The sequence below is a fragment of the Oreochromis niloticus genome, unplaced genomic scaffold, assembly GCF_001858045.2.
Source record: "Oreochromis niloticus isolate F11D_XX unplaced genomic scaffold, O_niloticus_UMD_NMBU tig00000734_pilon, whole genome shotgun sequence".
In the NCBI taxonomy this organism is placed as follows: domain Eukaryota; kingdom Metazoa; phylum Chordata; class Actinopteri; order Cichliformes; family Cichlidae; genus Oreochromis; species Oreochromis niloticus.
Window position 1 is genome coordinate 857,399 of NW_020327228.1, and position 65,341 is coordinate 922,739.

The following is a 65,341-nucleotide window of genomic DNA, read 5'->3' on the forward strand; positions in this document are numbered from 1 at the left end:
TGGCTACAATGTAGCTTGCCATCACCAGTGTGTGAGTGTGTGAATGACTGAACGTGTAAAGTGCTTTGGGGTCCTTAGGGACTAGTAAAGCACTATACAAATACAGGCCATTTACCATTTTTTTGCAATTTTTTGGCCCATTGAAATTAATGGACCACATGACAAGTGTGATCACTGATTTTGCTTGCAAAATCTTAGCTGTGTCTTAGCTCAGTGAGATGAGCAGCCGTTCTCAGAGCGGGAGGCCTGTGTTTTAAATCCCGCTGATAGCAACATTTCTTTTTCCAGTTCGCAGGGTTAGTATTTTCAACACAAATTTCAGCTTCTTCACCCCTTTTCAGCAGAATTTTCAGTTTCTTCACCCCTTTTCAGCAAATTTCCAGATTCTTCAGCTGTTGTCAGCAGAAACTTCAGCTTTGTAACCTCTTTTCTGCGCAAGGTTCTGCTTCTTTACAACTTTTCAGTAGCATTGTTCTGCTTCTTCACCCATTTTCAACAGAATTTTCATCTTCTTGTCCTGGTTTCAGCTGAATTTTTAGTTTCAGCTGACCATATCATTCTCATCTACTGTATATCCTAAATGTGTATAAATGGGATCGGATGATGTCCAATAAAAGTAATAAACAATAAATGTAAATCTCTTTTTTTAACTTTGCAGACTCATTTTACCCACTCCAGTGAAAGCGATAAGAGAAGGATTATGGCTTTAAAGACATTATAAACAAAATGAAATACATTTTGTTTATGCTACATAAAAAACTTCTACCTTTTCCAACTCAGATTTTCTGCAGGACCAACACGGACATCAGTTCAGACTGAAATCCATTTCATATGGCACACGCAACACTAACTGTGTTCAACCTTGCACGGAGGCCTTTCAATAAATATAAGAAAATGGTTAAGGTGAGATATTACTATTCTGTCTTTTACATCGGTACAAAGGGGGGACTAAATGCCAAAAAAGAGAGAAGTTTTTTTTTTTTAAACGTCGCTTTAAAACAGTTCAAGTATCTTTGTGTTTACGGGGAGAAGGGACTAACTGCAGCCGAGGCTCTGAAAGAAACCTTCGCTTCACCGATGACCCTGGGCTACCTCGAGCTGGTTAACATCAATGACGAACGTAAGACTGAGTGTACAGACATAATTGATCATCTGGACAATAAGATATTCAAAATATGTTTTCCACAGGGAGCAGATACAGAAATAAAAGATGTAGCCATCCCATGGCAGCAGAAACCTCCACATGCATCAAATAATGCAAAGTGCAGAGGTGGAATAACAGTCTTAGATGTAGCACAGCAGAACGGATTTCGTTTAAAAACCCCAATCAAAGAAACGGCAGCAGCATTGACCGTAAGGAGGTTTACGATCTACTTTGTCAGCAGTGTCCGCGTCTGAAACAATGGGTGGAGAGTAGATTCCCTAGAAATTCTTTCCAGGAAGCAGTGAAATACAGGAAGGAGAACTTTGGAAAGAGCCGACAGTCTTTTACTGAAATTCGCAGCGTTATGTTGCTGCTCGAACTGAGCGAGTCAGTTTGTCTCATAACTGGTTCCTTCATAAAGCAAGGCACAGGCTTTGTGCTTTTTGACAACTTTGTCACTTATTTGACTACTGGGTTAAATCAAAGTCACCTAACTGGCGTGAATTTGTAAACGTTACCGTGGTCTTAAACTTTGAAGACCAAGAATCGGACAAGAACAACCTAATCGCTAAGTTGTTGGTCGGCAATGATAAGTTAGATTATGTCATACTTAAGCTATAAACAGAGAAAGTGCCACCAGGGCTCCTTAAGAGATTTGTGCCTGTACCTTCAGAAGGCAAGGCCTGTGTCGCTGGACACTCAGGAGGATGAGAGAAAAAATGAGTCCTACATGCGTCATTGAGAAAGAGAGACGAGTGAACGCTGAGATTAATGAAAATTTAGAAGACTGCGAGGAATTTTGCAGTCTTTGTGAAGTCAATCAGCAGACCAAAAACGACCCGTATGAAAATATCTACGTCACCTACAATACTCTCATGTACCACGGCTCTTCCAGCTCCCCGGTTTTTGATGCCGACGGACGAGTGTTTTCTTTGCACAGTGGCAGGTTTTTCTATGGGTTTCACAATCTTAGCCAGAATGTGATTGAGTACTCCTTTCCTCTGCTCACTATATTTGAAAACTTTGTGTATAATCTGAAGAAAGATGAGTATTGGGAGGTGTTGGAAAGAGTTGAGCAGGAGGTAAAGGGAAATCCTTACCTAGAAAACATTTTAGCCTCTGTGGCGGGGTCAAAGCAAGGAAAACCTGACGTGTTGTTGCAGGAAGTTGAGAGTAAAACAGCAGATTCTGAGGAGATCGAGGATGCACGGGAATCTCTGGTCAAAGCACATACGGCTGTGTAGAGACAGAATGATCGTAGTAGTTTGTTTGCCTTCCTTCTGTTTTGTACAGACAAGTGTTGAACTCTTATTTTAGAAATCATAGTTTTCACTTGTTATTATTATTATTATTAAGACAAAGGCGGTGAGTATGGGGCTCTTGATAACCATTTTCACTGTTGGTCGATAAATGTCACCATTTTTTAAAAATACAAAGACAATTTGTGTTTCCTTTTTTATTTTATCGTAGTTTTGATTTTAGTTTTGACAGACTCAATACATTTAACTTTGTCATAAACTTTTTCTTTTATGAGCCTTTAAGATTAGTTGAGTGGCCGCATGATTTTTCATTGCTCAACTAGTGTAATGAAATCAGTTTTTCTACTTTTTTGTGTGTGTTGCCTCACTGTAGATGCTTAAGACGTTGTAATTCTTAACGCTTGTTAGGTGACTGATATGTATTCAAGTGAAGTTATTAAAGGCTTTTTGGATGCATCTTCTGTTTTGAGGTTGGAGAATATGCAAGCTTTTTATTTACTTCACTGTAACATCCCCAAAACACCATTTTTAAAGATATATTCTTGTGTTGTATTTTTATTTTCTGAACTAATATACCCACTGAGAACCAGCCTTATTTCTTCAAGCGACGCCCTCTAATACTCATGTTGTCTCTGCGTATGTACCTCTTCAGATTCTTCACTGAGATCACAACCTCAGCCCCTGTCAGTTTTGGCCAGTGGTCATAGGTTCCTTCCAATAATATGACGTGAGACTGGCATAAAATAAATCCATGGACTGGCACTTTATTAAAGAAGGCACATGTTAACAACAGAAACACCAAGTCACTAAAAACAAAATGGCTTTCTTTTATACTCTACCTATTCAGGTGAGCATCCGGACTAGCCCAAGTATGGGGGTTAACTAATCAAAATGAAAACACAACCCTCCACACAAACAAACATACAAGAACATTAGAGCACATAACAAACATATACATATTTCCAAAACGTACTATAAACGAGTCAGTAACATAAGCTTTAACCATTACTATCTAAATTAAAACCCTATCTAATTCAAATCACAACAACAGTTGCCTCAAGGCGCTTTATATTATACAGTAGTTCATACAATAATAGATACAGAGAGAAACCCAACAATCGTATGACCCCCTATGAGCAAGCACTTTGGCAACAGTGGGAAGGAAAAACTCCCTTTTAACAGGAAGAAACCAGGAAGAACCAGGCTCAGAGAGGGGCGGCCATCTGCTGTGACCGGTTGGGGTGGGAGAAGGAAAACAGGATAAAGGCATGCTGTGAAAGAGAGACAGAGATTAATAACAGATATGATTCAATACAGAGAGGTCTATTAACCCTTTAAAGCTGGTCGGAGCGGGCACGCTCCGTTTTGCATAACTATTTTTAAATCCCGGTAGCACTGCAACCACGTAAGCTAGCTTAATAATTTTTTTGCATATGAAACCGGAGGAGTTGTACTTACATCTTATGCAATCAGCTTGTCCCAGGCCACATATAGCTTTGCAAAAATTGCATAAAAAGCACTTGCAGCAACAAAAACATAATATTCCAGAAACACACTTAGCCGATCCGATTAGCTGTTCATAACACTTCCTACGCTGGAATAGACATCACCGCGAACTATCGCATGACCACCATTACCTCCCCAAAACCGGAAGTGATGTCGTTTTTGCGGAAATGTAGTTTTGTTTTTAACCATCAGGGCCTTATAAGCCTTTACCGGTGATTTTAAAAGTTATGTTTGACTTTATGACTTTCTATATTGTTTCTGGGATGCTTAGAACTCAAATTGCACGGCTGGAAATAGTTTATTTTGAAGCATATGCTTTTTTGTGCAAATTTGTATAATATATGTATAATGTATAATGTATAATATTTATTTTCGTTTTTCCTGCACTCAAAATAAATTTCCTCTGGTGGGAAACTATTTTGTGCAACTTTTTTTGTATTTACAGTTTTGAGGGATAAGCCTCTTAAATTTCTCTAACTAGAAATATATGTTAAAAATATATGTTTATTGCACTTTTTTGTAATTTATGTTAATACTATGCACGTAATGCATACATATTATTAGAAATTGGGCTATAATGGTTGTATTGATGTATTGCAACATGAAATGCTCCCCAATATGGCTTTAGAGTATGTAAAAATATAATATTGTCATGGTCCCCGCACCTCGCCGGCTGACAACAGTCAGGCGCTATGTGTGTTGTTTATTCTCTTCTCTCGCACCTGCTCTCTCTTTCTCTCTCGTCCTCTCCCTCTCTCTCTTTTCCCTGCCGAGGCGGAGCTCAGTATGGGCTCCCGCCTCTGGCCCACGCACCTGGGGATGATCAGCACACCTGCCGCTGATTACCAGAATTAGAGTCCTACTTAAGATGGCGAGTCTGCTCTACTCGTCGCTGGATCGTTGAGCCATCAGCGTCAGTCGCCCTGCGCTCTGCAAAGTTTTGCTCGTGAGTACGTCTGAACCAGGAGACTAACTGTTTCTCTGTCTGTATATAGATTCCCCCCGGACCCGTTTCCCGGAGCACTGTGATTGAACGTGAGCAAGAGTGGTTGAGGAAAGAAGAGGAGCTGTGTGTGTTTGCGAGAGCTGTATGGAAATCTCCCCTCCCTGGACTCCTGCCCCTTTCACTCCCGGACCCTGGAACCCCGGCCCCTTTTCCCCAGACACCGTTGTATATATTTCACTGTGGAGAACACTGTAAATAAATTCACTTTTGGTTTGAAGGAACTTGTGGTCTGCGCCTGAGTCCGCTCCGCTAATCGTGACAGAACGATCCAGCCACCAACATGGACTCAGCAGATCAGAACCCCGTCGGACAGGCACTGGCTGCCCAAGAAGCGGCGCTGACCCGCCACGAACAAATGTTACACCAGCTGCGAGGTGAGATTGCCGCACTAACCCAAGCTGTTTCCCGTTTGACTACACCAGGGGGCGTACAGCCGGGGAATCCCCAGCCAGCTCACCCGGCCCCGCAGGAAACACTCGCGGCGGCCACGGCAAACCCCTCGTCGGCAGCCACTCCTTCCTCTGACGGTCCTCTGCCTTCGCCTGAACCCTTTGCGGGTGAGTCGGAAAAATGCTCTGGCTTTCTGGCCCAGTGCTCATTGATTTTCCGCGAACAGCGGCGCTTCCATAACAACGATGGGGCGAAGATTGCCTTCTTTGTACAGATGTTAAGAGATCGTGCTTTGAAATGGGCCCAGGTGGTGTTAAACTCCGATCCTGGGATTTCTTTTGAGGTGTTTGTGGCTAAATTTAAGACTGTGTTTAACAGAAGCTCTGGAGCCGAGGCTGCGGCGCTCTGCCTCCTTAACTTCAAGCAAGGTAAGCGGAGTATGGCAGACTACTCAATCGACTTTTGGATTTTGGCAGAAGAAACCGGCTGGGGACCGGATGCGCTCAGGAGCACACTGTTAAATAACATTCGTGAGGATCTGAAAGATGAATTGATTATGCGGGACCTTCCCACTGCTTTTGATGAACTAATGGCTTTGTGCATTAAGATGGATGAGCGGCTACGGGCTCGCCGACAAGCACGGAACTCCAATTCCCAGGAGGCCGCGGGGCAATGAGGGGCGGAGGCCTCGGCCGATTACCGGTCCTCCCGGACACCAGAGGGCGCCGACGGAGAGGTACAACCCATGCAGATTGGCAGCTCCCACCTTACTGCTGCAGAACGTCAGCGACGCATCACGGCCGGTGAGTGCCTGTATTGTGGTAACAAGGGACACATGATCGCCTCCTGCCCGTCGCGAGCAAAAGGCCGCGCCCGCCAGTAATGGTAGGAGTACTGGTGGGCGGTGTGAATCAGGATAAATCTCCTCCACGTTTAGCCCTGCCAGCTAAACTTCTGGTCCACTCAGAGTGTCATTCACTTTCTGTGCTCGTTGATTCGGGAGCAGAACAAAATTTCATTGACTCTGAACTAGCAAAAAGACTCTGTGTAAATGTGGAGCCATTGCCCCACGCCTTACGCGTCACGGCTTTGTCAGGGCAGCGCCTCCCCGACATCACACACATCACTGAACCGCTCACCCTCACACTGTCTGGTAATCATTCAGAGGAGATTAGCTTCTTTGTTTTTCACTCCACCCAAACGCCATTAGTCCTCGGGCATCCTTGGCTCCAGCAACACAATCCCACTATTAATTGGCAGAAAGGAGGCATCACCGGCTGGGGAGAGGAGTGTCATATGACCTGCCTTAAGGCTGCCTCACCTCCTAGCACATCGGTCACCGGCCCAGAGCCACCACGGTCTTCCGACTTAGCTAATGTGCCGTCCGTTTACCACGATCTCGCTGAGGTGTTTCGGAAGGACCGAGCCCAGTCGCTGCCACCCCATCGGCCCTACGACTGCCCCATAGACCTGCTGCCGGGAGCTCCTTTACCGACCAGCCGCCTCTATAGCCTCTCACTGCCGGAACGGGAAGCTATGGAGAAATACATAACTGAATCCCTCGCCACTGGCATCATCCGTGCTTCTTCCTCACCCGTCGCAGCGGGTTTCTTCTTTGTGGAAAAGAAGGATAAGACCCTCCGACCCTGTATTGACTTCCGGGGGCTCAACAACATTACGGTCAGAAATAAATACCCACTGCCTCTGCTCACCTCTGCTTTCGAACTTCTCCACGGCGCCACCATATTCAGCAAGCTAGACTTGAGGAATGCCTACCACCTGGTCCGGATTCGGGACAGCGATGAATGGAAGACAGCGTTCAATACCCACCTCGGACATTTCGAGTATCTGGTCATGCCGTTCGGGCTCACTAATGCACCTGCAGTATTCCAGGCTCTGGTCAACGATGTTCTAAGAGACTTTATTAACCGGTTTGTGTTTGTCTACCTAGATGACATTCTGATCTTCTCCTCGTCCCAGGCTGAACACGAGACCCAGGTCCGGCTGGTACTGCAACGCCTTCTGGAGAACCGGCTGTTCGTCAAAAGCGAGAAATGTGAGTTTCATGTGCCCACTGTTGCCTTCCTAGGGTACATAATCGAGCGTGGAGATCTCCGACCCGATCCTGTGAAAGTCAAGGCTGTTGTGAACTGGCCCGAGCCCCCCAACCATCGCCAGTTACAACGCTTTCTAGGCTTTGCTAATTTCTACAGGAGATTCATACGGGACTTCAGCAGGATTGCCTTACCATTAACCCAGTTAACCTCTCCTAAGCTTGCTTTTCAGTGGAGTGACGCCGCCCAATCAGCCTTTCAGGAGCTCAAGAAACGGTTTACCTCAGCGCCCATCCTGGTCCAGCCTGACACCACTCTTCAGTTCGTGGTAGAGGTCGACGCATCCGACTCAGGGGTGGGGGCCGTCCTTTCACAACAGAAGGAGGGTAAGATGCACCCCTGTGCTTTTTTTTCCCGTCGTCTCACCCCTGCAGAACGAAACTATGATGTGGGCGACCGGGAGCTGCTGGCGATTAAGCTCGCCCTGGAAGAATGGCGGCATTGGCTTGAGGGCACCACTCAACCCTTCGTGGTCTGGACCGATCACAAAAACCTGGCCTACCTTCAAACGGCGAAGCGTCTCAACGCTCGACAGGCCAGGTGGGCCCTGTTTTTCACCCGTTTCCACTTTTCAATCACCTACAGGCCCGGTTCCCGTAACGTCAAGCAGGACGCCCTCTCCCGTCAGTTCTCCGCTGCTGAAGGAAAGGTGGACCCGGATCCCATCCTGCCGGCAACTTGTACTATCGGGGCCGTCACCTGGGAGGTCGAGGCGGCCATCCGGGCGGCTCAGGAAGCGGAACCAGATCCGGGAGGGGGACCCGCCCACAGACTCTATGTTCCACGCTCCGTCAGATCCCAGGTTCTGCAGTGGGCTCACACAGCCCGGTTCTCATGCCATCCAGGTATACATCGCACCGTCAAGTTTCTTCAGCGGTACTTCTGGTGGCCTTCACTTGCCCAAGATACTCGGGAATACATCACCGCCTGTGCTGTCTGTGCCCGAAACAAACCATCGAACCAACCCCCGGCGGGCCAGCTCCATCCGTTATCCACTCCTTCCAGACCATGGTCTCACATAGCACTGGATTTCATCACCGGGCTACCTCCTTCAGCAGGTAACACCGTCATTCTCACCATAATCGACCGTTTCTCTAAAGCGGCTCATTTCATTGCTCTGCCTAAGCTTCCCACAGCTCTAGAAACCGCACGCCTACTCGCCACTCACGTCTTCCGCCTGCATGGGATCCCGGAGGACATAGTGTCCGACAGATGGCCTCAATTCACTTCTCGGGTCTGGAGAGAGTTCTGCAATTCCCTGGGAGCAAAGGTCAGTCTATCCTCAGGCTATCATCCTCAGAGCAACGGCCAGTCCGAGCGGGCCAACCAGGAACTGGAGACCGCCCTGCGCTGCGTCGCCTCCACCAATCAAACCATCTGGAGTGAGGAGTTGCCGTGGATCGAGTACGCCCATAACAGCCTGACTGCCTCTGCCACCGGCCGGTCTCCATTCGAAGCTTCCTTGGGTTATCAGCCTCCTCTTTTTCCTGCGGTGGAAGGTGAGCACTCTGTACCCTCTGTCCAGGCTCATCTGCGCAGGTGCCGACGAGTTTGGCGGGCAACTCAAGCGGCCTTACTCCGTACGAAGGAGAACAACAAACACATCGCGGACCGGCACCGGACCCCAGCACCCGAATACTCTGTCGGCCAGAAGGTATGGCTCTCTACCCGCTTTGTTCCTGTCAGGACCGAATCCAAGAAACTTACACCCAACTTCATCGGCCCTTTTGAAATCGCTGCCTTGGTCAACCCTGTCTCTGTGAAGTTAAAACTCCCTCGCAATATGAAAATCCATGATGTCTTCCATGTTTCACAAATCAAACCTGTCCGGTCCAGTCCTCTGTGCCCTCCTTCCAGGCCCCCTCCTCCCGCCCGGCTCGTGGATGGGTTGCCGGCTTACTCCATAACTCGCATAGTGGACTCGCGGCGCCGGGGGCGTGGCTGTCAATACCTGGTTGACTGGGAGGGCTATGGCATGGAGGAACGCTCCTGGGTCCCGCGAGCGGCCATTCTGGACAAACCCACGCTCCGGGACTTCCACCGCCTGCATCCGGACAAGCCTGGTGGGTCGCCGGGAGGCTCCCATTGAGGGGGGGGTACTGTCATGGTCCCGCACCTCGCCGGCTGACAACAGTCAGGCGCTATGTGTGTTGTTTATTCTCTTCTCTCGCACCTGCTCTCTCTTTCTCTCTCGTCCTCTCCCTCTCTCTCTTTTCCCTGCCGAGGCGGAGCTCAGTATGGGCTCCCGCCTCTGGCCCACGCACCTGAGGATGATCAGCACACCTGCTGCTGATTACCAGAATTAGAGTCCTACTTAAGATGGAGAGTCTGCTCTACTCGTCGCTGGATCGTTGAGCCATCAGCGTCAGTCGCCCTGCGCTCTGCAAAGTTTTGCTCGTGAGTACGTCTGAACCAGGAGACTAACTGTTTCTCTGTCTGTATATAGATTCCCCCCGGACCCGTTTCCCGGACCACTGTGATTGAACGTGAGCAAGAGTGGTTGAGGAAAGAAGAGGAGCTGTGTGTGTTTGCGAGAGCTGTATGGAAATCTCCCCTCCCTGGACTCCTGCCCCTTTCACTCCCGGACCCTGGAACCCCGGCCCCTTTTCCCCAGACACCGTTGTATATATTTCACTGTGGAGAACACTGTAAATAAATTCACTTTTGGTTTGAAGGAACTTGTGGTCTGCGCCTGAGTCCGCTCCGCTAATCGTGACAAATATAAGCTCTGGCGGACTTGGTTCTATGGTAGGTCTTAAAGGGTTAATACACAGTGAGTGAGAAAGGTGGCTGGAAATGAAATGAAAATGGATACAACTTTTGTTTTTTCAATAGGAAGAGGGCCATGTGACACATCAAACTTATTGGTAATGTCACAAGAAAAACAATGGTGTGCTTGGTTTCAACGTAACTTTATTTATTAAGAAGGGCGGCAAAGAGCTGCAAACTGATGCACTTTTACCACAGAGCACAGAGAAAACATGCATGACCACTGTTATCAGCCAAACCCAATCACACTGCAGCAAGAAGCTCCATCAGTGTCAGACTAACTCAAGTCAAAAAGAAGCTGCTGTTTTACATGCAGATCAAGTTTAAAAGAATAAAAAGTCACTGATGGATATAAAGGAAATTTTATCTGTTCAGTGTCTTCATATGTCTCATGTTCACATGTTCCATATCTTAACTGTGTGTGTACAGACAAACACGCATGTGTGGGCCTCATCTGAGCTCTGACATTTATGGCTCAGTCACAGCACTGCTGAATGTGATGTCATCCAACAACAAATACCTGCTGTAGAGCTGCAACAAAGTCCTTCTAGAAGCAAATCCACCCACTCTGTCTATATGGCTGTGGACACAATTTAAACACTGAGGCTTCAAAATGCAGCATCTACAACACTGTCACTCTGCCTGCATACAACTCTTATTTAGATTTGATGCAACAGTCTCCATGGTGATGAATGGCAGGTTAGCCTTCTTAGACTGTGATATTTCCATCAGTTATGGGGGAAATCTAAAAGCTGACGTGTACCTTCAGTATTTAAGGTTTAACGCTCATCATCCACTGGAGCACAAACTGGGTGTTATCAGGACGCTACAGCACAGAGTGAACACCATCCCCACTGACACAGCAGGGAAGCAGAAAAACAGCACATCAAGAAGGCCCTGAGTAAATGTGGTTAGCCAAGCTGGACTTTTGTCAAAGCTGGGAAGGCCATAAAGAAAGCTCCAGCCGATCTATCTCAGAATCGAGGAGGGGGCCTAAGGGTACATCTTTCACCATCTTACAATGCTGTGATTGCACCCAGCTCTCTGTGAATGGTACTCATGGCCATTGATCAGTGGTTATTGATCAATGTTCCCTCTAATTTTTCATGTGTCTGAGCGAACACACAAACTCCCTGAGTAGTCCTTTGGACCACTGTGAGCATCAGCAGACGTGTGCACTGTGGTCACACCAGCATCGACTCCATCCAAGTTACATAGTTTATTCAAATAATCAAATTTCAGCATTTACATTCATATTAGACTACTTTTAAATAACTGCTTTAGCCCACTTACAATGAAAATTTAAAAAAATCTTGTTCATGACCTGTGTAGTATGTTAACACTCTTGGAAGTAAAAATAAGTTGAACTCCAATTTTGAAAACACTTTCTTTCTTTTTATTTACAAAGTTCTGACTTGTATTATGAGTCTGTGGTCTGGGAGAGAGTCCTGTAACTCTCTGTCTTAAAATACAGTAAATAATGACCAATGCTGGGCAATTAATTATATAGTTACTTCTTATATTGAGTACCATCTGGAGAGTAACAGCAGCCGGCAGGTGTGGCAAGGCATCCAGCATCTTACCAACTATAGGATTAATCACGGAGCTGCGGAAGGTGACCTGGCGCTGGCGGAGGAGCTGAATATCTTCTTCGCCCGCTTTGAGACCATAGCACCGGTGGTATTGGAGCCACAGCAGCAACACGTCGCCCACAGCAGCTCCACCCTAACCCTGGAAGAGCACGAGGTGAGGCGCATGCTGCAAGCTGTTAACTCGAGGAAGGCGGCGGGTCCTGACGGTGTGCCAGGTAGAATATTGAGGGATTGCGCAGAACAGCTGGCTGGGATCTTCACCAGGATCTTCAACAAATCCCTCGCACAGGCGACCGTCCCTCTCTGCCTGAAGTCCTCCACCATAGTCCCCTTGCCTAAAAAGCCCCACATCACCGGCCTGAATGACTACAGACCGGTGGCACTCACCCCAGTGGTAATGAAATGCTTTGAGAAGCTGGTCCGCAGACACATCACAGCAGCACTGCCCCGCAGCCTGGACCCACACCAGTTTGCCTACAGAGCAAACCGGTCCACGGAAGACGCTGTAGCCACAGCACTCCATGCTGCCATAACACACCTGGAAGAGCATGGGAGCTACGTGCGGATGCTCTTCGTGGATTACTGCTAAGCTTTTAACACCATCCTCCCACACAAACTGGTGGCCAAGCTACAAGACCTGGGGCTTCCATACAGCACCTGCACGTGGATCTATAGCTTCCTCTCGGGCCGTAGACAGAGAGTCAGAGTTGGCCATCACACATCCTCAGCCCTGAGTCTCAGCACTGGCTCACCACAGGGCTGTGTGCTCAGTCCACTGCTCTACTCTCTCTACACACACGACTGCACTCCTCGCCACCACAGCAACATCTTTGTGAAATTCGCAGACGACACCACCGTGGTGGGGCTCATTTCCAAGGGTGACGAGTCTATGTACAGAGATGAGGTGGAGCAGCTGACGTCATGGTGTAAGGCCAATAACCTCCTCCTCAACATTTCAAAAACCAAAGAACTCATAATAGACTTCAGAAGGAAAAAGGCAGAGATTCAACCACTATTCATTAATGGGGACTGCGTAGAGAGGGTGGCAAGCTTCCGCTTCCTGGGAGTCAATATAGAGGAGAACCTTTCCTGGAGTGTGAACACCTCCGAGCTGCTGAAAAAGGCCCAGCAGAGACTGTACTTCCTGAGAACTCTCAGGAGGAATAACATCACACAAAGACTGCTGGTGTCCTTCTACAGAGCCACCATTGAGAGTGTTCTAACATACTGCATTTGCATATGGTACACTAGCTGCACAGGAGCTCAGACGAAAGCACTACGAGGGATCATTAACACTGCCCAAAAGATCACTGGCTGCCCACTCACCACACTGGAAGTCCTACACAACATCCACTGTCTCAAAAAGGCCCAAAACATCATTAAAGACACCTCACATCCTGGCCACTCCCTGTTTGAACTGTTGCCCTCAGGCAGACGGTACAGGGCAATCAGTGTAAGGACAAATAGACTCAAACACAGCTTTTATCCAACTGCAATAACACATCTGAATACTGCAAAATAATGTACTTCACGCCACTCTTATGTTAATCCATTTACGGTCTGAGGCATGTATGTGGGAATGTATGTGAATGTTTACTGATATGTCTTATTAGTATTTTAAGTATTTTATTTATTATTTTGTTTATTTTATTTATTGAAATTTTATGGTTTTATTTATTTTTCTGATATTGTTAGGGATGACGCATTGATTGGGGACCTTTCTTAATTTCATTGTACGTGTGACAATGACAATAAAGATTCTGAGTCTGATTCTGATTCTATATAATTAAAAATAACTGAGTAATAACTGGGCTCAGAGAGGTTGGGAAGCGCATCTGTAACTGGAAGGTCGCCGGCTCTAATCTCCGGGCTTTCTGTCCTGGTCATTGTGTCCTTGGGTAAGACACTTTACCCTACCGCCCACTGGTGTTGGCCAGAGGGGCCAATGACGCAATATGGCAGCCTTGCCCCTGTCAGTCTGCCCCAAGGCATCTGTGGCTACAGCTGTAGCTTGCCTCCACCAGTGTGTGAATGTGGGAGTGACTGAATAGTGGAATTGTAAAGCGCTTTGGGTGCCTTGAATAGCGCTATATAAATGCAATCCGTTATTATTATGCAAACAACAAAGTTTTTTGCAGCTGGTTACATAAAAATGCAGCCAAGGCGTTTTTTAAATTAAAGATTTCAAACTATTTACAGAACAATCAGCTGCTCTGCATCAAATTTGATTCCACACAAATTATTTGTGCCACTCCAAAAAATAATTTCTGTCCACTATGAGATAAACAAACTTATAAGAGGTATAAGAATAAATTGACAGGGATCATGAGAAGCAGCAAAAGAAATTACTACAGTAAACTTTTAGATGAAAATAAAAAAAATATGAAAAACATGTGGACAGTGCTAAATAATATTGTAAATAAAGGAACTAAAGGATTGGAATATCCAAATAACTTTCAAATACAAAATACAACAACTAGTGACATAAAACAAATTGCAAATGGTTTTAATGACTTTTTTCTTGATGTTGGTCCTGGCTTGGCTAAAGAAATTGTAAAAACTGGGCACCCTCTTAAAACTAAAACTATTAATGTAGCAAACTCAATGTTTATGAGGGGAGTAGATGAAGAGGAAATTATGGATGTAGTTACATCCTTTAACTCCAAGAAATCAACTGACTGTGATGGCATTGATATGCACTTAATTAAAGATATTTCTGGATGTATTGTGAAACCATTTACCTACATTTGTAATCTGTCATTACAAAGTGGTTTAATTCCTGATAAGATGAAAATTGCAAAGGTAGTTCCAATATATAAAGCTGGAGATAAATATCTTCTCACAAACTATCGGCCCATCTCTCTACTACTGCAGTTCTCTAAGATACTGGAAAAAATATTTTATAATAGATTATATGACTTTATCATAAAAAACAATGTACTATATGAACAGCAGTATGGATTTAGACCCAAAAGGACCACAACGCATGCCTTAATGGAGTTTATAGATACAGTAACAACTGCTACTGAAAACAAAAAATATCCTGTCGGAGTTTTTTTAGATTTAAAGAAAGCATTCGATACAGTTGATCACAGCCTTTTACTTAGCAAACTATGTACATATGGGGTCAGAGGGGTGGCATTATCATGGGTTAACAGTTACCTTAAAAACCGTACACAATTTACCCAAATAAATGCCATGAAGTCAGAACTGAAACCTGTTGTGTGTGGGGTTCCCCAAGGATCAGTTTTGGGGCCGCTGCTTTTCATATTGTATATTAATGAGATATGTGCTATTTCAAAGTCTTTGAAAATAATATTATTTGCGGATGATACAAACTTACTGTGCTGTGGAAGTAACTTGGAACAACTTCTGAATGAGCTAGAAAATGAATTAAATAATCTGAAGACCTGGTTTGACCAGAATAAATTAACATTGAACCTGAGCAAAACAAAATTCATAATATTTGGGAATCACACATATTCTACTAACAGTAAACTGACAATAAATAACACTGAATTAGACAGAGTATCTGAAATAAAATTCCTTGGTGTGATAATACATCACAAACTATCCTGGATTCCCCCCATTACTCATATCAAAGGCAAAATATCGAAGTCTCTGGCAATTCTCTATAAGGTTAAGGATCTCATAAATCAAACATCATTATATACTCTCTATTGTTCTATTATACTGCCGTACATGACATACTGTGTGGAAGTGTGGGGAAACACATATAAGACACACACCCATCCAATATACATTCTGCAAAAAAGAGCAATAAGGATAATAAATAAAGCTACTTCAAGAGAACCATCAAATCCACTTTTTATCAAATTAAATATTCTCAAATTTAAAGATTTGGTTGACCTCAGAACTGCGCAAACAATGTACAAAGCAGCAAATAAATCTTTGCCCCACAACATTCAGAACTTGTTCCAAATAAGACCAAATACTCATGACCTGAGAGGAATCCTTATGTTCAGCAAGCCAGTAGTAAGGACAAATGTAAAATATCAGAGCATTACAGTCAGAGGAGTTAGTGTGTGGAACACCTGTACAGATGAAATCAAGACAAGTACATCAATACAAAAATTCACACGATTGTTCAAAAATAATAAATTGCATGAATATAGGAAATCTTCCTCTCAGTGACTGAGTTGTCTCATTGTGTCCTCATTTTTTATTTTTTTTATTTTTTTTTTATAGATCAAGGCCTGAGTAACCCAGCCTTAAGTGTTCATTAAGGTGTTTGTCACATAAGATATAAAATAAGCTCAGAGATTAAGCGGGTGTTAAAGACAGGGTGATTAGTTTATGTAAAAATGTAGCTTGTTGTTGTTCTGGTTTACGTGCTGAAAATGGTTTCATTTGTGTATGTTCAATGTGTTAGACTTCTACATAGTACCATATATGATCAAATAATGTTGAATCCTGGATATGGATTTGTAAGCAATGAAATTTGAAATAAGGGGGTAGGAACAAGAAAAGTGTAAACTTCATCCTACTCCTTTTCGAGCACAAGCATTCTGTAGACATAGATATACAGGGAGTGCAGAATTATTAGGCAAATTGTATTTTTGAGGAATAATTTTATTATTGAACAACAACCATGTTCTCAATGAACCCAAAAAACTCATTAATATCAAAGCTGAATGTTTTTGGAAGTAGTTTTTAGTTTGTTTTTAGTTTTAGCTATTTTAGGGGGATATCTGTGTGTGCAGGTGACTATTACTGTGCATAATTATTAGGCAACTTAACAAAAACCAAATATATACCCATTTCAATTATTTATTTTTACCAGTGAAACCAATATAACATCTCCACATTCACAAATATACATTTCTGACATTCAAAAACAAAACAAAAACAAATCAGCGACCAATATAGCCACCTTTCTTTGCAAGGACACTCAAAAGCCTGCCATCCATGGATTCTGTCAGTGTTTTGATCTGTTCACCATCAACATTGCATGCAGCAGCAACCACAGCCTCCCAGACACTGTTCAGAGAGGTGTACTGTTTTCCCTCCTTGTAAATCTCACATTTGATGATGGACCACAGGTTCTCAATGGGGTTCAGATCAGGTGAACAAGGAGGCCATGTCATTAGTTTTTCTTCTTTTATACCCTTTCTTGCCAGCCACGCTGTGGAGTACTTGGACGCGTGTGATGGAGCATTGTCCTGCATGAAAATCATGTTTTTCTTGAAGGATGCAGACTTCTTCCTGTACCACTGCTTGAAGAAGGTGTCTTCCAGAAACTGGCAGTAGGACTGGGAGTTGAGCTTGACTCCATCCTCAACCCGAAAAGGCCCCACAAGCTCATCTTTGATGATACCAGCCCAAACCAGTACTCCACCTCCACCTTGCTGGCGTCTGAGTGGGACTGGAGCTCTCTGCCCTTTACCAATCCAGCCACGGGCCCATCCATCTGGCCCATCAAGACTCACTCTCATTTCATCAGTCCATAAAACCTTAGAAAAATCAGTCTTGAGATATTTCTTGGCCCAGTCTTGACGTTTCAGCTTGTGTGTCTTGTTCAGTGGTGGTCGTCTTTCAGCCTTTCTTACCTTGGCCATGTCTCTGAGTATTGCACACCTTGTGCTTTTGGGCACTCCAGTGATGTTGCAGCTCTGAAATATGGCCAAACTGGTGGCAAGTGGCATCTTGGCAGCTGCACGCTTGACTTTTCTCAGTTCATGGGCAGTTATTTTGCGCCTTGGTTTTTCCACACGCTTCTTGCGACCCTGTTGACTATTTTGAATGAAACGCTTGATTGTTCGATGATCACGCTTCAGAAGCTTTGCAATTTTAAGACTGCTGCATCCCTCTGCAAGATATCTCACTATTTTTGACTTTTCTGAGCCTGTCAAGTCCTTCTTTTGACCCATTTTGCCAAAGGAAAGGAAGTTGCCTAATAATTATGCACACCTGATATAGGGTGTTGATGTCATTAGACCACACCCCTTCTCATTACAGAGATGCACATCACCTAATATGCTTAATTGGTAGTAGGCTTTTGAGCCTATACAGCTTGGAGTAAGACAACATGCATGAAGAGGATGATGTGGACAAAATACTCATTTGCCTAATAATTCTGCACTCCCTGTATACATGAAAACTTGATGATTTTTAAGGGGTTTTTTTTTGTTTGTTTGTTTGGGTTTTTTTCTGTTGTTATTTCAATTATATTTGCATGTTCGAAATAAAATTATATCTATCTATCTATCTATCTATCTATCTATCTATCTATAAGTCTAATTTCTCCCGCGTGTGTTCCCACCTGTTTCTCGTTCCCTCATGTTCCTGCCTGGGTATTTATAATGTGTGTCCTCCAGTGTTCATCATTGCATCGTTAACGTCAGTTCTACCTCATGCTGTGTCTCTCCTGATGTTTTCTTGTGTATTTTGGTTCTAACTTTCCAGGTTTTCTGTTTGGTTTTCCTTTGGTCAGCATTAAAGCTACTTTCAGGTTCACGTTTTGCCTCCACGAGTCCTGCATTTTGAGTCCAATTCCTGACTGCCACACAGCACCTCATGACAAGCTGAGACTGAAGAAGTCACTTGGATGAGTGACGAAATGTTTCTCCCACTGAAAACACCACGTCCAGATGAACAGAATCAACCTTTGGGATCTACTCGATGTGGTTACTTGAATTATTTTTCAAGGTCAACTTAGTTCTTGGTGCTAACAGTGAACAGTGAACCTAGGTACTCACATTCTCAAAGGCTAGTGTATTGTGGCAAAGGTTGAAGGGGATACATAATAAAACAGGTAATATAATGTTTTTACTGATTTTTACAGTTGGTGTGACCTTGACATGATTTTGTTCTTGGTATCTTTCATCACACACAACATGAACATGATATGTTAAAGACCAGACTTCTGACAGACAAACTGAACCGATTACTTACTTCCTGTCTTAAAGTTGAGAAAAGGAAAACACACAAACCTCTATCTCTGATGTGTTTGACTGGAGGTTGTTGATGATTTCACAACACTGTATGTGATGCTACTGGTGATGTCATCTTCTCCATCTGCTGAAATTTGTTAAAGTAAAAACTTTTATGATTTAAGAATCTAAATGGACCAAATTATGACCACAGTATGGAAACAAATACCACAATGAATAAAAACGAATATGTACAAACCTTCAAGTTTCCTGTGAACACATCGTCTGACCATAGAGAGAGGGATGGAGGAAGAGTGATGGAGGTAGAACCAAGAGAAGGTGTGGATGTAGGTGGAGTGGTGTATTTTTCTAAAATAAAGCAAACACAGTCATTAAGTTGTCGTCACATTGTGAATGTTGAAACCTGCAGAAACACAGACAGGTGAGTGTGTCACCTGTGACAGTGATCCAGCTGTTAGTGAGGGGAGGGGCTGTGTGTCTGTGAAGGTGTGTCTCAGCTGGAGGAGCCAAAGATGGCATGATGGTGTCCACACTGTTGCAAATGAGGATCTGATTATATATTCATTTTAATGTTGATTTATTTTGAGAACCAGTGTGAGTCTGTTTCTATTTTCAGTGACTAACAGAGAACCTGAGTCTAAATGTGATCAGATGAAGTGTGAGGTTGTGAGAAAGTCTCTGACTGCATTCATAGATGTGTCCTTTCAGCTGCTCTGATCCAACCTTTGGTCTCTTTGGCTATGTTCACACTGCAGGCGAAAGCGCATCAAATCTTTTTTTGACGCTATGCGACCCATATCCAGTCATGGTATGACAGTTTGAACAGCACAAATCCGATATTTTCAAATCTGATCTGGGTCACTTTCATATGTGGTACTGAATCCGATACATATCTGATGTTTTAGAAAGCGACTGCTGTTTCAATGGTCATGTCGCATTAAATCCGATTTTTACATCACTGACACAAGACAGACGTCAATTATTGGTGCCTGATAAGACATTGAAAGCTTCCTGGCCCTTCAGTGTAGATGTTAGTGAAACTGTTGTGTTATAGAAACGTGAACATTTTATTTCTGGTGTATAATCTGCAAATTCTGACAGAAATCTGTGATCCTTTGAAGCGCCGCTCCTCTCTAAAACAGCAATAAGGATAATTATTAGGCCATATGTAACAACAAAATAACTTTATAACTTAAAGCAAAATTGGGAAATGTAATGTCCAAAACAAGTCTTTACATTAACAGCCATCAGTCAAACAATACTGTTGGTCTGGGTCTAAACAGAGTACATTGTGTGTGACGTCTTCTTTTGCGCATGCGGGCCGCTTTGAGCGTTCACACTAGAGCGCGTTTGCTGTCGCATTTTATTTGTAGTGTGAACAAGCAGACAAAAAAATCGGATTTGATCAAAAAATCGGAATTGAGCATTAAGACCTGCAGTGTGAACGTAGCCTAAGGAAGAGGCTTCAGGGAGATGTTTGCTACGTTGGACTGTAGGACCATCAGAAATGTGTGCAGTAACAAAACAGGCAGCACTGAAAGGAGCTCTAAGTGTTTGTGTTGTTCAATGATTTGTGCACAACAACAGAAATGGGACCTCTCTCATCCATCAGTCATCATGTGGACATTTTTCTGATCTTGAGCTATAGAAAGAACACGCTTACAAAACACAGATATCATGTTATTCATCATTATCCTTTAGTCATTTATATTCTTTTATTAAGCTTTGAGTAGTGGCATTTGATTAGAACATTTATTCAACAGACTACATGTATGGTTTCAGTTAGGTTATTGCACACATGCAGAGTTGGCCTCTGTCCTTATAGACAGAGTGAATGCTGAGGTCGAGGCACACACGCACACACACAAGCAGTAGTTAAACTCATGTAGAGGGGAGAGTTCAAACATTTAAATAATAGTTTGCAAAGCCTTGTAGCTGTTTGATTATGCTTGCAGGAGAGACTGTTTGTTCCAGGGGATAAGCAGAGTTAGAAGATTACTGGGAAGGATCTGGCCTCAGGAAGAAGAAGATGTTCTTTTAATGTGTTAAAAGTTGTCAACATTGATTGTATTGTACCTACTTTACACATGAGGGGGCATTCCAATACCCTGATTTTCATAAAAACTATTGTTGTGTGGTTTTCGGTGAGAGATCTGGTGCTGTCTGCATACAGTGTCCCATCTCCCACACGTGTGTTCATTAAAATCATCGTTTGACTTGACCCGGCCGGACCAGTGTTGTTATTTTGGTTTTCCTCCTGTATCCATCCCCAATATTTTGAACTCGTGACAGTTTGGGGGCTCGTCCTGTGGTATTGGGGTGGAAATTGAATCTGGAGGCTTGGACGGTCCGAGGTGGTCGAACGGACAGGCGCGAGCCAGTGGTCTGAATTGAGTGGGCAAGCCGGCACATCTAAAAGGTGAGGCACTACCTGTTGAATTATTCCAAAGTGTCCCAAATTGGACATTAACAAAATTAAAAGTCTGCTCACTGAAAGTACTGGTGAATGTCTGTTTTGATTTTGGTGAAAATCTCATGAGAAGTTGAAGTTGAAATAAGAATAATGGAAGTTTTTAAGTGCGTTCAAGTCCCAAGTATTGAGTAAAAAGTGAAGAATAATGGAAGTTTTAAAGTGGGTTAGAGTCCCAAGTATTGAGTAAAGTGAATAAGGAAAAGGAAAACAGTGAAAGTGAGTTCGAGTCTCACGTAGAAGTTAGGGAATGTCAGGGTTCCTGGGTCGGTGACCCAGTGTTTTCAGTTCTGTTCATGTTTAGTTTAGTTTGCCACACTAATGTTCCCACTTCCTGTTTTTTCCCATGTCAGCTTGTGTCATTAGTCAGATTATGTTCAGCCCTGTACTCACCCGTTACGAATCATTGTCATGATTCAACCTGTGTATTTAAGCTCCTCGGTTTCACCAGTTCTGTATCATGTTCATCGCTTGCAAATGTGACATAAAGCATCTCACAGCTTTCTGCAAACTTGGGTCTCTTGAACTGACGCAAAGCAGTCGACCACACATTGGCTCGACTGATATGGAGTTGTCTTGTTCCTGGTGTAATGACTTTCTCACTATGAGCTCTAAGAAGACCTTCAATTTCTTCTTTGCTGAGCTTCTTAAAAGACCTATATAAAAAAGGGACAATGACAAACAGATCTTGGGGAAAAATGGAAATTTGCTGTACATTTGACTCAAGTGCACAGAGTTACAGATAATTATGTTGTGATAGTCCATATTAAATTAGTCAGAAATGAGCAATTACCTTTGTAATTGTGTAACTTCAAAAAAATGATGCAAGTAAAGATGCAAATAAGATATTCAATTATCAAAGGTTACTTTCAAATCTTACCTTGAAATATGAACTTCACTCTGTCTATCAGACTCTTCTAGGAGGCTACGCTGAATTGCCTCTTCAAGAGCTTCATCTTCCTCCAGAAAAATAGGGCTAAGTAGACAAGAGATATTAGAAATCATAAAACATGTCAGCCTTGAAGAATTTCTCACACTACATCATTAAAAAAAAATTAAATGTAAATCCTAAAGTTGCAGTCATTCAGCAAAAAACAAACAAACAAAAAACCTCAAACATGCAAATTGGAAACCTGCATCGAAACAATATCCTAAACAACATCTAAAATGAAGGATTTCTTTAACCCCTAGACAACAGCTTACACAAATTCTGCCACATTATATGGAAACATCTGCTGTCCCTCTGCCTGTCCCTCATTTTCACTCTCCTGAATGCAGCCCTCTGTTTCCTGATGCTTGGCCTCACTTTCACCTGGTGTTGTAGGCAACGCATGATGCACTGAACAAAGGAAAGAAGGTCAGCATGACTTGCTTCATAATGTTAACAGAGCCTTTGTATATCCTTATATTAGTTCAAGTGAAAGTTGGGCACATATTCCTCTTTGGCTGTAATCACCTGTGATAATCCGTAAACATTAAAATCTGACAGATTAATGATGCTCTCATCAAACAAACCTCCCAGGAATTATTACTCACTGCAGTAACAAAATCTAACTGGTCATTGAGCTTAGAACCTCACTAGGTTTTCATTCACGCCACATACCTCGTCTTCTCCGGCAGACTGGACTTTCAAAGTCACTATCAGACAGCTCTTCTGGTTCCTCCTGAGGGAAAAGAAAGCATGTTCTACATAAAATCAAATACAGTTGCACCAAATCACTGGTAACACAGAGGCACATGGCTGCACTAAAAACTGTTTACACCTGCTAAAAGTGCAATATTAATTAATACAATTAATAAAATTATGTTAAGGGAACAGACTAACTTTTTAGACAATAAATATTTCTGCACTGCAATATAAAATGTTTACCTGTGCAGGTTTTTGTATCCCTGCCATTATATAGAGGCAGGTGGTGGAACAAATCGAGCCAACTTCTTGGCCACCCCAAAGAAAACTGCTAGAAACATTTGGTTTCATTAGTCGTTTACATCCTCTAATTGTACTCAAATACTCACAAGGGAATGTCTGGCCAGTTGACAGTGCAAATGTTCTTCTGAAGATTGCTGCTATTTCTTCTCTAAGTTGTGCTTCAGACCAGTCAGATGTAAAGGAGATCTTCCCAATAAGGCCATCTTGTGCTAGTTTTGCTCTTGAATCTCCTCTCGGTATGAGAAACGTTGATGCTGAAGACAAGGGCAAGCACACGACATCTTTTGTATAGTGTTTGCAGGTCTTGTTTTTTCTCACAAAATGTGAGCATGTAGCATGAGCTTGAGGAACTGATGGAAGAGGGACCTGAAATGAATTCAAACACAGATACAGATAGACACCTATGCATTACAATACATCCGTAAGGTTTCTGTTATCTGTTCATTAAAAAACAGTATTCTGAATACTTTGGATTACTTAATATATTATCATGCTTTTTACAACTACGTGAATGTACTATTGCTGTGATTTATTACTATTACTGAAGGTCCGCGGTTCCGAACCGTAGTAAAGGGACCTCTGGCTAATACGGTGGGTTCTGTGTCGGGCTGGTAGCCGAAAACTAGCTTTACTTTGTTGTCTGGGTCAACTTTGCTAGCAAGAGACAGAGAAAGTCGCTGAAAGGCTGCTCCAACGGAACTTATTGTTTCGGAGGAAAACACGAACACAGTGTACAGTCGAGTCTTAATAGCTTACTTACAACTGGGCTCGTCGGCCACTCTTCTTGGCTGCAGTGGTTATTATTATATTTACATGCTTCCAGCTCCCGTTTTTGCTCGGTGACAACTGTACTTTTCCCTTTTCTCCCTCCCTCGCTCACAGACACATAACGGGTATGGTAGTCCATTCTCCCTGCAGCACGGACTACACTGCCCATGATGCTACATTCTTTAGAGCTATACCTGTAGCATTCTGCCTATTAGCTTACCACAACAACAACAACAAAAAGGCGCTCTCTCACCCAGGAAACACGCAGAGACAGAGAGCGTCACCCTGTAACCATGGCAACCGTAACGCTGCCGCCTGGAACAACAAAACGTAGCTGTCAAAAAAAAAAACAAACAGTCAAAAGCATCAACATCAGCTCTTCTCTGACAGCATGGTGGGAGTTTCTGAAGTTGACAGAGTCTTCATTAATCCCATGCAAACGTACACCTATCTGGAACAACCCTGACATATTACAAAACAATAATATGATAAACTTTTCTGATTGGAGTGGTAAAGGAATCAAATATTTAGAACATATACTAGAAGGAACAGAATTTATTCCATTTGACAGACTAGTTACACAATATGGGATCAACAAGAAAAGATTTTTAGAGTATCAACAAATTAAATCCATAGTAAAAAAGAGATTTAAACCAGGTCAAGCTGAACTACAAACACCACCAAGTGTGGTTCAATTTCTTACTCTTAAAACCCCCAAATTACTGTCCAAAATATACAGAATGCTTTCTAAAACAGATGAATCAATATCACTTCCTATTGCAAAATGGGAAGCAGATTTATCAGTTAACTTTGACCAAAACTTCTGGTCTCAGATTTGCTTAAAAACCTTTCATCTAATTAGAAACCCCAGTCTTCAATTAATTCAATACAAAATACTACATAGAGTGCACTATACAGGTCATCGGATGTTCAAGATGGGCTTTACGTCTACCAACAACTGCTCACACTGCCAAATCAATTCACCGGACAATTATATCCACACTCTTTGGTTCTGTCCACCAGTTCAGAACTTTTGGCACGAGATATGTGAAGACTTATCAAAGTGTCTGAAATGTAACATTGCAACTTCCCCTTTAGTGTGTTTGTTGGGCAGCTTAGATAATGTCACTACGGAAAAGAATATAGCCCATATGGTTTTCACTGCCCTATGCATAGCCAAGAAAACAGTCCTCATGAACTGGAAAAATAAAAATAATCTTAATTCTAACCAATATAGAAATTATCTATTAGATTACATTAGTCTTGATACAGCCTCTGCCACCACATCAGATCAATTGCTCTGGGCTCCTTTGATCAGCTCCATCACCTAGTGGGGGTGGGTGGTCATAGTTTGGTCCCGCCTTCACTGTTGTGATGGGTGTGGGGGCAGGGACGGGCTTAGGGCATCGGGGGTTCCCCAGGAGCATCTTCCTTGGGGGGCTCAACCCGGGGTAGCGGTCATGGCCAATTAAGGGCTCTGTTGGCTCTTGGGTGACGGTTTCCTCGTGGCTGCGTGCAGCAGGGCTAGGGGAGGGTCTGTGCTGACGGACGTGGGTTACTGACCTGGTAGCCTGGCTGCCCCTGGGTGGGTCCGGGACGGGCGTGAGGTTCTGGGGGCGCTCCGTCTCTGGGCCGGGGCCCTGGCCGGGCCTCAGGGGCTGGGTTCTGGTTGGTGTGTTGCCGGGGTTGTGGGCGGGGTGGGTGTATGGGGGCCCGGCCCTGGCGCAGGGTGCCGCCGGTGCATCGAGCCACCTGGGGGGCTCTTCAACTGGTGGGGGAGGTTGTCACATCTTGCAGGAGCTTTCCTCTCTTCAGGAACTCTCTCTGCAGGAGGGGGAGATACAGGAGAGGTGGAGGAAGATCTCAGCCTGGGCGTCTATTGTCTAGTGTAGTCTGGAAGATGAGTGGATGATGGGATGGGTGCAGTTTTCTCTGTGGTGGGGTCGGGTGGACTGTCCCGGGCTCTGTGGGGCCGGGCAGCGCTGCCGCGCTGGGCCCCGGTCCGGATGGGCCTGGGCCCCCCTTTCCCTGGCGTGTTGCGGAGTATGGGGGTGCCTACTGGGGTCAGCAGGGGAGCTGGCCCCAGGGAGGGGTTACTTGCCCCTCCCTTCCTTCCCTCCCCATCTCCAGCTGCCTCCCTCTTCCCACTCCACCACAATCACCCACACATGCAGGGCCTTGGGGTAGGGGTGTGTCACCAGGGTGCAGGGGAGGCATCCCCCCCTCTGTCCCCTTCTGGCTGCCTCTGCCTCAATTTTATCCCACACCTTAGACATTCACATTACTCACACTCTCATTACACATACATATAGGATCTTGGGGGTGGGCACGCCACACAGAATCCAAATTACCATCAGGGTGTACACCTCACCCCTGGCGTCGTTGCCCACCTCTCAATTTTAAATACACGTAGACATTGAGGGCTAGCAGGAGGGGCTATGCGCTTACCTGCTGCTCTGGCAGGTAGCTCCATGCCCTCCTGGGTTTTAAATGCACCTTAGAACACACATGCATCAACACTACATATGAGCGGGTGGAGGGAGGTTTGGAGTCTTCACACACCCCCGTTCTCTGCGGCCTGCTGGAGCGGGGGGGCTGGGAGGAGGAGTTGGCCGTCTGACTGGGGTCTGGAATGTGGGGCCTCCCTGCTGCTACGGAGTCGGGGCGGTCTGCTTCTCCCCACCGCAGGGAAAAGGGTAACACCACCTGGGTCTGGCTGCAGTTTCCCCCTCCAGGGGCAAGGGTACCCAGACCCGGTTCTTAGAGTACGCTTGGGGAGAGTGATTGTGTGTACAGCGTCTCTTTGTGTCTGTCTCCACGTTGGTTGAGTGTGGAATAATTGCTTATGAGAGCATGAGGGTGGGAATGGATGTTTGTATCTGTGTGTGCCTGTATGTCTGTGTCTATATGTCAGGTTGGGTATCAGACCCCACCTCTCTGGGGACATCTCAGGCCCTCCAAGGTTTGGAGGCCTATCTCCCCCACCACTTCCCCTGCCGGTGGCGGACGCCCTCAGACATCGGTGCGTTGGTGGTTCTGTGTGTCCGGGGGGGGGGGCGCCCAGGTACACACCGGCTCACTCCTTGACGGCTGCTTATCGGGGCCTGGAGCCTGGGGCTCGCTCGGGCCACTTCGGAGGCGGGGTGCCCTCGGCCTCTCGGCCCGGAGCTCGGTCACTCAGGCACAGCTGGCTGCCGGCGGAGCTCACGGGCACGTCACTGCAACCCCCCTGGCTTCTGCTCCGCGGCTGCTGAGTGACCCCTCATCTGGGACTCTCCTCAGCTCTTTCTGGGATAGTGACGCGGCTGCCCCTCTGTTGGTCTTCCTTGGTCTCTTGTGTTCTGGGGGCCTCTGGATGTCTAGAGTTTTGATCTCCTCCATACCTGCATCATGCCCTGGAGGACGGGGCAGTGGCCCCCCACACCCTCTAGCCGATCATTACATGAAGGAACCTTAAAAAAAAAAAAACAAGCGCGTCCATGCTCACAGGTGTACACACAGGTGATCACACACACAAACTACACCCTTTTTGGCTCCTACCTCAAAGCACACTGTGCGCTGTCGATCTTACGTGCTGCACAATAATGTTTAATATTTAGTATTTACTGTCATATTCCCATAGATCATTGTGATGATGTTTATTACTCTCGTTTTCTTCTGCTTGCTTTCTTCTTTCTTTCTCAACAGGTGATCCAGGTGATCGATATATGTATTTTTTGTCTGCTTATTCTGTTGGTTTTTGGTTTTTTGCCCTTTTTCCCCGTCCCTCTTCCCCGCTGTTTTTCTTTCCCTCTTTCTTTCTCCCCTTTCCTTCCCCCAGTCAAGTCTGTCCCGTATTCAGCAAGTGAAAATAAAATAAACAATAAAAGGTGAATCAAATGGACCATTACGGCAAGGCTGGGATGGTCCATTTGGTAAAGTAAATCCGTTGGGCATCTTTCTTCGCCTTTAGACAATAATTCTGATGGCAAAAGAACCAAACGGGACAGGTTAAAAAAAAAAAAAAAAAAAAGATGTTTTCAGGGAAAGAACATTTTCCAATTCCTCTTTGGAAATCTGAAGCCTTCCTTGGTAACCATCCTAGAACACGGCACAGATCATCTCAATTAGCACAATTCTATAACAAAAGATGGGTAATTTGAGGCAATTATACTGTGACAGATTAGCTAGAGAGTAATATTTTATCAATATTTTTAAAATATTAAAGTCAATCAAATCAAAAGACACTTCACAGCAAAAACAGTAATAAAATATAACGTAAAACTTGTGAATGTTGTTGGTGATGATGTGACACTGCTAATGATGGACCCCTAAGAAGATGAAATGTATGTAGAATCAGAATCATTACTTTGACAGGATTTAATTTAAGGCGACATATTACACTAAAGAAAAAACAAAAACCAGTCAGCTAAATGATATGTGTAAGAAGGTCTACCGAGCGGTACGGTATCCCAGTGGAGACGGCAGGTCTACTTGGTCCAGGTGCATTGCTGGATTCCTAAGGAAACATTTACATCAAGAACGACTGTTACCTACCAAATAAATAAATAAATAGAGTTGTATGATGTTCGATCTCTGTCTGCTGCCTACCAAATGAAATAATTGAGGACTAGCTAAGTAATTTAGCTTTGCTAGTTTTGCTAACACTGCTATCAACCCGTCCAAAATGCTATACAATGAACTTACCAAGTGCTGCGGCATTTGTGAGGTTGAGGGTGCACTGCCGCTGAATCGTTGGATGGCCGACAAAACGGCTCTTCCAATGTTTTCAGCTAAATCGCTGGACATGCTGGTAGGGAACAGGTGAAGCAGCTCATGGCAGTCAAAAGTGACCCTGAGAGGAGCGCAGACACACAACCTGACCACGACCGGCACACTTTAGCGCGGGAGGTTTTCTTGAAGCTTTTATTTTTGTCACGGTCTGCCACGCAGACCGTGGGGACGAGGGAAGTAGGACCCAAAACGCGGGACTCTTCGATGCCACAGTGCACTTTATTTACAGTGAACAGACAGGTAAGTCCAACAATTAACTCAAAGGTGCAATTTGCTAATGGTGCTCGTCTCCTGCTCCCAGTGCGTCCTGTGCTGTAGCTCCCTTAGTGCGTGTGCTCCCCAACTCGCTTCTCCGCTCGGCTATCCTGGAGGAAGAAGGAAAGTCCACAATTAGCCACACGCTAGCCGACTAACAAGCTCACGCTGCTCGCACGGACTATACCAGTTCGGAGTAATAATCCCACGTCGACTGTCGCCGCGAGTCCAGGTTAAATACCTCTCTCTAGCCGGGAAGGATGATTACCAACAGCTGGTCAGGTAATCAGCTGCAGGTGGACCGGCAACAGTGAAGAGGGACTCCCAATGACGACAGTCGCCAGGACACGCCTCTCCCGCGGCGCGCACTTCCGTAGACAGCCCCGAGGACCGGGGAGAGAGAGAGGGAGAAGCAAACCCACACGCAAACACACACACACTACACATTCAACTGTGGACCGAACATTAGACGACACAGCCCCTAAATAATAATAATAATAATAATAATAACAACAACAACAGTCCATAACTGCTCACGGACCCCCGAGTCCTCCAGAGCCGGGTCCGTGACAATTTTGGTATTTCTGTTGACCCGTACAATAAATTTGCATATTAGCTAAATATTTAGTTTCCCGTAACATTTAGATTTAACATTTAACATTTAGGTTTAACATTTAACATTTAGATTTATATATAATATTTAGATTTAACATTTAACATTTAGATTTAACATTTAAGATTTAGATTTATATATAATATTTAGATTTAACATTTAACATTTAGATTTAACATTTAAGATTTAGATTTATATATAATATTTAGATTTAACATTTAACATTTAGATTTATATATAATATTTATATTTAACATTTAGATTTATATATAATATTTATATTTAACATTTAGATTTATATATAATATTTATATTTAACATTTAACATTTACATTTAGATATAATATTTAGATTTAACATTTAACATTTAGCATTTAGATTTAACATTTAAAATTTTACTAAATGTTGTAAAAAATGACTCGAAAAAACATGTTTTTGTAAGATTTAGAGCTAAATGTGGAAAAATGTTTCCATTAATTTCGGCATGTTTCAGTTTACAAATGGCGCCCCATACGAGTAATGCATGGCTCCATGGTCAAAGTGTTTTCAACGCTACACGAGGCTGAGGATTTTCTGGGAACTATACAGGAAGGCAGTGACTAATTTATAATCTTTGACATCTCATTTGAAACTCATTGCATTGGGATGTGACTATTTCATTTTTCTCTCAACTATGGTGGCATTGAGGGTATATATATTTTTTTTTTCCCTTTTGTGAGGGGAGGTTGGAAAGCTCGTCACCTTGGACCGTTTATTTCGTGATGGTCATGCTGTGAGTATGCGGGGTTTCTTTTTTGTTTGGGAAAGTGGGATGAGGGGGAAGAGGGTTATGTTTTTTGTGTTGTCGGTATGTTGTACTTCTTAATGTTATACAAGGGCAATTTATGTATACACTGCTATTTATTATTTCTGGAGTGAATCCTAACTCATCATCGCTAAGTGGTGGCATTAGATTTGTGAGTTGGAATGTGCGAGGACTTGGACATGTGCACAAACGAGCTAAGATTTTTTGTCACTTAAAATCGCTAGCTGCTGATGTTGTGTATCTTCAGGAAACCCATATGAAACCGACTAAAGAGAGGTTGCTCAGGTGCTCCTGGGCTAGTCAGATTTTTCAGTCGACATTCTCTAGTAAAGCCCGTGGAGTGGCTATATTGATCCACAGAACAGTTCCATTTAGACATGAGTCCACGGTTAGTGATCCGAATGGTCGATTTGTCCTGGTGACGGGCCATATTCATGCAACCCACGTTACTTTATTGAATTTATATGGTCCTAATTTTGATAGCCCAACTTTCTTTCGACAAATATTTAATTTATTACCTAGTCTCGCTGATACTCATGTAATTTTAGGAGGCGATTTTAATTGTGTACTTGATAAACACTTGGATAGATCCACTCAAAGCTCCCAGTTGTTTAACGCTTCGACTGTTCTGAATAATATGTTGAGCTCTACTAACCTAGTTGATGTTTGGAGACTGTGTAACCCTACTGGTAGAGATTACTCTTATTTTTCACAAGTGCACAAATCGTACTCCAGAATAGATTATTTTTTGCTTGACTCTAAATTGTGTTAGGTTAAGGCTGTGTGCAGGCAGGAGTGGTGGTAAGGAGGACCCAAAGTGCAGACGCTCGAAGCCAAAGGTTAACTCAAACCAGCTTTAATGCTGAACTCAAAATAACAAACTTCCAAAGTGCAAGAAATAAACTCAGGCAAGCAGACAAAACACACAGCAAAATAAACGGTAGATAAGAGTAGATCGCGACAAGGACTGATGAAAACACAGGGCTTAAATACATAGAGGGAGCAATCAGGGAATGGGCAACAGGAGGGAAACACAGCTGGGGCAAATCAGGACTAACGAGACAAGGAAAGCAAAACCAGATACACTAACATGAAACACGGACTTTCAAAGTAAAACAGGAAACATAACACAGAGACGCGAACTTAACAAGGGGATACAGCCGACAGGGGAGACAGAGCAACTATAGAACACAGAGACATAAACCATAAGACGGAACTCTAAGAAACCCAAAGACTAGAAATGATAAATAATATAATAAACTCAAAAGCCCCGGGTCAACGACCCAGGCATCCTAACAGTACCCCCCCTAAAGGGCTGGCTCCCAGACAGCCCAAACCAAAACAAAAACAACCCAACCAGGGCGGGCGGCGGGGGTCCAGGACGGAGGGACCGAAACAAACTAAACACAAGGAGCCAGAAAACAGCAAACACCAAAACCCAGAAAACAGCAAACACCAAAACCCAGAAAACTACTCCAAACAACCAAGAAAAGGTTCACAAAAGGTGCAGGCGGCCAGGAAAAACAGTTCACACAAAGTTCAGGGGGCCGGCCCGGAGGACGACGGCCCAAGAGTCCAGAAAAAAGTTCAGGAGGCCGGCCGGGCGGGAGGCACCGGCGGCGACGGAGCAGGTCAGGAGGCCGGCCACGATGGCGAGGATGCCCAATCATCGGCCTGGAAGGGGGCCGTCCACGACGGCAATGACGTCCAATCACCGGCTTGGAAAGTGGCCAGAAAGGACGAGCAGGCCGGACAGGACGAGCAGGACCAGGACGTGTAATCAGAGGCCTGGAAGGAGGCCGGCGCTGTAGAGGCGCAGGATGTGGTCTGGACGTTGGCGTGGCCGAGGCAGGACCAAGCGAAGCTGTAGCCGAGGCCAGACCGGGCGAAGGCGAAGACTCGGAGGCCGGACCGGGCGAAGGCGAAGACTCGGAGGCCGGACCGGGCGAAGGCGAAGACTCGGAGGCCGGACCGGGCGAGGGTGACGCTGCAGGCGACGCTGAAGCTGGACCAGACGACGGCGGAGCTGAAGCCGTAGCTGGACCAGGCGACGGCGAAGCAGAAGCCAGAGCTGGACCAGGCGACGGCGAAGCAGAAGCCAGAGCTGGACCAGGCGACGGCGAAGCAGAAGCCAGAGCTGGACCAGGCGACGGCGAAGCAGAAGCCAGAGCTGGACCAGGCGACGGCGAAGCAGAAGCCAGAGCTGGACCAGGCGACGGCGAAGCCGTAGCTGAAGCTGAAGCCGGACCAGGCGAAGCAGTAGCCGAAGCCGGACCAGGCGAAGACTCGGAGGCCGGACCGGGCGAAGGTGGCGCTGACGGCGGAGCTGAAGCTGGACCCGGCGACGGCGGAGCTGAAGCTGCTGCTGCTGCTGGCGGCGTGGATGAAGCTGCCGCAGGCGGGGATGCTGCAAGCAACGATGTGGGCGCTGCAGGCGGCAACGTAGGTGGTGGCTGAACGGTCTCCCCGGAACCGTCAGTAGAGATGAGGATGTGTTGGCTGGGTCCTCCAAGACCCCCAGCCGACGAGGCAGGAGGCTGAACGGGCTCCTCGGACCCTCCAGCGGAGACAGGTGGCTGTGGCTGGACGGGCCCCTCGGACCCTCCAGCGGAGACAGGTGGCTGTGGCTGGACGGGCCCCTCGGACCCTCCAGCGGAGACAGGTGGCAGTGGCTGGACGGGCCCCTCGGACCCTCCAGCGGAGACAGGTGGCAGTGGCTGGACGGGCCCCTCGGACCCTCCAGCGGAGACAGGTGGCAGTGGCTGGACGGGCCCCTCGGACCCTCCAGCGGAGACAGGTGGCAGTGGCTGGACGGGCCCCTCGGACCCTCCAGCGGAGACGAACAAGGACTGGCGCGGTTCTCCAGAACCCCCAGCGGGAACAGAAGGCTGGACGGGCCCCTCGGACCCTCCAGCGGAGACGAACAAAGGCTGGTGCGGTTCTCCAGAACCCCAGCGGGAACAGAAGGCTGGACAGGCCCTCGGACCCTCCAGCAGAGGCAGAAGACTGGACGGGCCCCTCGGACCCTCCAGCGGGAACAGAAGGCTGGACGGGCCGCTCGGACCCTCCAGCGGGAACAGAAGGCTGGACGGGCCGCTCGGACCCTCCAGCGGGAACAGAAGGCTGGACGGGCCGCTCGGACCCTCCAGCGGGAACAGAAGGCTGGACGGGCTGCTCGGACCCTCCAGCGGAGGCAAACAAAGGCTGGTGAGGTGATGCAAAAAATATAGCCCCAGAATAAATCGTCCCATGGCCTGAAGAAACAGAAAAAGTGTCCTTTTCACTCACCACAGCCGGCTGTTTTGACATCCCGAAGTCCGGCTGTGGGGTGACACGCCGGTGGCGCGGCCGCCGCTTCCTCCTCGGTGATGGCTCCAATGGGCCGGGCAACTCCAAGTCCGGCAGGCTGGGCAGCACATCTTTCTCCGAGTTGGGTAGGTGAGCGGTAGCAACAGGGGCATGCAGATGAAGCTCATTAAGGAAAAACTCCTGTATGACTGGGTGAAGTGAGTCCAAAAGCCAGGGGAGACCAGAAACCAGTCGCTGTAGCCGGTTCGCTACAGCACGCTGAAATTCCTCCCCTGGATGATTCAGCCACAGGTCACATAAGTTTTCCACTGAATAAATTATATCCTCCCTGAGCTCATCAGACGGGGCGAGTGCTGCTGGGTCCATGTTCTGGTCGCGATCTTCTGTTAGGTTAAGGCTGTGTGCAGGCAGGAGTGGTGGTAAGGAGGACCCAAAGTGCAGACGCTCGAAGCCAAAGGTTAACTCAAACCAGCTTTAATGCTGAACTCAAAATAACAAACTTCCAAAGTGCAAGAAATAAACTCAGGCAAGCAGACAAAACACACAGCAAAATAAACGGTAGATAAGAGTAGATCGCGACAAGAACTGATGAAAACACAGGGCTTAAATACATAGAGGGAGCAATCAGGGAATGGGCAACAGGAGGGAAACACAGCTGGGGCAAATCAGGACTAACGAGACAAGGAAAGCAAAACCAGATACACTAACATGAAACACGGACTTTCAAAGTAAAACAGGAAACATAACACAGAGACGCGAACTTAACAAGGGGATACAGCCGACAGGGGAGACAGAGCAACTATAGAACACAGAGACATAAACCATAAGACGGAACTCTAAGAAACCCAAAGACTAGAAATGATAAATAATATAATAAACTCAAAAGCCCCGGGTCAACGACCCAGGCATCCTAACAAATTGATGTCTAAAGTTGTATGCTCAACTTATCATAATATCTTGATCTCGGATCACTCTCCAACCTCTTTAGTCCTGGACTTCTGTGGTACGAAACAACAGGGTAATTGGCGTTTTCACCCGTCACTCTTGTCTGAGACATCCTTTTGCCAATTTATGACAACTAAAATATCAGAATTCTTGGAAACTAATGATAAACAAGACGTTTCTGATTCGATTCTATGGGAAACATTTAAAGTGGTAATGCGAGGAGAAATTATTTCATTTGAATCTTCGTTAAAAAAAGAACGACGGAAACGCCTGTTCGAAATAGAAACTGAATTAACACAGTTAGAACAGGACCATAAGGTTTCTTCTTGTCCCTCTTTGTTTCAAGATATCATTAAAAGGAAGTTTGAGTATAACACAATTTTATCTAGTCAAGTAACAGATCAGCTATTTAGGATCAGAGAGAAGCATTTTGAGTTTGGAGATAAGCCCCATAAGCTTCTTTCTTGGCAGCTGAGAGGCCTACAAGCCAGTAGGGCTATACATAAAATTAAATCAAGATCAGGTGAAATTTTAATTAGCCCTAAAGCTATTAATGAGCGATTTAGAGAATATTATGAAGAGCTCTATATGTCAAAAGCTTGGGGCAATATTTCTGATTGGTTAGGGAAGTTGGATCTCCCGAAAATGAATGATGCTGCACGAGAGGCTTTAAACTCAGATATTACTATTGAAGAAGTTTCGAAAGCTATTAAGTCATTCCCCAATGGAAAGTCCCCAGGCCCAGATGGGTTTGGCATTGAATTGTATAAAAAATATTCTGAAAAGGTGGCCCCACTTTTATTGAGAATGTTTAAGCATTCTTTCCATACTCAAGCATTTCCTCGTACGCTATATGAAGCTAATATTTCTTTGTTATTGAAAGAAGGAAAGGATGAAACAGAATGTTCCTCTTATCGACCTATTGCTTTGTTGAATTTGGATATGAAAATTTTCACTAAAATTTTGGCAAACAGATTAAATGGACATGTTGGATCAATTATCCATCCGGATCAAACTGGGTTTATTCCCCAGAGGTTTTGCTTCTTTAATGTTCGAAGATTGATGAATATTATGTATCATAGGCATTGGGGAGCTTCCAAGATCGCAGTACTGAGCTTAGATGCCGAAAAGGCGCCATTAGGAATGAGCCCTCTATTGACCCTGTCAGATTGGGGAATATCAAGCACTACATTTCCTTATATGCGGATGATGTTGTTTTGTTTTTGTCAAATCCTGAGTGATCTGTTCCTGCACTCTTAGATGTGGTGAGGTCATTTGGGGAAATCTCAGGTTATACAATTAATTGGCAGAAGAGTGAGTTTGTGGCTTTAACTGCAAATTTGGATGTTGATTTTTTAAAAGTTTTGCCTTTTAAAATTACAGACAGATTGAAATACTTGGGTGTCACTTTGCCTAAGGATCCTAAATTGATCTTTAAGTTGAATTATCTTGAACAAGTAGAAAAATTGAAAATAGATGTTGAGAAATGGAGGGCTCTCCCTATCTCCATGGTAGGTCGCATTAACGTAATCAAAATGGTTTCCCTTCCTAAATTTTTATATTTGTTTTTAAACTTACCTATTTTTCTGAATAAGCAATTTTTTAAAGTGGTCGACTCAGTAGTATTACCATTTGTCTGGGGCTTTAAAACTCACAGGATATCAAAAGTTCATCTATGTAAGCCAAAACTTAAGGGTGGATTTGCTCTGCTAGTGTTTCAGTTTTATTATTGGGCTGCAAATGCTAGAACTCTTGCTTACTGGCAGGAAGGGTACCAAAAAGTTAAGTCTGCCGATACCCCACCTTGGGTGGTCATAGAGAGTGGTGGGGTTGAGAATAGTTCCCTCCCTGCTCTTCTTTTTTCATCCTCTAATTCGCGAACCAAGGTCAATAATTTTATAGTTTCGAACTGCGTTAAAATCTTTAGTCAGATCAAAAAAGGTTGTGGTCTACCAGACACTTCGATCCACACTCCAATATACGGTAATCATGCATTTCCACCCTCATGTTTAGACGCCTCTTTTGATATCTGGACACAGAAAGGTATTATTACTCTCAAAGATTTATATATTGACAGGCAGTTTGCATCATTTACTCAGTTGCAGAACAAGTTCTCTCTCCCTGCGTCACATTTTTTTCATTATTTACAGATAAGAAACTATGTCCGTCAGAGTATTGCTAATTTTCCATCTCTTCCGGAAGAGGGGTCAATTTTTACACTTCTTCTGAGTTCCCCGGATTCTAAAAAGTTGGTTTCTGGTTTTGTGAAAGCTTTTTCTGAGTATTTAAATTCTAAATCTGACTTTTTGAAGATGGCATGGGAGGAAGAGCTTGGTTTGCTGATTGGAGGTGTGGGAGAGGAGTCTGTGTAGGATCCATTCTTGCTCTATAAATGCAAGGCATCAGTTAATTCAATTTAAAGTGCTTCACAGACTTCATTATTCAAAAACTAAACTGCACAGGATTTTTCCTTCTATCAGTTCGATATGCGATCGTTGAAAACTTGGAGAAGGCTCTCTTACTCATTTGTTTTGGACTTGTCCCAAATTGTATAACTATTGGTTGAATATTTTTAACTGTTTTTCTGATATCTATAATTGCACATTAGAGCCGGACCCAATAATTGCATTGTTTGGATCTTCCTCTTCCCTTTTACACCTTAGCTCTGCTGCACAAACCACAGTTTTGTTCGGAATGGTAATTGCTAAAAAAATTATTTTGACTCTTTGGAAGACGGATATTGTACCTCAATTCAAAATGTGGCTCACAGAACTGACTGCTCTACTACATATGGAGAGAATTAGGTATATATTAGCGGACAAACTTAGTAATTTCTTTGATGTGTGGCAACCATTTTTAGACCATGTATTAAAACAAAGTCCCATTTGATCGATCACCAATAACTTAGTGTTTTATTTTTGTTTATTGCCAGTGTTGAAGCAGTATTTTTGTCGTTGCAGTGTAAACTTTTGTCTTATTTGTGTGTTTTAGCCCTTGCTGTTGTGTTGTCTGTTGTTTTTTTGTTTGTTTTGTTTGTTTGTTTGTTTTTTCTTATATCAAAAAATCTCAATAAATATATATATATATATAAAAAAGAAGCAGAAAGTTAGTGGCCATCCAGGTCTTTATGTCTTTAAGACATTCCTATTATATGTTAAGAACAATAACAGTCACGAAGCTTTCACAGTAATTGCAGTAATTGCAGCAAAAAAGCAAAATGAACACATGACACAAACAAGACAGTAGTAGTTTAGCCGGAGTTTCCTGCCTGTGTGTTTGCTGTCAGTGTTACGAATCCTGCTGTCAGTGAAACACCAAACACAGATCAGTGTTGGAGAAACAGTGAAGCAAACACAGACATGGAGGCACAGAAACATTAAGAAAACCAAAGGATCACCACAGAGAGAAGAAAATAATAGAATCAACGTGAAACTAGAAACATTGAGAATAACAATGAGTCCAAAGTGCGAGGAGGTCTGATGTCCCAACAGTGTTCAGGCTGAGAATTATTTCCTGCAATGCTCCAGTTTGACCTTATGGTGGCAGTGCTGTCTCACTGTTATCATGGCTACACTCAGACTACAGGAGATAACAAGAGGCTCTACTAAAACATGTTTTAATATGTGTTTATGACATCATGGTGATGTCAGCCTGATGACATCATCAGGTTTTATAGATCATGTGCTGTCAGCAGTGTTAATATGTAAATCTAGTGCAGTATATTAATCTTTGTGTCAGTGTGAAATAATAAATAAAATAATAAAAAAATAATATTTTAAAAAGCTCAAACAAAGAAAGTGTTCATGTCCTCCAATGACTAATATATTACTTTAAAGTTTGAAGATGGAAACTAAAGCTTTGTCCTCATTCATGTGAGCCTGACCTTTGACCTTTGTATTTATTATCTTTACCCACATGATTGGAGCAGAACTGGAAATCTTTGGCTTTGGATTTTAAGATGTTTTCATGCAGTGTGTGATTTTGTGACTCTTTGTGACATCATTGTGATGTCGTATTGAAAAAGTGTTGTTCAGCTCTCTTCATGTCCTTTATATCAGATATTACACTCCACATGGTTTCTTTACATTATTTTTCCAGCTCAAATTTGACCTTTGACCCTAACAACAAAGGTCAAATGCTTAGCCGAGCTAGGCTACACTGCTAACACACAGACAGACAACATGAAAGCGTTTGTGTGTTTGTTGTCACGGCAGCAGCAGACATCAGTGACACCAGCACACAAAAGCAACACAACAGCAGGTTCAAACACTCAAAGAGCTGCATTACATTTGAATGTGTGACTGGTTGGTGTCAGGATTCCTGGGTCATTGACCCAGCGTTTTCAGTTCATGTTCTGTTTTCGCCACTCCTACCATTTCCTGTTTCATTATGTTCAGCTGTGTATTCGCCTGTGTCCAATTATCGTCATCATCCAGTCTGTGTATTTAAGTTCCTCAGTTTTACCACTTCTCTGTCGTGTCATTGATGTTATTGTGATGTTATGTTGTCGGTTCCGCCTGCATTCAGTCAGCCAGCCATTCAGTCCTTCAGTCAGTCAGTCCTTCATTCGTTCATTCAGTCAGTCGTCCAGCCAGCCAGCCGTTTCCTACTTCTGTTCTGTTTGTTCACTCCATCGACAATAAACACCCACCTTCACCTACCTACCTGTGAGTCCAGCGTTTGGGTCCTCCTTCTCTCATCCACGCCTCCATGACACAAACCCCTGACAGTTGGCTGAGCTGTTTGATGTTATGTGTCAGAGTTCAGCTTCACATGTTTGAAATAATAACACATTTCTGGGAGCAATAATGACAGAATAAGGAACAGGACAGACGATGACGACCTTCTTCTGTTGGACATGTGCACATCAGTTATATGCATTGATCCAGTGCTGTTTCACAAGTACACACACAACAGGAAGTGCTTCTTGTTGCTGTTGTTGGTTTTAAGATCTAGATGTAGACAACGACAGCGTATGGAAACAAACCAGCTGCAGCAGGTTTAAAATGTCTCAGAGGTTTTTCCAGCGTTGAATCTGTTGCTGCTGTTCAGAGTTCTGTGTGTTGTCAGTGTTTAAAATCCTGCAGAAACAGATGAACTGAGCACAGACAGCAGGCCCACAGTACTGTATGTTTATTTGAGTTTTTCAGTTTTATCTTTAATGGCAGCTTCTGTTTTTGCTGCATAGCTTTCAGGGTTCTTGGGGCGTTGACCCAGTGATTTCAGTTTGTTCATGTTCAGTTTAGTTTGCCACATTAATGTTCTCACTTCCTGTTTTTTCCCGTGTCAGCTTGTGTCATTAGTCAGATTATGTTCAGCCCTGTACTCACCTGTTTCCAATCATTGTCATCATTCAACCTGTGTATTTAAGTTCCTCGGTTTCACCAGTTCTTTGTCGTGTCATTGATGTTGATGTTGCCATTATTGTCGTTCCCGTCTGTATTCAGTTATTCAGCCAGCCATTCAGTCAGTTAGTCAGTCTTGCTTTTCCTGCTTTGTTCATTCACCCACTCCAATAAATCCTCATCATTCCGCACCGTGAGTCCAGCGTTTGGGTCATCTCTGCCTCGCCTCCACACACAACCTCTGACAATAGCTAACACTGTGTGTGATTTAATTTTATTCATAATGTGGTCATGAGCAGAATTCACACAGTGACATTTATTAAATCACAAACTGACCAAAACTGTAAGTGAAACCTTTCAGTGTGTCTCTGTAATTACACACAATCAATTGTGTTTGCAGAGACTTAATGAAGTGTGTGTGTGTGTGAGAGACATGTAAACTTGAATACGAGGAATAAATGTGGGAATAAAACAGCTCGGCCTCTCTAATGTCTCTCAAACATTCACTTTTATCCTCAGATCATCAGCTCTGCTTCACCTTCTTGTTCACAGCCTGTTAAATATTCTTCATGGTGTTCATGTTGTTCATGGACACTTACACTTCTCTCTAATGTGGTGGTTCTCAAACTTTTTACATCATTCCATCAGTACATGTGTTACAATAAAAACCAGTGACTGTCATGGTTCAGTGTTCAGTGTCTCTCCAGCTGCCTTATGTCGGGCCACAGTGTTATTTTTGTTTTTCTCTGTCTCTCCCTCGCTGTCCTCTGCCTGCCTGGGAGGAGCTCATTGGGCTCTCGCTTTTGGCCCACGCACCTGAGCTGATTGTCTGCATCTGTCGCTGATTAGTTCCCGTTTTCCCTCGCCGCTATTTAAGGTTGTGGCTCAGCTCATCGCTGGAACATTGAACACCCTGAGTTTGTCCAAGTTTGCTGCCTGTGATTATTGGCGTAGTATTAATACTCGCTTCTTTATATAAATTCCCGGGACCTGTCGCGAGTAGGGATGGGTATTGATGAGATTTTTATGATTCCAATTTCATTTTCGATTCTGTTTAACGATTCGATTCTTTATCGATTCTCTTACCGATTCTTATTTTTAAAAAAGGAGAACACTAAGGTTGATTAGCTTAGAACTTTGTTTTATATCTTCTGTTTGAACAAGATAGAAATTTGGGAGTAACATGGCCTTACAAACTCAACGTTGAAACCAAGCACACCATTGTTTTTCTTGTGACATTACCAATAAGTTTGATGTGTCACATGGCCCTCTTCCTATTGAAAAAACAAAAGTTGTATCCAAGATGGCCGACTTCTAAATGGCCACCATGGTCACCACCCATCTTGAGGAGTTTGCCCCCTCACATATACTAATGTGCCACGAACAGGACTTTAATATCACCAACCATTCCCATGTTATTATGGTGTGTCCATATAAATGGCCCACCCTGTACATTATAAATAAATGACACGTAATGTATGTAAGATGTTAAAAATAACTTTATTTGAAAATTATTCTAATTCACATTGTTCTGTAACAGCTTTAAAAATCTTTGGAATGCAATTGAAAAGGAACTGATAGTTTAATGAAATCATTTGACTTGAATACATTATCACTAAATTATAACAACATTCACAATGGTTAGTATCAGGTGAATAAAATATAAATTAAGGATTATTTTCAACAATGTTGAAATGGAGTTTATGAATATTGAATTTTATTCATGACAGTTGATTCTGAAATATGTTGGAAGGCTCATATAACCAGATAAAAACAAAATTATCCCAAACCACTGTAATATTATACAATTGTGAAATTTTCAATCAGTCATTATAGATGCCATAGTTATTCCCTAATTGTGCCATACATTACCCACACATGTCAGTCCATATCCCAGCAAACTAAATTACATCAACCACATCAAATACAGACATGAACCACTTGTAATGATTAGAAACTTGATAGAATTTCAAATCTAGTTTGGGGAGTCATTCAGTGAGAAACAGTGAAATGATTTTCCATGTGAAAAGGTGGACAGCAGAAACAGAAAGAAAGTGAGAACTAAAAGAGAAACAAAGAGCTTTGGAACAACGAGGCAGCAGGAGGACAGCTGCAGTTTAACAGCTTCAATTCACTGACAGGAAACAACATTAGAAATATCATCATCCTCAACTCATCTGCTCCACTGACACTGACACCTTCAACGGCAACACCTTCACTTTAGAAACAGTGCGAATATATGGAAACATCCTGTGAGTGAAAGTGTGTGTGAAGGTGTGTATGTGTGTGTTAGTATAAGGATCAGAGAACGACAGCTTTCCTCTGTTCCAGTCCAGATTCACTCTGATCCTCTGGAACATCTTGTGAACTGAGAGAGCAGTTTTAGTTGATGGTGAACATGCTGAGTATTTACCTTTATATAACCTTATTCTCCATAATCCAGACCGTATGATTCCTTCCCTCTGCACAGTATCTGCTAATACACCAAGCTCCCATGGTGTACTGTCTCCAACATCAACATCCCAGCTGTGAGTCGCTGAGTTAAAGCCCTCAGAGCCCAGGACAGAGGCATAATAATCAAACCTCTCTGGATTATCAGGAAGCTGCTGCTTCTCTCCTTCTCGTCTCACACTGGTCAGATCTTCAGACAGTATGAGTTTTGGATGAGCAGTGTTTGGGTCCAGAATGAGAGGAGTGTAGGAGACCATGTCCTTCATGTTGTTCCAGATGTTGAAGGTCAGGTTGCCCAGGTGTTTGGCCTGGTCTATCAGAGCTCCTGAGGGCAGCTGTGGATCATCCAGCAGGGGGCAGCGCTGGACTCTTTCCACTGCAGCCTTGTAGTTGTGCAGGAATGAGACGTCTTCAGCTCTCAGCTCCTCCTCTGTGGCTCTGACTGTGTCTGAAAGAGCTGCTATCTCTCTGCTCAGAGCCTCCATCTTCTCCTTCATCATCCCACTCTTCTGCTCCTCTTCCTCCCTCAGTGCAGCCAGCCTGGCCTCCTCTTCCTCTGCTAGAAACTGGTGAAGCTTCTTAAACTGCTCCTTAATCTGCCTCTCTGTGTGTCGGGCCTGGACCTTAATGTGTTCTGCTGTTTGATCAAACTTCACTTGAACTTCTTCACAAACCTTTAACTTCTTCTTTAAGGGCTCCAGAGTTTCCTGAAGTTCCTTCTTGTGTTGTTGTGCAGCTTCATCGATGGGTCTGAATCTGTGCTTGGTGTGTTTTTCTGAGGCACAGCAGACGAGACACACTGGCTGCTGATGGTCCAGACAGAAGAGTTTAAGTTCCTCAGAGTGCAGACTGCAGAGAGCCTCTGAAGCTCTCTGATCTCTCTCCTGTAAGAACGACTCACACAGGTTCTTTAAAGCTCGGTTTAAAGGTGGATCATTCACTGATATTTTCTTACAAACTGGACACTCGTGTGTTGGTCTCTCTCTCCACCATCTCTTCAGACAGTCTTTACAGAAGCTGTGGCTACATGACAGAAGAACAGGATCTCTGAAGACCTCCTGACAGACCGGACAGCAGAGATCCTCCTCTGATCTGGAAGCCATTGAGTCCGTGAGTGAAGCTGAAAAGCAGACAGGAAGTACAGTCAGTCCTGGCTCCCCTCCCTCCTCTACTACCTTCACTGAAACTTCCTTTGAGTCGTGTTTTTGCTCAAACTCACATTCAGTGTGTGGAGCGTCAGCAGCTTGAAGCAGCAGTGTTGGAGTTTTCCACTTTTCTCTCCTGTAGCTGGACTCACTCAGAGGAAGCCGCTAGTTTGGTCTGAACTCAGTCTGATTGTCTGTGCGTCTCTCTTTTCTGAGGAACAATAAAAGGGTGGAGTTTCATTCACCTTTCTTTTATAGAGGCTGTTGCTTTACCTATAAACAAGGGTGTTTTTCTTTCCTGAACTTGGACATTTACCAGGTAGTAGCTGTAAAACAGGTTTTTCTTGATTTCAAATGCAGTGGTCACAACATGAAAACCTTTTTGAATCTTGGAAAATAAAGTTTTTTCTGCTCATTTGACTGCAATATGTTCAAGTGTAATGCAGGAAGGGAAACAGATGATTTCACGTGTTTAGTGGTAATAACACGAGTCATCAGCTCATTATTCATAAATCCTTTACACTTGTTTCTTAAATCAGGAATCCTCTTTAAAAATGAGGTTGTTACAGAACTCCAGCACCTTTGCTGATGAATTAAAACCTGCTGTAAAATTATTATTATTTGTAAATCCAAATGGTTTTTACCTTTCGAAAATGTTTCAAGACATTCAGACTTCAGTTTATTGATCAAAATCTTCTTTTTTACTCAAATAAAGAGTAAGAACTGTTAGGAAAGGACTGTTGAAACCTGCCAGGCTGACTAGGATTCATCTTTTGGTGTCATACAACAAGCACCCTTTCACACATCAATTTTAGGATTCAGGTAAATGAACAGCCACCAGATTATACCAAACCACTCATTTCAGCATGCTTTTATTCTGAAAGTTCAGTCTGTTAACCAGCTAGCCCAGGCCCTTCCCAGCTCCTGTCTTCCTTGAAGTTTTCTTGCTAGGATTAAGCTTTGAGGTGTGTTTGGGCTTCTTATCCTGCTGCTGTATGAATCCTTCTCCACAAAGATCAGAGGATGGAGCAGGTCTCTGAAGGGTGGAGTACTGTTTCAAGTGTCCAGTTAGCAGCCAATCACAGAGCCAGCCTTCCCAGTCACTTTATCCAGGCTTTTGCTGTCTCCAGCATTGATGCTGCTCCCCCAGCAGACCACAGCAGACTGACTTATATAAAATCTCCATCTTTTCACCACACTCACTGAAGGAGCTCAGCTTTCTGAGGAAACAGAGACTGCTTGTCGCACTATGCAGAAGCAGACTGTATGTATTGTGAATAGTGGACCCAAAGCAGACACAAAGGATCATGGAACCAAACTTGATTTAACAAAAAGCGAGCATTTTAATATGGTTGATGGAGAAATACAAAGCAATGTACAAGGCAAACAAAGACAATAAACAATACCCTAAACTGGGAAAACTAAAAATAAACATGAAAAACCCTAAACGTGAAACTTGGCAAGGATACAAAGATACCTGACACTGAACAAAGGAGGACAGAGGACTTAAATAGACAGAGGTAAATAGACAGGGTAATGCAAGAAGTGGAAACACTTGGGAAAACAGCTGATTAGAGTGAACATTTTGACGCCACAGGGTAAGTGAAACTAAACACAATGAACATGAGACACCAGACCTCTTCAAAATAAAACAGGAAACGATGAGGGACTTAAACATGGCACACAAACTGGAGAACATGAAGCACACAGTGGCCGTTTATCAATGCCCAAGTACGCGAGTACGTACTCGCGTTCTCGGTGAGTACGTACTCGCCGAGAACGCACGGGAGTACGTACCCGCTGAGAACGCGAGCACGGACTCGCGATATGTACAATTGGAACACCTGCGTACATGATGAGTTTTTACTGCCGTCCCCTCCTAATTTAACTGTGAGTAACATGTTATGAAGCTTAACTGTAATCACAGCCAAACCGGTTTACTCAGGAACAAATAAAACACTGAAATAAACCAAACATTAACATTTAGAAGTGATCTAGGCAAGGCAAGGCAAGGCAAGTTTATTTATATAGCACAATTCAACAACAGGGTGATTCAAGGTGCTTTACAGAAACATTGAAAACAACAGATAAAAAACATGATTTAAAATTGATTTAAAATTGATTAAGACGAGGTGTGACTAAGTGACTTATATATCATTTTTAACCTCAGTAGTGAAACCTCTATTAATAAAAATAGTGTACATGTACATACGTGTACATACCTTAATAAAAACAAGCAGGTGAGATGTTAGAACGCTTTTATTTCTATTGTAGTGGACACTCAATACTATAGACAGCTGCTGGAGTTTCTTTAACCTGAGTAGTGAGAAGTCCGCGAGCGGGGGTGGGGGGTTAAAAACGATGTGCCGGGAGTCCGCTGTTGAGTTTTGGACGAAATGCATTCTGGGATATATAGCTGTCCCAAGTCCACACCGATGCATGCTCGATAAAACGGGCGGATCGAGAACACATCCGGGACTTTTTCGCGTTCTCGGCTTGATGCGTACTTCGAATTGGAACAGTACTTGGTCTCCGACTGATGACGTATCACGAGTACACGAGAACGCAAGTACGCACAAGTACGCATATTGATAAACGTCCAGTGTTATGAAACTGTTATGTGCAGGCAGGAAAAGGACCCAAAATGCAGACTCACGGAGACAGACGTGAACTCAAAACAGCTTTAATGCTGAACTCAAAAAGGGTAACAAAACTGAGAATACAAAATAAGCTTACGGACACAGAACACACAGCTAGATAAGGGTAGATCGCGACACGGACACAGAGAAACACGGGGCGTAAATACACAGAGGGAGCAATCAGGGAATGGGAAACAGGAGGGAAACACAGCTGGGGCAACTTGGGCCTCACGAGACAAAGGAAGCAAAACCAGACACATTAACATAAGACATGGACCTTCAAAGTAAAACAGGAAACATAACACAGAGACACAGACTTGACACGGGGATACAGCAGACAGGGGAGACAGCAACTATGGATCACAGACAGAAAACCAGAACACTAAAACTCTAACAAAACCCACATAGAAAACCTAAACTAAGAATAAACCTATAACCCATAATATAATGAAATAAACAAAATCAAAGAACCAAAACCACAAAACACTGGGTCGATGACCCAGGCACCCTAACACACAGACAAGAAGCACATGACATTTTGACACTTAAGACAAAAACAGACATAAATCAGGAGTCATAGAATAAGTAAAACTAGAATGAAACTCAACTAAATCCTAACTAATAGTGGCAACACAAGAACTTAAGATATTTCGAAGCAGAGAGAGAGAAAGAGAGCCAAGGACAACAACAAGAGACAACATTGTCACATTAGAAAGGCATAGTAATCATCCACAATAATTTTCAGTTGTGGATGATAAAGGATTCAGAAAGTTTATTCATGCAGTGAATCCTATGTATGCAATTCCAAGCAGGAAAACACTCTCCCAAAAATTATTATTACAGATTGCCAAGCTGCTGCTTTGCAGGGGTGGATCTCTGGCTGCAGGGCCAAGGTCCTGATACACCAGTGGTTATTTTAATTTGTTTTAGTCTGGCTTATTTCAACAGTCAAGAGCTAAAGATTTTTGTGACTGCTGCGGCTGTTTATATTGTTGTTTTGTTTATTTGTTTTTGATTCGTGGTATCAGTAGGCACTCATGCATGTATTGATTGTGTTTTAGAGTGGTTTACCCTTTTTATATCGTTGCAGACAGTGAAGGCGCTGCATGAAAACTGACCTTTTTTTCTTGCCGCTTTTGTTTGTACTGCAGTGAGCTGTGAGTGACCAAGCCAGTGAGTGGAGACAGCACTGAAGATTTTCGTTTTTATATTGCTTTGCCCAGTTGGGGTGAAGTGTCAATTGCCATCCACTTTAACGTGTGAAATGTTGATTAGTCTTTAACAGGTTCACCGCAGCGCTTATCCTGTCTCTCACTTACAATCGTACAATTTTACAGTTTTAACCGTTGTCAGAGTGATATTTTAGGATTGTCATTTGCACTTAGAAACATATAATCGTTTATGCTTAGAGATAAATAATCGTTTGTATATTGATAGAATGTCTCATCCTTATTGGGTCTGCTAAGACTCTGTGTACCATGGGATGGGAAGACGTTCACTCCCTATGGTGTTCTGGCATACCTCATACACATCTCAAGTTCACGGGAAGGTCGCATCTTGTCTTGTGATATATGGTATGGCAGAACACATGCTCTTTATCTGTTCAAGTATAAGGGCCTTTTGTTTAGGTGGACTGCTGGACTCCCAGGAGACTCCTGGCGCCAGCTATCTGGGGAGTTGTTCACAGGGTCATATTTTGACCTACACACATACACACACCCACACACACACACACACGTACACAGACAGGTATACTCTCTACACGCACATGCCTGTTTAAGATGTCACATGTTAATGAAACTATGCATATTTATGTAACCACAATAAAAAGGAGCGCTACGGGAAGGCGGCCGAGAGTCTGATGGAGTTCAACTGGGCAGAACAGCGCTTGACCTCAGTAGGCCTCCCTCGCGCGAGAACACACAAAGAGCTCTGTCTTGTTTTGTTGCTGCTGCAGGTTGTCTAAATTGTTTCAGCAGGGTTTGTAATTAGATAAACCCAACATAAATTGGTCCTTCGAGCCGGAGCCGAAGTCAGCATTCACCGAGGAGGAGAAACGACGCACCGAAGTCTGACGTCAGCTGGGACTCATAGGAGCACCCGCAGAGAGCCCTGGGATGAATTAGCATATTTTTTTCTCCTCGATGAGTGATGATTGACAGGTTTCGAGACCCATGTTGTGCACAAAGCAACACACACGCGAAGGGGAAGGGAGCGACTCTATAACTGTATGACTGAGCTAGCAAAAGTGCCCTGAGTGTGTCTCGGGCATCCCGAGTGTGTCTTGGGTTTTGGTGAAAGCACCCCGAGTATGTCTTAGGTTCCGGTTGCTCCGCTAACAAGGGCGGTGAGGCTTTCACAGTGAAAACATCCTAGGTTGGTCCTAGATTTCCGCCATTGTGGGCATTGACGTTTTTACGAGTCTAAGTGTCTTCGATGAATCTAAGTGTGTCTTAGATGACAGCCCTAGAGTGTGAAGTGTTTTCATCACTTTGTGGGCCGATGTACAAAGCCGCTTTGTGGAGAGATGTACAAAGTGTTTTTGCCGCTTTGTGGGGAGATGTACGAAGCCGCTGTGTGGGGGGAAAGTATGAACTGTTTTTGCCACTTTGTTGGGCGAAGTACAAGCCGCTGTGTGGGGCACTGTACGGAGTAATTCTCCGCCACTTTGTGGGGAATTTGAGAAATTCCGGAGAGTCTAACTGTGTGTTGGACATTAGGCCTATTTTGTGTTGTTGTGTGTGTGCATTTGTGTGAGTGAGTGCGGAACAGACACGTGGTCTGTGGCACTAATTGTTGCCAAAATGGGGATCATAGAAACATGATTGTATTATTAGCCTACTAAAAGTAAGACTAGAAGTTAAAAAGGGTTGGAAATAGACCCGATCACATTGAATAAACATAAATGCAAGAGGAATAAAGTAAAAGAAACTGGAGCTTAACTATAATGTATTTAAACTGATAATAGCGGGAATAACAACTATAAAGTGGTTTTAATAATAACTAGAAAGTGCATTTTCTGAAGAAACTGCAGTGTGAATGCTTGAATCTGAATATATGCACTGAAAAGAATTAATTGCTGAATTTTAAGTTAAAAATGTTGAATGAGATGAAAAATACAGAAATTTTCAACTGAAAACAAAAGTGCTGAACTGCTAAAAGCTGACAAGCACAGAGAAGAAGTTGGAAAAGAGCTGAAAATGTTTTAAATGTAAATTAGAAAAACCTAAGTAATGAGAAAAGAAAATTTAGAGTCAGAAAACATCTGAATGAATATTAAAAGTTCATATTCTTTGAATCACTGAATAACTAAAATGTGATCCCTCCACTTGGATCCACACAGTTTAAAAGGTTTACATCTCTGAGCTTTGAAAGACACAGTGTTGGAAAGAGAAGAACAATGGCAACGTTTTGAGGGTAAAATGATGGCTGTAGAGCAAACACTGTGGACAGAGCAGCAGTTGAAAGGGAAGTGTTTAAGATGAATCTTGGCACAGTGAGAGACAGAGCTCGTTAGGCAGGCAGGTGTGAGCCTGGTTGCTATAGTGACTGCACCCAATGGCTCAGTACACACGCACACAGACATGCACCTCACTTTTGCTGCTTAAAATGAACAGAAAAGTCAGGTCGAAACAAATCCTTCCCAAATGAAAAGTACAGGTCCTATTGACAAAATTCTTTCACCGTGAGCGACAGCAATGTCCAGTCTACCTAATTCTCAGTTTTCATGCTTGTGGAGTTTATTATATGGACGTGGTGACAGTGTAAAGACAGCCTGTACTTCTGGTTTTCAAACGAACCTTCTGAGCCATTTTAACATTAGAGTCTATGGAGGAGTTGGAGGGAGGAGGCTGTGCATGGGTGACATTTATGAAAGAACCATAACACCTAGTACAATAGTAAACACATTGGATGAAAGAGGACAGCGATGGCTACGTTTTGAGGGTAAAATCATACCTGTAGACCAAACACCATGGACACAGCAGCAGTTTTAAAAAATATTTTAAGATTAATTTTTTCGCTCCTCTCACTCTAGCAGTTGAGCTGTCTCACTCTAGCCCCAACATTCCGTCCCATACACACCCATTATAAACTCTGAAACGGCTGAAAAAACATCATGAAACTTAAACTGGAACTGAAGAAAAAGTATAACAGATATTGAAAAGATAAATACAAGTTGAATAGTTGAATGTCTTGTCTTCGTTTTAAAGTTTGAATGGTAGCTCTATGTCAACGTATGTTGAAGTAGATACAGTTTGAAAATGAGTAAGTTGAATGAGGATTTGAAGGGTCTCCCCATTGAAATACATGGGAAATTTTTGTTGAAAAAAGTTGAATAATTTTAAAAATATAAATGTTATAAATGAGAAAAGTAGAAGCAGTCATGTCCTAAAGAAGAGGAATCTAACGGTGTTTGAATGGTTTTTCTAAGTTGAACGGTTTTGAAGGAGATAGATGCACAAAAACGTACGGAATATGATATAATAATAATAACTAGAAAGTGCATTTGCTGAAGAAACTGCAGTGTGAATGCTTGAATCTGAATATATGCACTGAAAAGAATTAATTGCTGAATTTTAAGTTAAAAATGTTGAATGAGATGAAAAATACAGAAATTTTCACCTGAAAACAAAAGTGCTGAACTGCTAAAAGCTGACAAGCACAGAGAAGAAGTTGGAAAATAGCTAAAAATGTATTAAATGTAAATTAGAAAAACCTAAGTAATGAGAAAAGAAAATTTAGAGTCAGAAAACATCTGAATGAATATTAAAAGTTCATATTCTTTGAATCACTGAATGACTAAAATGTGATCCCTCCACTTGGATCCACACAGTTTAAAAACTTTACATCTCTGAGCTTTGAAAGACACGGTGTTGGAAAGAGAAGAACAATGGCGATGTTTTGAGGGTAAAATGATGGCTGTAGAGCAAACACTGTGGACACAGCAGCAGTTGAAAGAGAAGTGTTTAAGATGAATCTTGGCACAGTGAGAGAGAGAGAGCTCGTTAGGCAGGCAGGTGTGAGCCTGGTTGCTATAGTGACTGCACCCAATGGCTCCATACACACGCACAGACATGCACCTCACTTTAGCTGCTTAAAATGAACAGAAAAGTCAGGCCGAAACAAATCGCTCCCAAATGAAAAGTACAAGTCGTATTGACAAAATTCTTTCACCGTGAGCGACAGCAATGTCTAGTCTACCTAATTCTCAGTTTTCATGCCTGTGGAGTTTATTATATGGACGTGGTGACAGTGGAAAGACACCATGCTCTTCTGATTTTCAAACGAACCTTCTGAGCCATTTTAACATTAGAGTCTATGGAAGAGTTGGAGGGGGGAGGCTGTGCATTGGTGACATGTATGAAAGAACCATAACACCTAGGACAATAGTAAACACATTGGGTGAAAGAGGACAGCGATGGCTACGTTTTGAGGGTAAAATCATACCTGTAGAGCAAACGCTGCGGACACAGCAGCAGTTTTATTAAAGATTTTAAGATTAATTTTTTTGTTCCTCTCACTCTAGCAGTTGAGCTGTCTCACTCTAGCCCCAACATTCCGTCCCATACACAACCATTATAAACTCTGAAACGGCTGAAAAAACATCATGAAACTTAAACTGGAACTGAAGAAAAAGTATAATAGATATTGAAAAGATAAATACAAGTTGAATAGTTGAATGTCTTGTCTTCGTTTTAAACTTTGAATGGTGGCTCTACGTCAACGTATGTTGAAGTAGATACAGTTTAAAGAGGAGTAAGTTGAAGGAGGATTTGAAGGGTCTCCCCATTGAAATACATGGGAAATTTTTGTTGAAAAAAGTTGAATAATTTTAAAAATATAAATGTTATAAATGAGAAAAATACAAGCAGTCATGTCCAAAAGAAGAGGAATCTAACGGTGTTTGAATGGTTTTTCTAAGTTGAACGGTTTTGAAGGAGATACAGTACAAAAAACGTACGGAATCTATAATAATAAAATAGAATAATAAAGATTAGAAGAACAATACTGTGAATGCTTTTACAAGCATTCACACTAATAACTAGAAAGTGCATTTTCTGAAGAAACTGCAGTGTGAATGCTTGAATCTGAATGTATGCACTGAAAAGAATTAATTGCTGAATTTTAAGTTAAAAATGTTGAATGAGATGAAAAATACAGAAATTTTCACCTGAAAACAAAAGTGCTGAACTGCTAAAAGCTGACAAGCACAGAGAAGAAGTTGGAAAATAGCTAAAAATGTTTTAAATGTAAATTAGAAAAACTTAAAAAATGAGAAAAGACTATTTAGAGTCAGAAAACATCTGAATGAATATTAAAAGTTCATATTCTTTGAATCACTGAATGACTAAAATATGATCACTCCACTTGGATCCACACAGTTTTAAAGGTTTACATCTCTGAGCTTTGAAAGACACGCTGTTGGAAAGAGAAGAACGATGGCTTCATTTTGAGGGTAAAATGACGGCTGTAGGGCAAATACTGTGGACACAGCAGCTGTTGAAAGAGAAGTGTTCAAGATGAATCTTGGCAGAGTGAGAGAGAGCTCGTTAGGCAGGCAGGTGTGAGCCTGGTTGCTATAGTGACTGAGCCAGGGGCTCCATACACACGCACACAGACATGCACCTCACTTTTGCTGCTTAAAATGAACAGAAAAGTCAGGCCGAAACAAATCGCTCCCAAATGAAAAGTACAGGTCCTATTGACGAAATTCCTTCACCGTGAGCGGCAGCAATGTCCAGTCTACCTAATTCTCAGTTTTCATGCCTGTGGAGTTTATTATATGGACGTGGTGACAGTGTAAAAACACCATGCTCTTCTGATTTTCAAACGAACCTTCTGAGCCTTTTTAACATTAGAGTCTATGGAGGAGTTGGAGGGAGGAGGCTGTGCTTTGGTGACATTTATGAAAGAACCATAACACCTAGTACAATAGTAAACACATTGGATGAAAGAGGACAGCGATGGCTACGTTTTGAGGGTAAAATCATACCTGTAGACCAAACACCGTGGACACAGCAGCAGTTTTAAAAAATATTTTCAGATTAATTTTTTCGCTCCTCTCACTCTAGCAGTTGAGCCTTCTCACTCTAGCCCCAACATTCCATCCCATACACACCCATTATAAACTCTGAAACGGCTGAAAAAACATCATGAAACTTAAACTGGAACTGAAGAAAAAGTATAACAGATATTGAAAAGATAAATACAAGTTGAATAGTTGAATGTCTTGTCTTCGTTTTAAAGTTTGAATGGTGGCTCTATGTCAACCTATGTTGAAGTAGATACAGTTTGAAAATGAGTAAGTTGAATGAGGATTTGAAGGGTCTCCCCATTGAAATACATGGGAAATTTTTGTTGAAAAAAGTTGAATAAAATTAAAAATATAAATGTTAAAAATGAGAAAAATAGAAGCAGTCATGTCCAAAAGAAGAGGAATCTAACGGTGTTTGAATGGTTTTTCTAAGTTGAACGGTTTTGAAGGAGATACAGTACAAAAAACGTACGGAATATATAATAAAATATAATAACTAGAAAGTGCATTTTCTGAAGAAACTGCAGTGTGAATGCTTGAATCTGAATGTATGCACTGAAATGAAATCATTACTGAATATTAAGCTAAAAATGCTGAATTAGCTGGAAAATACAGAATTTTTAACCTGAAAACAAAAGTGCAGAACTTTTGAAAGCTGATTTTCACACAGAAGAAGTTGGAAAATAGCTGAACATGTTTAAAATATAAATTAGAAAAAGATGAGTAATGACAAAAGAAAATTTAGTCAGAAAACCTCTGAATGAATAACAAAAGTTCATATTCTTCTAATCACTTAAAGAGTGGAATTATGTATTATAAATCTCTAATTCATAAAAAAATAATAAAAATAAATGTAAAAACAAATTTGTTGAATTGAACTGAAAAGATGAACAAACATGCTGGAGAAAATACAAGCTTTAATATACAGCATAATGTTTTTCAGACATATACATATGTGTATATCATGTTTAATGGTATTACATACATCAATTTGTTTTGTATATCATAGAAAATAACATAAAAATCTTAAGTCATATTGTACAGCTTCTTTCTGAAAAGGACTTAAATTAATTCAACAAATGTTTTTTTTTTTTCGAAATAGAATAAAAATAAAAATCATTTTAAAAAGAGACGTTTGCAATGTTTTAAGGTGTTAATAATCTGATCCTGTCATGTGTCTGTTCAACTTTAGTTTTTGGCACAGACTCGATTCTTAAAGAACAAATTACCAAATAATAAACAAATAAAATTGAAATTAAAGTTGCTTTTTTTTGTTAAACACTTCACAGGAGAATAAATAAAAATAACTAAATTAAATAACCAAATAAAAATAATAAGCAACATATGAAATACATGAAAATTCAACTTTTAAAACCACAATCCTGAACCTTTAAATTGTGTTTGTTTCGTAGAACATGGCTGAACAGCTGCTAATATTGGTCTACTGAATCTACTGATCTGTCTACACATCTTTTTATTACTCATTCTTTTTTATGTTTTATTGTAAACAGAGTCCACACAGTGGTAAAAGAGAACTGTATAGAGATTTTTGAGTGAACTCAAACGAAAGCCTAAGGTGGTGACACAGTTTAACACATACAAATAATCAAATGAACACATTAGTCCTTTTTGTGAACATGGATAAATAAGTATCATTAGTTTACAGCATTGTTCAGCCATGCCACTAAATGCTTTTTTACACTGTGTTTTAACCTGGGCTCAGACACAAAGTCCCAAATTTAGTTAATCCCTGACTTTGAGTTGTGGTTATGACTAATTATTATACACAAGGCTTTATCTATCTAAACTCTAAGGACACAAATATGAAAAAACCTATACTTACCAGCTGATACCCCACACTACACACTAGGTGTGCCATGTGACCTGAAACTTTGGTACAAACTCATCATAATTATTCTGTTAACACTGTTTCTTTAACACTGTTTGTGTTGCTGTTCAGCAGTTTAAAATGTTTTAGATTGGATTACATGGAACGAATTTGAGTTCTCTTGGGGGTTTTTGTGTGTGTTATGTTCTTAGCAGATTCTTTCTTTACATACTGTTGAATTCCAGTTACCACATTTCTGGTCATATGACATCCCGAGTGCCCACTTAAAAAAATCCCCACAGTTAATTCAACATTAAAACAAAATAAAAATATGTTAAATAAATAAAGGTTTGCTCTGTGATGAAATATTAAATAAGCATACACTGTACAGAGCACTAACAATGAAAACAATCCTTTAGCCTGTCAGATCAGAGAGAGGCAGTCATTATGTCCATTTAAAACCTGTAATCAAAGAGCACAACATTTCTGTGAAACTATAAAGTCCCATATGATCCTCATCATGTCCAGTGACTTCAGAGTGGATCCTCCCTGTCATCCGGCCAGTGTTTGATGTGTGGCAAGCAGCACAGAAGCAGGATAGCTGAGGAGCAGAAAACAGGAACATATGTAGTTGTAAATGTAAATATCAGTGATACTTGTCTTGTCATAGGGAATAAAATAATGAACTTACACACTCATTTAGGGAGGATCTTGACACTGCACAGAGGAGGCACAGTCAGTCTGACAATGATGGTGATCTTCAGGGATGTTTTCCTGCAGCAACATTCCTGCCGACTGGCCATATGATCCAGAGTAGTTGGTTTGTAATGAACAGAAAGGTGTATATGTTAGGTAGTGTGCACTTAGAGCTGGTCCTAAGAAACAAACACATCCTGTAATAAACTGAATACCTTTAGTAGTGCTGCTGCAAATATAAAGCCCTTCTATCATGTGTGGTTTCAAAGAAGGTGTTTTGGAGGCTCGGTCACAGAAACTGTGCAGTCTGTTCAGTCCTGAGTGTCTCAGCTCTGAAGGGATGGATCACAGAGGGAAACACCTGAGTACAGATATTAAAATACACTCAAAATAACACTCCTAAGGTCAAGTGAAAACACAATTTAAACACTTTACAAAGAATTAATACATGTTTCCATGAAAATAATGTCATTAACCCTTTTTGTTGTGAGTAAATCTCACCGACTGCTTGTGGGACAAGCTAGAAGGAGGACTTATCACAGAATCTCTCCTGTGCTCCAGATGTGAAGTCTCATGCTCTGATCGTACGGTGAAGATGGTGATGATGAAGCCTCTCTGATCTGTGGCATTACAGTTTCTGGCTGCTATGTGCTTCACACTGTTGGATTTACCATGTGAAGCTTGGAGAAGACACAGGAGGACTGTGTCTCTCTTTACAAAAAAAAAAAAAAAAAAAGAAACCTAACAACCTCCCACCGTACCCCCCACATTCAACTCCCACCTACCCACTCCACTCAACTCCCCAGCCTCACACCACCCAATGTCTATACAAATGTAGGGTATCAACTGGTAACAAAAAGCAAGTTTAACATATGTAGTGCATATGTAACACTGCTGAAACATTTCTGGCCAGAAATGTGCAGTTATCAGCCAGTGCATTTATCATCCCAGACCCACCCTGATAAATGCACTGGCTGAAACATGATAAAAGCTCATAAAAATGTATGTTTCATTGAAAGATTTGTCCAAAAATATAATAATATACTTTTGAAAAAGTTTAAAGATTATAACAAACTGAAATCAATAACATTTTAGTAAATAGTATTTCAAAATAGAGGCACAGATAAACTGGCTTAACTGTCATTATTGCTGTAATTAGATTTTTCTTTTTCTTTTTTTTTCTTTTTTAAAAAAAAGCAACCTTTAGTCTGTGTTGTTCTCTCAGAAACAATGAAGAAGCTGTTGAACATTTATGTGTTGTGTGGGCAATCCTCTGGTCCACCCTCCCTCCCTCCCAGCCACAGTGAGACTGGGGCAGCCTGGCAGGATTTTGAAGCCTGGCTGCAGAGAGGATATGCCTACACTGTTCGTTTTAAACTGCTATATTTGATTTTTCTGACATTCATAGATTTCTGATTTTTAGATTTTCTGTAATACATAAAATTGTCATCTTTTACTGATATCATTACTTAATTCATTTAATTGTATTTTATGTAGACAATTGAAACATTATATTGCAATGCAGGGCGCTTTTTCTTAAGTCAACTTTTAAATATCGCTCTACTTTCTTAAGTCATTCAAAAATATAGAAATTACTTACTGTAGTCAAAGATCTAGATCATGAATCATCACAGGACAATACACAGTATACAGGGTCATGGTAACTATAGTAGGTCTTCATGACTCCAGAATGGAGACATCGCTCTGGCTGAGAAATGAAAATAAGGTCAAGCAGTGTGTTCTTCTCTGTGGTAGGGGCAGTGATGACCTGTGCGTATCCCCTAGACTCAAACAGCTCCAGGATTGGTTTGTTTGCAATAGATAAAACATTCTCATTAAAATCACCACACACTATGATGGGATGACAGTCCATGATCTCTAATGAGTCTAATAGGCTTACCAGGTTTTTCAGGAATGGCCTCATAGTGTAGTCTGGAGGTCTGTACACAACTGCAATTAGAGCACTGACTGGTGCTTCAACCTTTAAAGCCAGAAATTCAAGGTCAGTTACATTATGGATGTACTGTTTTTCATGCACTTGAATGTCACTTTTCACATAAACAGCAACTCCACCACCATTTCTGTTTGCCATCTGGGGAAAGTTTGTGTAGGACAGGTGTCTGTTGCGTTTGAACAAATTGTAATTTTCCAAATGGAGACTCTCTGCGACAAAAGAGCCCCGCAGGTGTGTTTCTGTTAGGCACAAAACATCTGCTAGACACAATTCATGGTGACTCTTGATGTCATTAATGTGAGCTGGCAGTCCCTCTGTATTATGATGAACAATGGTGAAAACCTCTGACCTGCTCAGTGTTTGTCTCACATGTAGAAGAGGCATCATGTCATCAAGGTTGGCTTGTCTCATGTTCTCAAGTGCTGCAGTGATTTCTGGATTGGTGAATATTTTTTTCTCCTCCATATCAAGAAGATAGAGTCCATTGAGAGACGTCACTCTACTGACAGCTACGTAGGCCATGCCGGGCTCAAAAATGCTCTTAAGAGAGACAACAGCTGATGTGGTTGTCATTCCCTGTACCTTATGTATTGTACATGCAAAGGCCAGCTTCACTGGGAACTGTCTTCGTACCACTCCTTTCTGCTTCAGATTCTCCTCTGCTCTCTCAATGTACACCATGTCGTCTGCTGGTGTGCGGTTATTCTTTCCAGATGTCTCATTATCCATTTTAAGTCCAAGCTTGATGATGTGTTGGTCATTTTCAGAGTAAACTACTCTAAGTAGTTTTCCAAAAGCTCCATTAACCAAACCATTTTGTATGTCAATGTTTCTGGTGAGCATGACACGAGCTCCTTCTGCAACTTTCAGTGTGTCTGGTAACTCGTTTTTACCTCCTTTGAATGGTCTGTCTTGTAATGCCATTCTGCTAGTTCTAGGATCCTTTCTATAATCATCTGCATGGATGTCAATGATATGAGTATGGAGCAGACCCAGTGTTGCAGAGTTGTGTGCATCCACTTCTTTGTTAGTTGCAAAAATGTGCAACGCATCAGTCGGACAATGGGCTGGTTCAGTTATGGCCTGTGACAACAAATTTCTATCTGCTTCACAAAGCACATCCAACTTTCCTTTCACACGGATTCTGTTCAGCATCTCAGCAAAGACAACATCATCTTTCTGACGCATAATCTCAGTCAGAGTGATCATCTGAAAATGCTCCCGCCACAGGTCGATCTCGGACGGGTCGTGCACACAGAGAGGTTTCGACTGTCGCACTGGGGGTAGCTGATAGAAGTCTCCAACAGCAATGACTGACATGCCTCCAAAGGGTCTCCGAGTCCTTTGATCTGTTTGAGTCTTGCATCTACATATGCAAAGAGATGTCTTGACACCATAGACACTTCGTCAATGACGATTATTTCAGCATTCAAAAGTTCTGATCTGACTTCATCCAGCTGATTGCCAAGTCCTGAATGGGAGGTTTTAAGCTTCTAGGGAGCTTGAGAAGAGAATGCAGAGTTGTTCCAGAAATGTTAAATGCTGCAGTCCCAGTGAAAGCAGTTAACAGGACAGTGGGTTTTGATATGTCAACGTCGTCTGCATATCTGGGCACTTTGCTCAGTATCTTAGATGCTTCTGAGTAGATGCATTTGATAAGATGTGATTTTCCTGTTCCAGCACCACCATTAATATAAAAGAAAAACTGCTCCGGATTTAGAGCACAGACTCTTTTAATGCACCAGTCTCTAACTGCATAAAATATGCAGGCTTGCTTCTTATTCAGATTCTGAAACATCTGACGTAACAATGTGGGATCAATAGCAGGGGGTTCCCTGATGGCTCTGACTTCTGTTGAAGCATCAGCCTGACGGCTGTAGTCGGGCACATCTTCCTGTTCATTTTCATTGTCTTGCTCTCTTTCTTGTTCAACAAGTGGCAACCTTACGAGATCTGATTCAGGTGCCAGATTACACCATTCGTCAGTCACACCTCTGTTCTGCTCATATTCCTCAACAGCGCTCTCAATCTCCTCGCTGTTTTTCTCATATTTCTCTCTGTTTCTTTTGACAATGTGTTGCACGTACTCAAGACAGTCAGTACCTGGTAGCTGTACACAGCCAGCACCATAGAAAGCCTGATAGGTTGGCAACGATGGTGTTTTCAGTTCGTGGTCTGAACGATGAGGAAGGTACAGTTTAAGCAGTCTTCCGTAATATTGCTCTGGATGTTTTTCTTGTGAGCAGCGGTGAAATCTGATGATAGCAGGCTTATCGTTTTTGCGCCTTTGCACAAATCCCATCTCATTGAGAAGGGGCAAAACATCTTTACCTTTTGTCTGTTGGCCATACACAATCCTGCAAGTAGCAGCAAAGTCTGCCATGCACATCTCCTCATACTCTGGTGTTTCAGGTCTGGCTTTGTATTTGTCATTCAAAGATGTCATCCAAACATTGGAAGACTCAGGTGTTGTGTTGTCCAGAACTGACAGGGGACGACTCATTTTCACAGGATTATCATCAGTTGGTATGAATATTACAGCACGTGAACATTGCTTCATGTGAAGACCACATGCACGAGCAACACACTCCTGTGCACTGATCTCTCGCTTCTTTGAATATGCCTGCATGACGGCTCTCATTTCATCGCACTCATTTACACTGTCTTTATGGGAGTTTTCAATGACAGTTTTCAGGTACTCAGATAGCCCGCCCTCTTTTTTGATATATATTTCATTAAATAGTTTGCAGCGCCGAAAGCATCTAAAACAAAGCTTATGTCGATATTACTGTTCCAGGCTTCAAGCAGATGTGGATTATAGCCATTTATCCAAGAGTCTTTTGGATCACGCTTTAGTATGATCGTACTCCTTGTGTTCATTTTATTCAGGTATCTCTCATATTCTGCATGTGTCAACTTGCATCGAGCCAAGAGCTGCCTTAAACTCATGGAAGCGGTTTCAGGTTCATTCAGCAGCTGGTTCAGTGGTCTGAGCTTGTTCTTTGCTGTTTCTACTTCCAGTTCATCATCCTCACTGGGTCTTGTGATCATTGTCTCATTGCAGGGTGGTTTGGGAAACCAAAACGGCACCCGGAGCTTAAACTCCTAAAGCACGTCTTTGTGTGGTTCTTACTGTGTTTTTGCACTTCTGTTACTTTCTTGTACAGTTCAGGTTGTTTATGTGGATCAGGCAGCTGAGCTGTGATGTATTTGTTTATAAAATCAACAACAGTTTGCTCATCATCCTCCTCAAACACAGGAGCACCTTCTACCCACAGGAGACAGTGTATGTGTGGGCTTCCTCTGTGCTGAAACTCAACTCTGTAAAAGTAGTCAATGACTTTGCCAAGTGGCTCTGCAGGAGATAAGAGTAAATCTCTGAATAATGCTTCAACTCTCTTGTCAAACATGCGCATTGTTGTGACAGGATTGCTTCTCAGGATGTCACACTTTGCTGACCAGTCGAGTCCTTCAAAATGACTTGTTCACCTTGCTGCCTTGTTATTGCTTCAATCACTTCAGGCCAGCGCATTTCAGCAGCTGAAAATGTGCAAAAGAACGTGGGAGTTCCCAACTGTCTGATCATGGCAAAAAGATCTCTTGTTGTTTTCTCCCAATAGGCTGGGGTTCCTCTCAGAGGCTGCATGAATCTCACTGCATCTTTATTTCGCACCAGTTTCTCAACCTCATGCTTATCTTGTAACATGCCTGAGGTTATTTTCTCCCATCTCTGGTCAAAGGCTTTGCCTTCCTTAACTGGATTGTCATGCTGGAAGTAGCCAAGTGTATTTCAGTCACAAACTGTGCAAAGAACAAATAGTTTGTGTCTTTGGCAAAACGATCATCAATGCAGAAAAGTCTTGATTTGAAATACCCACTGGGGATACTTTGATCAGCCTTCTTTCATCCAGTGTGTTTTGGCCTGTAGGAAACTGCACAGGGAAGGCCATGGCCTCCAGTTTAGGTGTTTTGAAAAAACTTATTGATTGTTTCTCTCTGCAGGAGCAACAGAGTAGATTCCTTCACTGAAACATAATATTTCCTCAGCCACATCAGGGGGCTGCAAACAGGACTCGAGTGCAAAACCACCATTAGTCAGTCCATCTGCTTGCTCTGAATCATCTCTCATCTGCTCATGTGGTTGTTCACCATCACAGGGTAACATGTCAATATCCTGTTCATTTTTATTTTGTGCTTCACTCAGTGCATTTTTCTCACAGCTGTCAATTTCCATTAAATCAGCCTCATCATAATCGTCCTCATTCATGTTTTCATCATCATCCTCCTCATCTTCATCAGGAAGTGTTGGATCACACAGCTCAGCATCATCTCTGATGCTCACATCCTTATACTGTGGATGAATCTGCTTGAGTTTATGCAGTGCTTGCACAAGTTTAGACCAGCTTACAGTCTGAAACAGCTGATGACCTTGTAAGACAAGCGTCTCTTCAGTTTTACTCTCATCACCTGAGAATTAATTCTCAATCGAGGCAATGCTTCAACAGTTTCCTGTACCTCTGATGGGACACAGACCACATTTCCTCTAATTGCTCTTTGTCTGCCTTTGGGAAGAGGAATAATCTTGGCAAATGGTATGCACTTGGCTACGAGATGTCTCTCCAGTATGTTGAGATCTGACAATTCAGGTGGAATATCAGCAAGATCCAGTTTATTGGCAACAGCAAGTGCTGGCATGGATCCATTTTAAGATGATTGTGGCAGGTGTGACAAATCCACTCTCTCTTTCTCTCATCAGGCACATTGCACTGCTCATTTCTGCAGTTTTCATCACAAACATGAACAAACTTTCCTGTCAAACATGTTGCAACCACATGTGGGTTTTTGACATAATTTGACCTTCTGCAGGGTCGTACTTGGTTTGGAAATGAAGCCTTGAAACATACAGTACATGGGTATGATGGTCCAACTTTGATTTGTGATTTGAACACCGATATGGCCTCGTTGATCACACTGTTGTCACTCTCTTGGGTTTGTCTGTTCACCCATCTGTATTTCCTTTTTATTTTCATGGCAATCTCATGTTGTGCATAATCTTAAATGCAAGATTACTTTGATACCTGTCTCGCATTAGTTGTTTCATCAGTTGTCTGTGTCTTACTCTGAAGGTGTTGTCATTTGCATACCGCTGAGTAACTCGACATCTCTGTCTCTCTCTGAATTCTAAGTTTCTCGATACCTTTTAGTGATGTAGCTTTTTTTCTCCTCTCTGAAATCAGTATTCTCATAGTAACGTCTTTTAATATATTGTTTTTGATTTTGTCTAACTTTAGCATTCTCACAGTAACGTCTTTTAACATACTGTTGTTGTTTATTTCTGAATTCAGCATTCTCACAGTAACGTCTTTAATATACTGTTGTTTTTCTGTCTAACTTCAGATTGTTTTTATATACCTCGCTTGTGCAAGATTTTTTCTTTTCTTTGTACTCTTTATTTGAAGCATACTTTTGTCGTTCTTTCCTTTTTGGTTTTCTTTCTCTGATTTCTGGTTCTCTGATGCCATTAATCTTCTTTTCATTTTGTGCCTTTGTTGTTTATTAACTTTTTTCAGTTTTTGTAAAACTATATCAGAAAGTCACAGGCAGCAACATTTTTATTGCAGCATTTGATTGACATGAAAAACCATCCCTTGATGGAAGGAAACTTAATTCACTGCATAGTTCTTCAGTTGGTATATTAGGAGGTTCATTCTGATCTTCATGTGATGTGAACTGAGTCATGTGGACTTCTTTTTGTTTCACCAGTGGTGTACAAATGGACATTGACAAAAGATGTTCTCAGTCAGATCAGTGGTTGTGTTTCTCCTTGGAGTAAAGGGGTTTGCTTCATCAACAGTTGTATCAGAGTGAGTAGGTGCCACAGCAGTGGCAGCTGTTGGTCTGCAGACTGTGTCTGTGATAGTATCACTCAGGTTGATTGTGCTCATACTGTAAAACTGCACAGGCTTCAGCTCATAGGTACAAGAGGTGATATCTCCATCTCTTCATAAGAATCTTGGAGCCTCTTAATCATGTCACTGAGGAGTGTGAATTTCAGCATCACAGCTGTACCACGATTACGTGACCATAGTGCTAGAGGAAGACCACTGGGTGTTCTGGGTGTGGGTCAAAGAACCCATATTTTCCTGATGTGGATCTGAACACTGCGATACACAATCCACTCATAATCAGTAAGGCATACTGCACATCTGACAACAGGCAGCTCAGTCCTGCTTCTAAGCTGAGAAAGGTATCTACTGCTTCCTCTGGAGGTTCTTCAAATGTCCCATACCGGGAAGGCTGTGTCATGTCGACATGATACATAGACCTGTGAGCATCAACTTTGTCTGGCAGCTCATCGGTTGCCAATGAATACTCTTGGGAATCTTTTCTTGGCCTCTTTGTACATCACATCACCTTTATCCAAGACCAGATTAAGGTCAACTGTAGACATGTTTTCATTCTCATGAAGGAAAGCAAGAAATGTGAGTGAGTTACATGTGCACTGACTGTTTCTGGAGTCTCCATATTTAGGATGTGCCTGGCTGTGAGATGCACAGACATGTGTTACAGAGGGCTGGTTTTCAAGGTTCACTCTTTCTGCATGAGATGGCCCTGCCACATCACTGTGATGGCCTCTTTTCACAATATCAGCATAACCCACCTGTGGGGCACTTGACACCTCAGGTTGGTCTCTATGGTTTACCTGATGTTCATTAAATGCATGCTGCAATCCAGTCTTTACAGCATCTGCATAGGATACCTGTTGTACATGTGCAGGAAATGTCGACCTGCCTGTTTGACACCATCAGCATTGGTCTTTCCAGACACACGGTCTTCTGCAGAGCTCTGAGGAAAATCACACTCAGTTTGTTCACATGTTGGTACTTTGTGAAACTCATGGAACTTCTTCCAGCGTTGTTTTGCAGCTTGTGACTTTTTCTGCTTTTTGGCATTTTACACACCTTTAAGTGTTTCTGTTAGTCTTTAGAAAATGTATTCAAAAAACAAGAGTGGCACACAGCAGGAGATGTTTCTTTGTCTTTATATTTCAGCTTTATTTCTCAGAAACAATGTCTTTGTTTGTTGACAGTTGTCAGTCGAGAGAATTATGTACTCTCTTATTGGCTTGGCACAACTTAGCAGCAAGCCCAGAATGAAAAACAGGTAGAGAGAAAAATTTAGAAGAGGAATAGACAGAGCAGGAGAGACGCGGCTGGGAAATGACAATCAAACCGTGAATTAGAGTTTTCTTTATTTGTTCAGTTTGTTCTCAGGTAGAGGCAATATGCACTCTTTATGCTTTAATGCTTGGCATTTTCAGCAGCAAGCCAAGAGTGAAAAACAGGTAGAGAGAAATTTAGCAGAGAGAACAGGCAGAGCAGGAGAGACACGGCTTGGAAATCAAACCGCAGAGTTTTCTTTGTTCAGTTTGTTCAAAGGTTGAGGCAAATATGCACTCTTTATTGCTTTATTGGCTTGTGCATTCTCAGCAGCAAGCCAAAGAGTGAAAACAGGTAGAGAAAATTTAGCAAGAGAACAGAGAGAGCGGAAAGACACGGTTTTGAAATCAAACCGTAGAGTTTTCTTTGTTTGTTCAGTTTGTTCAAGGTTGAGGCAAAATATGCACTCTTTATTGCTTTATTGGCTTGTGCATTTCTCAGCAGCAAGCCAAAGAGTGAAAAACA

General features: G+C 42.6%; 4 protein-coding genes across 10 annotated transcripts; 1 reads left to right on the plus strand and 3 right to left on the minus strand.

The window, feature by feature from the left end:
• The first annotated feature begins 14,831 nt into the window (after window positions 1–14,831).
• Window positions 14,832–15,959, plus strand: LOC112844671 (uncharacterized). Its single transcript, XM_025904307.1, has 2 exons — window positions 14,832–14,920; window positions 15,057–15,959. The coding sequence occupies exons 1-2, from the start codon at window positions 14,894–14,896 to the stop codon at window positions 15,933–15,935; spliced, it is 906 nt and encodes a 301-aa protein (XP_025760092.1). The 5' UTR covers window positions 14,832–14,893; the 3' UTR covers window positions 15,936–15,959.
• A 5,614-nt stretch (window positions 15,960–21,573) lies between these two features.
• Window positions 21,574–23,441, minus strand: LOC106097360 (uncharacterized). Its single transcript, XM_019354521.2, has 5 exons — window positions 23,035–23,441; window positions 22,768–22,828; window positions 22,368–22,503; window positions 22,045–22,140; window positions 21,574–21,820 (listed from the first exon to the last, which is right to left on the minus strand). Exons 1-5 carry the CDS (start codon window positions 23,140–23,142, stop codon window positions 21,574–21,576), a joined length of 648 nt encoding a protein of 215 aa, XP_019210066.1. The 5' UTR covers window positions 23,143–23,441.
• Window positions 23,442–41,978: 18,537 nt separating this feature from the next.
• LOC102079046 (nuclear factor 7, brain-like) lies at window positions 41,979–46,415 on the minus strand. Of its 3 annotated transcripts, none has more exons than XM_019354522.2 (2): window positions 46,399–46,415; window positions 41,979–43,450 (listed from the first exon to the last, which is right to left on the minus strand). In XM_019354522.2, exons 1-2 carry the CDS (start codon window positions 46,413–46,415, stop codon window positions 42,076–42,078), a joined length of 1,392 nt encoding a protein of 463 aa, XP_019210067.1. In that variant the 3' UTR covers window positions 41,979–42,075. The 3 variants fall into 3 exon arrangements, 1 of the variants encoding a protein (XP_019210067.1); XR_268340.4 differs by lacking the exon at window positions 46,399–46,415 and adding an exon at window positions 43,578–43,704 and having other exon boundaries at window positions 43,342–43,450; XR_002059651.2 differs by lacking the exon at window positions 46,399–46,415 and adding an exon at window positions 43,578–43,704 and having other exon boundaries at window positions 43,342–43,478.
• Window positions 46,416–54,078: 7,663 nt separating this feature from the next.
• On the minus strand, window positions 54,079–58,572 carry LOC109199181 (uncharacterized). 5 transcript variants are annotated; one of them, XM_019354512.2, is made up of 4 exons: window positions 56,204–58,572; window positions 55,918–56,034; window positions 55,698–55,801; window positions 54,079–55,607 (listed from the first exon to the last, which is right to left on the minus strand). In XM_019354512.2, exon 1 carries the CDS (start codon window positions 58,497–58,499, stop codon window positions 57,321–57,323), a length of 1,179 nt encoding a protein of 392 aa, XP_019210057.1. In that variant the 5' UTR covers window positions 58,500–58,572; the 3' UTR covers window positions 54,079–55,607; window positions 55,698–55,801; window positions 55,918–56,034; window positions 56,204–57,320. The 5 variants fall into 5 exon arrangements, with proteins under 5 accessions (XP_019210057.1, XP_025760094.1, XP_019210056.1 ...); XM_025904309.1 differs by having other exon boundaries at window positions 54,079–55,801; XM_019354511.2 differs by having other exon boundaries at window positions 55,702–56,034.
• Window positions 58,573–65,341: the final 6,769 nt, after the last annotated feature.

Excerpts from the sequence above, each read along its gene's own strand:
- LOC112844671 (XM_025904307.1), top strand. The coding sequence starts at position 14,894 with ATGTACATATGGGGTCAGAGGGGTGGC. Across the intron at positions 14,921-15,056 it reads TATGGGGTCAGAGGGGTGGC|ATTAATGAGATATGTGCTAT; the intron begins ATTATCATGGGT and ends TTCATATTGTAT.
- LOC106097360 (XM_019354521.2), bottom strand. The coding sequence starts at position 23,142 with ATGAAACCAAATGTTTCTAGCAGTTTTCTTTGGGGTGGCCAAGAAGTT. Across the intron at positions 22,504-22,767 it reads AGTCTGCCGGAGAAGACGAG|TGCATCATGCGTTGCCTACA; the intron begins GTATGTGGCGTG and ends TCCTTTGTTCAG. Across the intron at positions 21,821-22,044 it reads AGTGAAGTTCATATTTCAAG|GTCTTTTAAGAAGCTCAGCA; the intron begins GTAAGATTTGAA and ends TTTTTTATATAG.
- LOC109199181 (XM_019354512.2), bottom strand. The coding sequence starts at position 58,499 with ATGCTCACCAGAAACATTGACATACAAAATGGTTTGGTTAATGGAGCT.